Raw genomic sequence first — 72,089 nt, forward strand, 5'->3', positions numbered from 1 at the left:
ACTACATACCCAGATTTTAGGTCATATTTCAAGTGTCAGCTCACTGCTTGGTGTGGATTTATTATAATCAGGTTACCATTACTGAACTACACAAAACACATCGTATTGTTAAACAAATGCAGAATATTTGTCTCAACTTCAGGATATTGAGTTCACGTGCTGTGCCATCGAAATTAACTTTGAACATCTTTAATTGCTGTTATCTGTAGTCTGCAATATTTGGGAAAGAAATTCTACAGACACACTCTGCCCAATATAGGGTCGCAAATGGATATATATTACTGAACACCAGAGATGGAGAAATCGCATAATTTCTGGCCCCAAAACACGGATCATTATTACCCACATCTAACGTGTGACTGTCCTCTTCCTAAAACCATTAAATGATTACTGTCCAGCCTCTCCTCCCCACTGACTGTGTCTGAAATCTGTCTCTCCTCCGCCTAACCACACAAGGCAAACAATGCTCAGGGTCTTTGTGAAAATCAAGGCCGGAGTGTGCAGGCCTCCTGGAGAGGGGGAAGGAATTTTAATTTGAAGGGGAGAGTGGTGTAGTGGTAATAACACTCACTGGGCTGAGGAGTGACAGATGGAGTTTAGTTTGGATTAATGCGAGGTAATTAATTTGGTTAATCAAACAACAGCAGGACCAAAACAATTAAAAGTAGGGTCTTTGGCGGGGTTGCAGAACAGAGCACTAGGCCGTCAGGTATAAATCTTTAAAATTTGCAACACATATAGATCGTGTGGTTAAGAAGGTGTTTAGCACACTTTTCTTCATTGGTCAGACCTTTGAGTATCGGAATTGGGACGTCATGTTGAGGTTGTACAGGACATTGGTGAGACCCCTTCTGGAATACTGTATCCAGTCTGGTCATCCTGCCTGTTCCTTCCATAGGCACACCACCCTCTGGGTGAAAACGCTGCCACTTAGGTCACTTTTAAATTTTCCCCCTCTCACCCTAAAACTATTTCCAATAGTTTTGGGCTTCCCTACCCTTTGAAATACCTTGATATCAAATACTTTGATATTATTGACCTTGATATCATTAAGCTGGAGAGGATTGAGCAGACTGAGCAATGTACTGGGGTGGTGTACAGAGTCCTACATGCTGGGAGGGTAACTGCTCCAGGTTTGCAGATCAATGCACTGGGGTGGTGTACACAGTCCTACTCACTTAGAAGGTAACTGCTCCAGGTTTGCAAATTAATTCACGGGTGATCACTGCACAGATTGCTGTGCTGGTCAGTCATTCTGGTTGAGGTTTATAGATAGTGCACTGTTGTGGTCTGTGCAGCTCTCCATGCTGGATGGATATTTGTTTCAGGTTCACACATTAGTGCTCTGCTGTGGTCTGCACAGGTCCCCGTGCCGGACAGATAACTAATCCGGGGTTATAGATCAATGCCCTATTGCGGTCTGCACAGCTCCTGGTGCTGGACATATAGGTCTGGGTTTATAGATCAATGCACTGCTGTGGTCTGCGCAGTGTTCCACTCTGGACAGATTGCTGGATTGTATTGACCAGTGCAATTGATGAATCTGGACAGATTGCTAGGTTGTACTGAGCAGTACACTGGCCTGGTCTGCACAGTGTTCCACGGTGAACAGATATCTCCTCTGTGTTGATGGTTTCTAGGCTGGTTCTGTGAGGTGGATTGAGAATATGGTATATCTAACCATTTCAGCTGATCTGGCAATGCCTTTAGTTCCCATTCCTGTGATTGGACCCTCCGTCTCTCACCCCATTAATGTTACAGGGTGTCCAGGCACAGTACATCATGTTGGTGGGGTGGATAGGGGTGGGGGGGGGGGGGGGGGGGTGGGAAGGTGATGGACAGGTGAAGGAGATCCCCGGAACGTTCTGCCCTGACAATCTATAACTGACATTCCTCGGAATGTTCCATCCCCGGCATTCTATAACCGACATTCCCCGGAACATTCTATCCCCGACATTCTATAACTGACATTCCTAGGAACGTTCCGTCCCTGACATTGTTTGTGAACGGCCGGATGTCAGTGAATTGAACAAATGATAAGATCCCAAGGGAAGAGATCCCGTTCCAGGGAGAAGGAGACACTGTTCCGAAGGCCCCTCAGGCAGTTCAAGGGGTTAATACGTTTTCCCTGCGTTTACATTTCTTCCCGACACAGGATTGACCACAATTTAGATCAAAATACAGAAATTTCCAAAACCCCATTTGTCCTCAGGAAACTGGGAGAGAATCCTTCAGGATTCCACCCTCCGTTTTAGGAACTGGAAGGAGTGACCTGTGTCTGCTCTCGAGTGATCGAGTGTGTGGGAATGTTTTAGAAACCATCTGTCCTTATGGATGTGTCTCTGCGTGTTTGAGGACGGAGGGTTTCTTGTGGTTTCTGTCACATTTTTGTCAGTAATTCAGACCTTTCCATTTGTTATTCCAGCTCCAATTATTTTAATAAATCTCTGAATCCAGGGGCACATTTTAAAATCTCACTGGGTCCCCAATCAAACGGGTCCCTTTGCCTCCAGGCTGATGGATAATGGGTTTGTTTTCCTTCCTCACAGTTAACGTAGTGACCATCTACGTCCTGCTTTATAAAGATTGTGGATTGTCTCCATGTGTCAGACGTTACCTGGGGGCCATGGCAGTGGCGGATCTCCTGGTCATTATCCTCGACCTGATCCTGAGACACATTCCCATTATTTATAAGGAACAGTTTTATTTCCTGAAGGACTCCGTCCCCGTGTGTAATATCCACGCCGTCCTGCTTTATGCAGCCGCTGATTGTTCTGTCTGGTTCACCGTCACTTTCACCTTTGATCGGTTTGTGGCCATTTGTTGCCAGAAGCTGAAAAGTAAATATTGCAGTGAGAAAACGGCAGCTGTGGTTCTTGGAGCAGTAACTGTGTTGAGCTGTTTAAAGAACATTTTCTGGTATTTTATGCTTACGGCTCGGTATTGGCTGTGGAACACCCCCTGGTTTTGTGAAGTTACAGACGCTGTTTATTACTACAGTGCCTGGGTCTCACTCGAGACCCTCCACCACATTCTAACTCCGTGTGTCCCATTTCTCCTGATTCTGCTGCTCAATGTTCTCACCGTCAGACACATTTTAGTGACCAGCAGAGCCCGCAGGAGACTCCGCGCTCACACCAATGGGAACGCTCAGTCTGACACAGAAATGAGAAACCGAAAAAAATCCATCATTTTACTGTTTGTGATCTCGGCCAATTTCATCCTGTTATGGTCGACGTTAATGCTGTATTCTATATGGTACCGGATGTATTATTTCGTGGATACCCCTGTGTATCTCCATCGCTTTGTGCGGGAATTGGGCTTCATGCTGCAGCTCCTCAGTTGTTGCACAAACACCGCAATTTATGCTGTGACCCAGACTAAGTTCAGACATCAGCTGAAGAATGTGCTGAAATATCCCTTCACCCAAATCCATCCATCCATCAAATTCCCTCATTAATCAGTCCATCCGGGATTTTCTCATTTCAGTTCAGTGTTTCCGCGATGGAGCAGCTTGTCGCTGTGGTAACAGACTGAGGGTAGCGTTGGTTTATCCATCCTTGTCCCACAGGGGGGTTACAGGAAAACATTACAATGTTTCTCACAACTCAGGGGCCAGTGAGAAAAGGCACCATCCCACTGACTGTATCCATCACTTCCATTTGTAAAGAATAAAAGTGTTCATTAAAGCGTGCCGAGCAGCAGAGTGACCGATGTTTTTGTGTCTTTGTGTTGGAGAAGCTGAGCTGGAGAGATACAGACTCAGCCCCATGTCCTGTTCCTCAGGGACGGGGAGGGCACCTCGCCCTGAGCTCAGGAGCTGGGTTTAACTCCCTCTGTCCCACCACTCCAACCTGGCCTCCCCATTTCCTCTACCCTACTCTTTCTTAGCACTTCTCTATCTCTCTCTCTCTCTTTCTTCACACTCTGCCTTTCGCACCACCTCTGCCTTTCACTCTCCCTTGTCACCTCGCACACACCCCCAACTCCCGTTTCTCCACCTGCCTCCACTCTTTTCTCTCCCTCAACCTCCTGCCGTCTCTGTCTCCCTCCTGCAATTCCGTCTCTACCCCATTTTCACTTCCTCCCACATCTCCCTGTTCTCTCACCTCCACCCACGCCCACGCCACAGTCTCTGGGTCAGAGGGAATGGGAAGGACCAGGGAGACAGACTGTGTCTGAGAGAGAGGGAGGCAGGGACATGAGGCAGAGAGATTCAGTCAGAGAGAAATGGAGGGAGGTGGACAGAGAGAGACACCGAGGGAGGGGGATGAAGTGTGAGAGATGGTGCAGAGAGAGTGAAGAAGTAGGGAGAGAGAGAGGGGACAAGGGAGAGATAGGATGAGAGAGAGCAGAAGGAGCGAGAGATGGAGGGATTAAGAGAGCAAGAAAGAGAGATGGGCAAGAGAGATTTCGGGAGGACGAGAGGGAGAGCATGGGGGCAAAAGAGGAAGAGTGAACAAGACAGGCAGACGGAGCAAGAGAGAGAGAAACAGAGTTCGAGAGAGAGAGGAAGGCAAAAGAGAGATGGAGGGTGGCTATAGAGGGGGCGGGGTTGCGAGAGAGGGGGCGAGAGAGGGGGCGCGAGAAAGGGGGGCGAGAAAGGGAGGGCGAGAAAGGATGGGCGAGAGGGGGGCGAGAGAGTGGGGCGAGAGGGGTTGTGAGAGGGGGGTGGGGAGGGCGGGAGAGAGGGGGCGCGCGAGAGAGGGGAGTACGAGGGAAGGCATGGAGGGGTGAGAGGGAAGGCGAGAGGGAAGGCGAGGGGGGGCGAGAGAGGGCGAGAGAGGGGGGCGAAGAGGGGGCGAGGGGGGCAAGAGATGGGGGCGAGAGAGGGGGGCGAGGGGGGCGAGGGGGCCGCGAGAGGGGGCCCACAGATGGGGGACCGAGAGGGGGGCGAGAGAGCGGGTGAGGGGGGGCGGAGAGAGAGTGGGGCGAGAGAGTGTGCAAGAGAGGGGGCGAGAGAGGAGAGTGAGAGAGGGAAGGCAAGAGAGGGGGCCTTGAGGGGGGCGAGAGAGGTTGCAGACAGAGGGGGCGAGAGAGGGTGGGCGAGAGAGGGGGTAGAGGTGGGTGGAGAGACGGGGCGAGAGAGGGGGACGAGAGAGGAGGGTGAGAGAGGGGGGGCGAGAGAGGTTGGAATTGAGGGGGGGCGAGAGGGGGGAGAGAGGGGGGCGAGAAGGGGAGCGAGAGAACGGTGTCGAGAGAGACTTTGCGGGGGGGCGAGATCGGGTTGCAATAGGGGGCGCGAGAGAGGGGGTACGAGAAAGGGTGCGCGAGAGAGGGGGTGCGAGAGAGGGGAGTGCGAGGGAAGGCATGGGAGGGGCGAGGGGGGCTTGGGGGCGAGAGAGGGGGGCGCGAGAGGGGGACGAGAGAGGGGGACGAGAAAGGGGAGGGCGAGATGGTGGGCGAGAGAGGGGTGGGTTGCGAGAGAGGGGGCGAGAGAGGGGGCGCGAGAAAAGGGGGCGATAAGGGGAGGGCGAGAAAAGGGTGGGCGGGGGGTCGAGAGAGGGGGGCGAGCGGGGTTGCCAGAGGATGGTGTGGGGGGGCGGGAGAGAGGGGGCGCGCGAGAGAGGGGAGTCCGAGGGAAGGCATGGAGGGGCGAGAGGGAAGGCGAGAGGGAAGGCGAGGGGGGGCGAGAGAAGGGGCGAGAGTGGAGGGCGATAGAGGGGGGCGAGAGAGGGGGGGCGATAGAGGGGGGCGAGGGGGGGCCAGGGGGGCGAGGGGGCCGCGAGAGGGGACAACAGAGGGGGGGCGAGAGGGGGGGCGAGAGAGGGGGGCGGGGGGGCGGAGAGACTGGGGCGAGAGAGGGGTCGAGAGAGGGGGCGAGAGAGGAGAGTGAGAGAGGGAAGGCAAGAGAGGGGGACTTGAGGGGGGCGAGAGGGGGGAGTACGCGGGAAGGCATGGAGGGGTGAAAGGGAAGGCGAGAGGGAGGGCGAGGGGTTCGAGAGAGGGGTCGAGAGAGGGGGTCGAGAGAGGGGGGCGAGGGGGGCGAGGGGGCCGCGAGTGGGGGACCACAGATGGGGGACCGAGAGTGGGGGCGAGAGAGGGGGGCGAGGGGGGCGGAGAGACGGGGGCGAGAGAGGGTGCGAGAGAGGAGAGTGAGAGAGGGAAGGCAAGAGAGGGGGACTTGAGGGGGGCGAGAGGGGAGAGAGGGGGGCGAGAGAAGGGGCAGACAGAGGGGGCGAGAGAGGGTGGGCGAGAGAGGGGGTGAGAGAGGGGGGGCGAGAGAGGGTGGGCGAGAGGGGGGCGAGAGAGGGGGGCGAGAGGGGTTGTGAGAGGAGGGTGTGGGGGTGCGGGAGAGAGGAGGCGCGCGAGAGAGTGGAGTACGAGGGAAGCCATGGAGGGGTGAGATGGAAGGCGAGAGGGAAGGCGAGGGGGGGCGAGAGAGGGGGCGAGAGTGGAGGGCGAGAGGGGGGCAGAGGGGGGCGAGGGGAGCGAGGGGGCAGCGAGAGGGGGCCCACAGGGGGGGGAGAGGGGGGGCGAGAGAGGGAGCGAGGGGGCGGAGAAACGGGGGCGATAGAGGGAGCGAGAAAGGGGGTGAGAGAGGAGAGTGAGAGAGGGAAGGCAAGAGAGGGGGACTTGAGGGGAGCGAGAGCGGGAGAGGGGGGCAAGAGAGGGGGCAGACGGAGGGGGGCGAGGGAGGGTGGGCGAGAGAGGGGGTAGAGGTGGGTGGAGAGATGGGGCGAGAGAGAGGGACGAGACAGAGGGGTGAGAGTGGGGGGCGAGAGAGGGTGGGCTTGAGGGAGGGAGAGAGGGGGGAGAGAGGGTGGCGAGAAGGGGGGCGAGAGAGGGGTGTCGAGAGAGAGGTTGCTGGGGGGCGAGATGGGGTTGCAATAGGGGGCGTGAAAGAGGGTGTACGAGAAAGGCTGCGCGAGAGAACGGGGTGCGAGAGAGGGGAGTGCGAGGGAAGGCATGGGAGGGGCGAGGGGGGCGGGGGGGGCGAGAGAGGAGGGCGAGAGAAGGGGACGAGAGATGGGGGACTAGAGAAGGGAGGGGTGGCGAGAGCGGGGCGAGCGGGAGTGAGAGGGAGGGCGGGTAAGGGAGGGGAGGGAGAGAGGTGGCGAGATGGCGGAGAGAGGGAGGGCAAGGAGGAGCGCGAGGGGTAGTGGCGAGGGGGAGGGCGAGGGGGACGAGAGGGGTTCGATGGGGGGCCGAGAGGGAGGACAAGAGGGGGGACGAGATGGCAGCGGGTGGGCAAGAGGCGGTGCGAGAGGGAGGGCGTGAGGCGGGCGAGTGGGAGGGCGAGAGGGAGGGCGAGAGGGAGGGTGAGAGGGAGTCGAGGGCGGGGAGGGAGGGGAGGGGGGTAAGTGTCGAGGGAGGGGAGGGGAGCGAGTTGTCGCTAGAGGGGTGGCAAGAGGGCGGCGAGAGAGGTGGCGAGAGGGCGGCGAAAGGGGATGAGAGGGAGGGCGGGGGTGCGAGGGGGGCGAGGGAGGGGAGAGAGCAAGGGAGGGTGAGCGGGCGAGGGAGTGGAGGCGTGTGAGGGAGGTGAGGGGGGCGGGGGCTGGCGAGAGGTGTGGCGAGAGGGGTGGCGAGAGGGGGCGCGAGAGGGGGCCGAGTGGGCAAGAGGCGGGGGCGAGGGAGGCGAGGCGGGGGTGGGGGCTCGAGGGGGGCGAGGGGTGGAGGGCGGGGGTGGCGAGTGGGGGGCAACGGGGGTCCAGTGGGCTAGAGGCGGGGGCGAGAGGGGGTGCGAGATGGGGGCTGAGAGGGGGGCCGAGAGGTGGGCGAGAAGGGGGGCAAAAAGGGGGTGCGAGGATGGGCGAGGGAGGGGAGAGAGCAAGGGAGGGTGAGCGGGCGAGGGAGTGGAGGGGGTGAGGGAGGTGATGGGGGCGGGGGCTGGCGAGAGGAGTGGCGAGAGGGGTGGCGAGAGGGGGCCCGAGAGGGGGCCGAGTGGGCAAGAGGCGGGGGTGAGTGGGGCGAGGCGGGAGCGGGGGCTCGAGGGGGGCGAGGGGTGGAGGGCCAGGGGGGCGAGTGGGGGGCAAAGGGTGTCCGGTGGGCTAGAGGCGGGGGCGAGAGGGAGTGCGAGATGGGGACTGAGAGGGGGGCCGAGGGGGGGGGCGAGGGGGGGACAAAAAGGGGGTGCGAGGGTGGCCGAGAAGGTGGGGCGAGAGGGTAGGGCGGGTGGTCGAGATGGGGGTCATGAGGGGGGAGAGAGGGGGGTGCAAGATGTATATGTGAGAGTTGGGGCGAGAAAAGGGGGCACGAGATTGGGGCATGAGTGGGGGTCTGACAGATGGGTGCGCGAGGGGTTTGCGATAGAGGGGGCGTGAGAGTGGGGTGCAACGAGGGAGCTTGAGTGGGGGTCGCAAGAAGGGGGGCGCGAGAGCGAGTGGGGGATGAGAGAGGGGTGGCGAAGGGTGAGCGAGAGAAGGGGCCAGAGGGTGGTGCAAAAGAGGGGGGGGCGAGTTAGGTGGGCGAGTGAGGGGGCTAGAGACGGGTCGATAGGGGGAGCAAGAGGGTGAGCAAGACACAGGAGGCTAGAGAGGGGAGCTAGAGAGGGGGCTGGGTGCGGCTAGAGGGGGCCGCTATAGGAGGCGGCGAGTGAGGGGCAAGAGAGGTGAGGTTGAGGGGGGATTGAGAGAGGGGGGAGCAAGAGTGGGGCGAGAGACGGGGCGAGGGGGGCGTTAAGTGGGAGTCAAGAGACTGGAGGTTCAGGGGTTGCGAGAGAGGGGAGGGAGAGGGGGGCGAGGGGGGCGAGAGAGGGATGTGGATGGCAGTGAAGGTCAGGCTGGGGCTGGTGTCAGACGGCGAGTTGTGTCAGTATGGGGATTTTATGTGGATAGCCGTTGAGATCAGGCTTGAGCCGGATTTTGGATAGCAGTGAGAATCACCATGGGGGCAGTGTTGGACAGTGGTGAGGTTCTGGCTGGTGGCGGTGAGTGGGCCGTGGTGAGAGTCAGGCTGGGTGCGGCGTGTGTATGGCAGTGAGGGTTAAGCTAGGGGTGGTGTGTGGATGGCGATGAGGGACAGGCTGGATGCAGTGTGCGGACCACAGTGAGGGTCAGGCCGAGGGCATTGTTTGAGCCGGTGAAGATCAAGCTGGGGGCGGTGTGTGCATGGCAGTGAGGGTCAGGCTGGGGGCGGAGTGCGGATGGTGGCGAGGGTCAGGTTGGGGACGGTGTGAGGACGCCGGAGAGGGTCATGCTGTGGGCAGTGTGTGGATGTCGGTGAGGGTCAGGCTGGAGGCGTGTGTGGACGGCAGTGAGGGCCAGGCTTGGGGCGTTGTGTGGATGGTGGTGGGCGTCAGGCTGGTGGCGGTCTGTGGACAGCAGTGAGGCTCAGGCTGGGGCAGTTTGTGGATGGCGGTGAGGATCTGGCTTGGGGTGGTGTGTGGACGGCAGTGAGGGCCAGGCTTAGGTCAGTTTGTGGACGGCAGTAAGGGCCAGGCTGGGGGCGGTGTGTGTGCACGGCAGTAAGGGTCAGGTTGGCGGCGACGTTAGATGGTAGTGAGCGTCAAGCTGGGGGCGGTGTATGGTTGGCTGTGAGTGTCATGCTGGGACGTTGTGTGGATTGCGCTGAAGGTCTGGCTGGGGACAGTGTGTGGACGGTGCCACCATCCTGACCCTTGAAGCCGTCCAAACATCGTCCCCAGCCTAATCCTCACTACTGTTCACTCACTGCCCCCATCCTGACACTCACCGCCGTCTAACACCGCCCCCAGCCTGACCCTCATTGCCGTGCACACACCGCCCCCAGCCTGACCCTCGCCGCCGTCCAACACCGACCCCTGCCTGAACCTCACTGCCATCTACGCACCGCCCCCAGCCTGACCCTCACTGCTGTCAGCACAGTGCCCGCAGCCTGACCCTCACTGCTGTCAACACAGTGCCCGCAGCCTGACCCTCACTGCCGTCCACACAGTGCCCCCAGCCTGACCCACACTGCCGTCCCCACAGTGCCCTCAGCCTGACCCTCACTGCCGTCCACACACCGCCCCCAGACTGACCCTCACCGCCGCCCAACAACGACCCCTGCCTGAACCTCACTGCTGTGCGCACATCGCCCCTAGCCTCACCCTCACTGCCATGCACACACCGCCCCCAGCCTGACCCTCACTGCCGTCCACACACCGCCCCCAGACTGACCATCACTGCTGTCAACACAGTGCCCCCAGATTGACCCGCACTGCCGTCCACACACTGACCCCAGTCTGACCCTCATCGCCAACCCCACAAGGCCCCCAGCCTGACCCTCACCACTGTGCACATACCGCCCACATTGGTGGGGGTCAGACTGGGGATGGTGTGGGGCCGGCGCAAAGGGCCAGGCTGGAGGTAGTGTGTGGGTGGCAGTGAGGGTCAGACTGCAGGCGGTGTATGGACGGCGTGGAGGACCAGTCTGGGGGCGGTGTGTGGACAGCGGTGAGGATGAGGCTGGCAGCGGTGTGTGGAAGACAGTGAGGGTCAGGCTGGGGACGGCGTGTGGACAGCGGAGAGGGTCTGGCTGGGGACAGTGTGTGGACAGCAGTGAGCGCCAGGCTGGCAGAAGTTTGTCGACGGCGGTGAGGGTCAGGCAGGGTGCGGTGTGTGGATGGTGGTGAGGATCAGCCCGGGGTGGTGCATGGATGGCAGTGAGGGTCAGGCTGGAGGCAGTGTATGGACGGCACAGAAGTCCAGTCTGGGGGCGGTGTGTGGACAATGATGAGGATCAGGCTGGGGGCGGTATGTGAAAGGCAATGAGGGTCAGGTTGTAGGCGGTATGTGGACAGCGGTGAGGGCCAGCCTGGGAGCGGTGTGTGGACAACGGTGCAGATCAGTTTGGGGGCGGTATATTGAAGGCAGTGACGGTCAGGCTGGGGACAGTGTGTGGCCACCGATGAGTCACGTTGTGGGTGCTGTGTGGACGGCGCTGAGAGTCAGGCTGGGGATGGCGTGGATGGCAGAAAGGGTCAGCCTGGGGGCGGTGTATGGACGGGAGTGAGGGTCAGGCTGGAGGTGGTGTGTGGGCAGCGGTGAGGTTCAGGCTGGGAGAGGTGCATGGACGGTCGAGATGTTCAGGCTGGGGTGGTGTGTGGACGGCGGAGAGGGTGAGGCTGGATGCTGTGTTTAGACGGTGATGAGGGCGAGGCTGGGGGCAGTGTGTGGATGGCGGTGAGTGTGAGGCTGGGGGCGCTGTTGGACTGCTGTGAGGGTCAGGCTGGAAGTGTGTGTGGACAGCTTAAGGATCTGTTTGGGGGCAGTGTGTGGACGGCGGTGAGCGGCAGGTGCGGCGCTGTGTGTGGATGGCGTAGAGGTTCATGCTGGGGGCGGTGTGTGCACAGCAGTGAGGATCAGGCTGGTGCCGGTGTGTGCATGGTGGTGAGAGTAAGGCTGGGGTGGTGTGTGGACGGCGGTGAGGGTCAGGTTGGCGGCTGTATTGGGTGGTGATGAGAGTCAGGCTGGGGGTTGTGTGAGGATAGTGGTGAGGGACAGGCTAGGTGTGGTGTGAGGATGGTGATGAGGGACAGGCTTGGGGGGCGGTGTGTGGACTGCGGTGTGGGTCAGACTGATGGCGGTGTGTGGGCAGCAGTGAGGGTCATGCTGGGAGCGTTGTGTGGGCGGCGGGGAGCATCAGGCTGGGGGCAGTGTGTGGGCGGCGGTGAGGGTTAGGATGGGGGCGGTGTGTGGACGGCAGTGAGCGTCAAGCTGGGGTGGTGTGTAGACGGCGGTGAAGGTCAGGCTGGGGGCGTTACATGGATGGTGGAGAGAGTCAGGCTGGGGTCAGTTTATGGACAACGGTGAGGGTGAGGATGGGGGTGTAGCGTGGACGGTGTAGAGGGTCAGGTTGGCGGTGGTTTGTTCACGGCAGTGAGGGTCAGACTGGCAGCAGTGTGTGGATGGTGGTGAGGGTCAGGCTGCGGGCAGTGTTGGACAGCGGTGAGGGTCAGGCTGGAGCCAATGTATCCACGCTCTCTCTCCCTGCTCTCTCTCTCCCGCTCTCTGCCCCTTCCCCTCTCCCCCTCTCTCTCCCCCTCCTTTCTCCACCCTCTACCTTGACCCCTCTCCCTTGGCCCCCTCCCCTCTATCGCCCTCTCCCTCTCTGCCCTTCTCTTTCTTCCCCTCTCTCTCTTTCCTCCTCTCTCTCTTCCCCTCTCTCTTTTCCCCCACCTCTCTCACCCCCACCTCTCTCTCGCCTACAACTCTCTCTCCCCATCATTGTCTCTCCCCTGCTTCTCTCTCTCTCCCACCTCTCTCTCTCTTCGCTCTTGCCCCCGTCCCCCCTCTCTCCCCCCTCCCCTCTCACTCCCCCTCGCACTCCCCCTCGCACTCCCCCTCTCTCTCCCTTCTCTCTCTCCCCCTCTCTCGCCCCAACTCTCCCCCCCTCTCTCCCCCTCTCTCTCTACCCTTCTCTCTCTCCCCCCTCTCTCTACCCCTCTGTCTCTCACCCTCTCTCTCTCATCCCTCTCACCCCTCCCGCTCGCCTCTCTCGCCCCCTCTCGCGCCCCCACTCTCCCCTCTCTCTCTTCTCTCTCTCCCTCTCACTCTCACTCTCCCCATCTCTCTGCCATCTCTCTCCCTTCTCTCTTCCCGTGCTCTCTCCCCCTTTCTCACCCTATTTCTGTTCCCCTCTCTAACCACCTCCCTCTCTCTCCCCCGTCTCTCCCCCATCCTCGTCGCTCTCCACATCTCTCTCCCCACTCTCTCCCCATCTCTCTCCCCGCTCTCTCACCCCCCTCCCTCCCCTCTCTCTCCCGTCTCTCTCCCCCTCCTCTCTCCGCCCTCTCCCTTGACCCCTCTCCCTTATCCTTCTCCCCTCTTTCGCCCTCCCTCTCTCTGCCCTTCTCTCTCTTCCCCTCTCTCTCTTTCCTCCTCTCTCTTCCCCTCTCTCTTTCCCCATCTCTCTCTCCCCACCTCTCTCTCACTCACCTCTCTCTCCCCTCTCTCTCCCCCACCTCTCTCTCTCGCCTACATCTCTCTCTCCCCCACCATTGTCTCTCCCCCGCTTCTCTCTCCCATCTCTCTCTCCCCGCTCTCGCCCCCCTCCCTCGTCCCCTCTCTCTCCCCCTCTCTCTCCCCCCTCTCTCTCCCCCTCTCTCTCCCCCTCTCTCTCTCTCCACTCTCACCCCCCCTCTCTCTCCCCCTCTCTCTCCCCCTCTCTCCCCCTCTCCACACCCCCTCTCTCTTCCCCCTCTCACCCCCCTCTCTCTCCCACCTCTCTCTCCTCCTCTCTCCCCCTCTCTCTTCCCCTCTCTCTCCCTCCTCCTCTCTATCCCCCTCTCTCTCCCCCTCTGTCTCTCTCTCTCTCCACACTCACTCTCCCTTACTCGCTCTCCCCCACTCTCTCCGCACTGCCTCACTCCCCCTCCCTCTCTCCCCTTATCTCTCTCCCACTCCCTCTGTCACTTTCTCTCGCCCTCTATCTCGCCCCGTTCTCTCCCTCTCTCTTTTTATCCATTTGACTACTCCATTTCTCTACCACTGTCTCTCTACCCTTTCTATCTCGTCTCTCTCCCCTGTCCATCTTCTCTCCCCCCTCTCTCCGTCTCCCCTCTCAATCTCCCCCTCTCTCCCCATTCTCTCCCCGCTCTCTGACTTTCCCCTCTCTCACCCCTCTCTCGCCATCTTTTTCCCCTCTCTCGCCCTTGCCCTCTCTCTCCCACCCTCTCTCGCCCTCTCTCTCAGTCTCTCTCTCACCCTCTCTCACCCTCTCTCTCCCACTCTCTCTCCCCCACTCTCTCCCCACCACTCTCTCCCCACCCACTCTCTCCCCACCCCCTCTCTCTCCCCTCTCTCTCCCCTCTCTCTCTCCCCTCCCTCTCCCCATCTCTTTCCCCCTCTCTCGCCCCAATCTCTCCCCCCACTCTCTCCCCTCTCTCTCTTCGCCCTCTCTCTCCCCCTTTCTCTCCCCCTCTCTCTCCCCCTCTCTCCCCTCTGACTCCCGTCTCTCTCTCTCCCCCTCTCTCTCACTCCCTCTCCCTCTCCACTCCCTCTCTCTCCCTCTCTTTCTCCTCTCTCTCTCCCCCTCTCTCAGCCCAATCTCTCCACCTTCCTTTACTTCCCCTCGTTCTCTCCCCTCCCTTCTCTCCCCTCCCTCTTTCTCTATCTCACACCCCTCTCTCGACCCCCTCTCTCTGCCCTTCCCTCTCTCCCTCACTCTGTCACCTCACTCTCCCTCCCCCTCTCATTCCCTCTCACTCCCTCGCTCTCCCCGCGCTCTCACCCTCGCTCTCTCCCCCTTTCCCCTCTCTCCCCATCACACTCTCTTTCCCTCTCTCTCCCTCTATGTCTCCCCTCTCTCTCCCACTCACTCTCCGCTCTCTCTTCCCCTTTCTCTGTACAGTCTCTCTCTTTCTGCCTCCTCTCCCGCTCTCTCTCCTGCTCTCTCTCTCCCCTCTTTATCCCCCTCTCTCTCCCCTCTCTCTCCCTGCTCTCTGTACTCCCCCTCTCCCCCTCTCTCTCCCCCTCTCTCTACCCCTCTACCCCTCTCTCGCCCGCTTCTCACCCCCGTCTCGCCCCCCTCACTCGCCACCATCTCTCACCCCCACTCTCGCACCTTGTCTCTATCCCCCTCTCCCCCTCTCTCACCCTCTCTCACCACCCTCTCTCGCCCCCTCTCGCCCACCTCTCTCGCCTCCTCTCGCACCCCCTCTCTCTCCTCTCTCCCTCTCCCTCTCACTCTCCCCATCTCTCTCCCCATCTCTCTCCCCAGCTCTCTCTCCTCTCTATCCCCGCGATCTCTCCCCCTCTCTCAACCCCTTTCTGCCCACTCCCTAACCCGTTCCCTCTCTCCCTTCATCTCCCTCCCCCTCTCTCTCCCTCCGTCTCTCTCCCTCCCCGTCGCTCTCCCCCACTCTCTCCCCGTCTCCACCCACTCTCTCCCCCTTTCTCTCCCCCACTGTCTGTCCCTCACTCTCACCCCCCGCTCTCTCACCCCACTCTCACCCCCACTCTTTCACCCACCTCCCTCCCCTCTCTCTCCCGCTCTCTCTAACCCTGTCTTCTCCCGCCTAACTCTCCCGCTTTCTCTTCCCCTTTCTCTCCACACTCTCTCTCCCTCTCTACCCTCTCTCTCTCTCCCCCTCTCCCACTCTCTCGCGCCCTCTCTCTCCCCCGTCTCTCTCCTCCCTCTCTCTCTCCTCCCTCTCTCTCCCTCGATTCTCTGTCCCCCTCCCTCTGACCCCCTCCCTCTGGCCACCTCCCTCTGTCCCCCTCTCTCTCCTCTCACTCTCCCCCCGACTCTCCCCTCTCTGTCCCCCACTCTCCCCTCTCTCCTCTCCCCTTCTCTCCCACTCCCTCTCCTCTCTCTATCTACCCCACTCTCTCATCCCCTCTCTCTACCCCTATCTCTCTCTACCCCGCTCACCCTCGCTCTCTCCCCCCTCGCTCCTCACTAACTCTGTCGCCTGAATCTCTCCCCCTCTCTCTCTCCGTCTCTTACTCCCTACCTCTCTCACCCTCTCACTCTCCCCTCTCTCCCCTCGCTCTCCCCTCACTCCACCCTCTTTCTGTTCCCCTCTCTCCACCTTCCACGCCCCCTTCTTCTCCTTCCCACTCTCTCTCCCCGTCTCTCCCTCCTCTCCCCGTCGCTCTCCCCGTCTCTCTCCCTCTCCCACTCCCCCTCACTCTCCCCCCTCTCTCTCTCCCCCTCTCTCTCCCCCTCACTCCTTCCTCTCCCCGTCGCTCTCCCCGTCTCTCTCCCTCTCCCACTCCCCCTCACTCTCCCCTACTCTCTTTCCCCGCTCTCTTTCCCCGCTCTCTTTTCCCACTCTCTTTCTTCGCTGTCTTTCCCCGCTCTCTTTCCCCACTCTCTTCCCCCACTCTCACCCCCATCTCTCTCCCCTCTCTCTCCCTCCGTTCTCAACCCCTCTCTGTCGGCCACTCACCCCCTTCCTCGCACCTTCTTCTCCCTCCCCCTTCTCTCTCCCCATCTCTACCCCCTCTCTCCCCGTCACTCTCCCCGTCTCTCTCCTCCTCCCTCTCCCCCTTTCACTCTCCTCTCTTTCTCCCGCACTCTCTTACCCCACTCTCTCCCCCTCTCTCTCCCCTCTCTCCCTCCCCGCTCTCACCCCCTTTCTGCCCCCTCTCTCTCACCCTCCCTCGCATGTTCCTCTCCCTTCCCCTCTCTCTCTCCCCGTCTCTCTCCCTCTCTCCCTGTCGTTCCTCCCGTCTCTCTCCCCTCTCTCCCCCTCACTCTCCCCTCTCTCTCCCCCTCTGTCTCCCCCCACTCTCTTCCCCTCTCTCTCCCCTACTGTCTGCCCCCTCTCTCTCACCCCGGCTCTCCCTCTCCCTCTCTCTCCCTCTCACTCCCCCGCTCTCTCTCTCTTTTTCTCCCCACTCTCTCTCTCTCTGCCCCCTCTCTCTCCCCCTCTCTCAACCCCCACTCTCGCCCCCTCTCTCGCCCACACTCTCTCTACCCCCTCTCTCCCCCTGTCTCTCCCCCTTCTCCCCGTCGCTCCACCTATCTCTCTCCCCTCCCCCTCTCTTTCCTCCTTCTCTCTCCTTTTCTCTCGCCCCAATCTCTCCCCCACTCTCTGCCCCCTCTCTCTTACCACCGCTCTCTTACCACCGCTCTCGCACCCCCCTCTCTCACCACCCTATCTCCCCTCTCTCACCCTCTCTTTCTCTCTCTTGCCCTGTCTCTCTACCTCAATCGCTCCCCCCTCTCTCCCTCTCACTCTCCGGCTCTCTCTTCAGCCTTTCTCGACACACTCTCTCTTTCCGCCCCTATCACTCCCATCTCTCTCCCCTCTCTCTCCCTGCTCTCTACTCCCCCTCTCTCCCTCTCTCTCGCTCCTCTCTCTCCCCTCTCTCGCGACTCTCTCTCGCCACCCTCTCTCGCCACCCTCTCTCTCGCCCCCTCTCTCCCCCTCTCTCTCGCATCCTCTCACTCCCCCTCTATCTCCCCTTTCGTCCCCCCTCGCCCGTCTCTCTCGCCCCTCTCGTGCCCCCTCTCTCTCCTTTCTCTCCCTCTTAATCTCGCCATCTATTTCCCCATCACTCTCCCCATCTCTCTCCCCCTCTCTCTCCCCCTCTCTCCCCTCACTCTCTCCCCTCTCTCTCCCTCTCTCACCCCCTCACTGACCCCCACACTCTCCCCATCACTATTCCCCCACTTTCTCCCCCGCTCTCTGCCCCCTCTCTCCCGCCCTCTCTCCCCTCTCTCCACCTCTCCCTCCCCCTCACTCTCACCCCCACTCTCTCCCCGCACTGTCTCTCCCCTCCCTCTCTCCCCCTCTGTCTCTCTCGCCCTCTCTTTCCCTCCACTCTCTGTCCCCCTCCCTCTTCCCCCTCCCTCTGTCCGCCTCTCTCTCTTCTCTCTCCTCCTCCCTCTCCCCACTCTCTACCCCACTCTCTCACCTCCTCTCTCTATCCACGTCTCTCTCTATCCCGCTCACCCTCTCTCTCTACCCCTCAAACTCTCTGTCTGCCTCTCTCTCCTCACTGTCCTACACTCTCCCTCTCTCTCCGCCTCCCCTTCTCTCCCCCTCCCTCCCCTCTCTCTCTACCCCACTCTCTCACCACCTCTCTCTACCCTCTCTCTGTACCCTGCTCACCCGCTGTCTCGACCCCCAATCTCTGTCTCCCCTTCTCTATTCACTAACTCTCTCTCCCACTCTGTCGCCTAAATCTCTCCCTCTCACTCCCTCTCTCACTCCCTGCCTCTCTCATGCTCTCACTCTCTCCTCTCTCTCCCCCACTGTCTTTTCCCACTCTCTGCCCCACTCTCTTCACCCACTCTCACACCATCTCTCTCCCCTCTCACTCTCCCCCTCTCTCTCTCGTCCCACTCTCTCTTTCCCCTCTCTCTCCACCCACTCTCCCCCTCTCTCTTTTTCCCAATCTCTCTCCACTTTCTCCCCAATCTCAAGCCCCTCTTCCTCTTCCCCTTTCTCTGCCTCCTTCTCGCCGCACACCCCCTGTCTTTCCCCTTTTCTCAACCCCCACTCACCCCCTCTATCTCACACTCCTCTCCCCCACACCCTCTCACTCCCCCCTCTCTCCTCCTCTCTCTCACCCCACACACTAGCGCCCTCTCCCACATCATCTCTCTCAGACCCTCTTTCCCCCCTCCTTCCCGCCTCACGCAAACCTCTCTCTCCCGAAACTCTCTCCCCTTTCTCTCGCCGCACTCTCTCTCGCCTCCTGATTTTCAACCCCTCTCGCTTGCCCCCTCACTCTCACCCCCTCTCTCTCGCCCCCTCTCTCTTAGCCCCTCTCTCCACACATCTCTCACCACCCATCTCTCTTCACCCATCTCTCTCCCACTCTCTCACCCCTCTCTCTCCCCCTCACTCTCTCTCCCCTTCTCTCTCCCCCTCTCTCGCCTCACTCTCTCACACCTCTCTCTATCACCCTTTCTCTCTCCTCCGACTCGCTCCCCTATCTCTCCCCCTCTCTCTCCCCACCTCTCTTGCCCCTCACTCTCGCCTCTCTCTCTCACTCCGTCTCTCTCCTCCCACTCTCTCCCCCACTCTCTCCCCACTCTCTCTCCCCCACTCTCTCTCCCACTCTCTCTCTCTCCCCCTCTCTCCCCCTCCCTATTCTCTCTCCCACTCTTTCCCCAACTCTCTCTCTACCCCTCTCTACCCCCTCTCTCTCTCGCCCCCCGCACCCTGTCCCGCCCATCTCTTGCCCCCTGTCTCGCCCTCCTGTCTCGCCCCTCCTGTCTCGCACCTCCTGTCTCGCCCCCCCACTCTCGCCCGCACTCTCAGCCCGCACTGTTGCCCCCACTCTTACCCCCTCCCTCGCCTTCGCCCTCGCCCCCACTCTCGCCCCCCACTCGTCTCTACTCTCCCCCCTCACTCCCCCCTCACCCTCCCCTCTCTCAACTCCTCACTCACCCCCTCTTTCACCCCTCTCATCCCCTCTCTCACTCCCTCTCTCAACCCCTCTCTCACCCCCTCTTTCTCCCCCCTCTCAACCAATCTCTCCCCCTTCCCCCTCTCCAAACTCTCTCGCCCCCTCTCTCTCTTCCACTCTCTCTACTCTCCTCTCTCTCTCCCCTCTCTTCCCACCCCATCTCCCCCTCACTCCTTCTCCCCTCTCTCCTTCCCCTCTCTTTCTCCCTCCCCTCTCTCTCTCCCCTCTCTCTCTCCCCGCTCTCTTACCCTGCTCTATTACCACGCTCTCTTACCCCAGTCTCTCTGCCCTCTCTCCCAACGTACTCTCACCCCCACTCTCCCCACCCACTCTCCACCCCCACTCTACCCACCCACTCTCCCTCCCCCACTATTCCCCCCACTCTCTCCCCACCACTCTCTCCTCTCACTCTCCCTCCTCTCTCGCCTCTCTCTCCTCCTCTCTCTTCCCCATCTCTCTCCCTCTCCCACCCCTCTCTCCCCCTCACTCTCTCCCCTCTCTCCTCCTCTCTCTCCCCACTCTCTCTTCCCCTCTGTCTCCCCACTCTCTCCTCTACTCTCTCTCCTCACTCTCTTTCCCCCTCTAACCCCCCTCTCTCTCCCCTCCTCTCTCGCCTCTCTCTCTCGCCTCTCTCTCTCTCGCCTTTCTCTCTCACCCCCTCTCTTCCTCTCACTCTCTCCCCTCTCTCACCCTCTCTCTTCCCACGTCCCTTGCCCCTCTTTCTCATCTCTCTCTCTCTCCTCCCACTCTCTTTCCTCTCTCTCTCGCCACACTCTCCCCCACTCTCTCTCCCCCACTGTCTCCACTCTCTCTCTCGCCCTCTCTCTTCCCTCTCTCTCCCCCTCTTTTCCCAACACTCTCGCTATCCCTTCTCTCCTCCTCCCTCTCTCTCTCCCCTCCCTCCCCCTCTCTCTCGCCCCCATCTCGCACCCTCTCTCTCGCCCATCTCTAGCCCCCGTCTCGCTCCTCGTCTCTCGCCCCATCTTTCGCCCCCACCCTCGCCCCCTCTCTCGTCCCCCACTCTCGCCCCCTCGCTCGCCCCCACTCTCGCCCCCCATCGTCTCCAGTCTCGCCCCTCTCTCTCTCCTCCTCTCTCTCACCCCTCTCTATCCCCCTCTCTCCAGCCCTCTCTATCCCCTTCTCTCTCCCCTCTGTCTCTCCACCTCTCTCTCCACCCTCTCTCTACTCTCCTCTCTCTTCCCCCTCTCTTTACCTCCCTCTGTCTCTCTCCCCTCTCTCTCTACCCTCTCTTCCGATCCCTCTCCCCTCTCCAACTCCCCTCTCCATCTCCGCTCTCCCAATCTCCCCTCTCTTCCATTCTCCCCCTCCCCTGTGACCCCCTCTCTCTCCTACTTTCTCCCCCACTCTCTCTCTGCCCGTGCTCTCTCCCCTCTCTCTCACCCCTCTCTTCCCTCTCTCTCCCCTCCCCCTCCCTCTCTCGACCTCTCTCTCGCACCCCTCTCTCGCCTGCCTTCCTCGATCCCACCCTCTGCTCCCTCTCTCTGGTTCCCTGTCCCTGCCCCCTCTCCCTGCCGCTCTCTCTCTTCCCCCCTCTCTCCCCCTCACTCTGTCCAGCTCACACTCTCGCCCTCTCTCTCCTGCTCTCACCCCCTCTCCCCCTCTCTCTCCCTCTCTCCTCCTTCTCCCCCGCTCTCCCACTAGCTCTCTATCCCCCTCTCTTCTCATTCTCTCTCCGCCCTCTCTCTCCACGCCTGTCTCTCTATCCCATATCTCGTCCTCCCCCCCTTTCCCCCTCACTTGCTCTCTCTACTCCTCACTCTCTCTCCCCTAACTCTCTCTTCACTAACTCTCTCCCCAACTCTGTCACCGAACCCTCTGCCCTCTCTCTCTCTCCCTCTCTCACCCCTTCCCTCTCTCAATCCCTCCCTAACTCACTCTCTCACTCTCCCAATCTCTCCCTCCACCGTCTCTACATCTCCCCCGCTCTCTCTCCACTCTCTCCCCTCCTCTCTTTCGCCCCTCCTCTCTCTCCCTTTCTCCCCCTATCTCCCCCTATCTCCCCTTCTCTCTCTCCACTCCTCTCTCTACCCTCCTCTCTCTTCCCCCTCTGTCTCCCCCTCGCTCTCTCCCCTCTCTCTCCCCTCCTCGCTCTCCCCTCCCCCTCCCCCCTCTCTCCACTGTCTGTCTCCCCCTCTCTCCCACTCTCTCCCCGTCTCTCTCCATCCTCTCTTGCCCCCTTCTCTCTGTCCCCCTCTCCCTCTCTGTGCCCCACTCTCACTGTCCCCTAACTCTGTCCTCCTCGCACTGTCCCCGCTCTCTCTGTCCCTCCTGTCTCTCTGTCACACCTATTTCTGCCCCCACTCTCTTCCCCCTCTCTCTGCCCCCCTCTCTCCGTTCCCCTCTCTCTGTCTCCCTCTCTCTGTGCCCCCACTCTCTGTCGACCCTCTCTGTCCCTCCCTCTCTGTCCCCCCTCTCTCTGTTACCCCCGTCTCTCTGTCATCCCTCTTTCCGTTCCCCCCTCTCTGTTCCCCTCTGTCCCCCTCTCTCTGTCCCACCTCTCTCCATTCCCTTCTCTCTCTCCATTCCCCTCTCTCTGTCCCCCTCTCTCTGTCCCCCTCCTCTCTGCCCCCCTCCTCTCTGACTCCCTCTCTTTGAACCCTCCTCTCCCTCTGTCCCCATCTTCCTGTCCACCACTCTCTCTTTGTCCCCCTCTCTCTGCCCCTCTCTCTGCCTCTCTCTCTTTCCCCCCACTCACTGTCCCCCTCTCTGTCCACCCCCTCTCTCTTCCCCCTCTTTTTACTCCCCTCCCTCTCACCGTCTTTTCCCTCCCTCTCTACCCCCACTCTCTTGCACCCCCTCTCTGTCCCCTCTCTCTCTGACCGCCCCCCTCTCTATCACCCAATCTCTCTCTCCCCTCTCTCTGTCCCTCCATCTCTCTGTCCCCGTCCTCTCTGTCACCCTCTCGCTATCCTCCCTCTCTCGGTACCCCTCTCTCTATCTCCCCTCTCTCTCCGTTGCCCTCTTTTTGTCCCCCACCACTCTGTCCCCCTTCGCTGTCCCCTCCTCTCTCTCCCCCCCTCTCTGTCTCCCCCGCTCTGTCCCCCTCTCTGTCACCCCCTCTCTGTCCCTCTCTCTCTGTACCCCCTCTCTGCCCCCCTCCCTGTCTCACCCTCTCTGTCCCCCTCTCTCTGTCCCCCCCTCTCTGTCCCCCCCTCTCCGTTCCCGCTCTCAGTACCCCTCTCTCAGTCCCCCCTCTCGCTGTCCCCCCTCTCTCTCCATTCCCTCTCTCTGTCCCCCTCTCTCTGTCCCGCCTCCTCTCTATCCCCCCTCTCTCGATACCCCTCTCTCCGTCTCCCCTCTCTCTCCGTTGCCCTCTTTCTGTCCCCCACCTGTCTGTCCCCCCTCGCTGTCCCCTACTCTCTGTCCCCCCTCTCTCTGTCCACCCCTCCCTGTCCCCCCCTTCGTCAACCCCACTCTGTACCCCCCTCTCTGTCACCCCCTCTCTATCACCCCGTCTCTGTCCCCCTCTCTCCGTCCCCCTCTCTGTCCCCCCTCCCTTTCTCACCCTCTCTGTCCCCTTCTCTCTGGCCCCCCTCTCTCTGTCCCCCCTCTCTCTCCGTTCCCCGCTCTCTGTACCCCTCTCTCAGTCCCCCCTCTCGCTGTCCTCCCTCTCTCTCCATTCCCTCTCTCTGTCCCCCTCTCTCTGCCCCCTCCTCTCTGTCCCCACTCTCTCTGAACCCTCCTCTCCCTCTGTCCCCAACTCTCTGTCCACCCCTCTCTCTCTGTTTCTCTCTCTCTGCCCCCTCTCTCTGTCACTCCACTCACTGTCCGCCACTCTGTCCACCCTCTCTCTTCCCCCTCTTTTTACCCCACCCCCATCCCCATCTTTCCCCTCCATCTCTCCCCCCACTCCCTTGCCCCCTCTCTCTCTGACTCCCCTCTTTGTCCCCCTCTCTCTGTCCCCCTCCTCTCTGTTCCCTCCTCTCTGACCCCTCCTCTCTGTCCCCCTCCTCTCTGTCACACTCTCTCTGTCCCCCCTCTCTCTCCATTCCCCGCTCTCTGTCCCCTCTCTCTGTCCCCCTCTCTCTGTCCCCCTCTCTCTGTCCCCTCCTCTCTGTCCCCCTCTCTCTGACGCCCCTCTCTCCGTGCCCCCCTCTCTCTGTCCCCCTCTCTCTGTCCCCCCTCTCTCACCGTCCCCCTCTCACCGTCGCCATCCTCTGTCCCCCTCTCTCTCCGTTCCCCGCTCTCTGTACCCCCCTCTCAGTCCCCCCTCGCTGTCCCCCTCTCTCTCCATTCACTCTCTCTGTCCCTCCTCTCTCTGTCCCCCCTCCTCTCTGTCCCCCCTCTCTCTGTCCGCCCTCTCTCTGTCCTCCCTCTCTCTGCCCCCTCTCTCTCCGTGCCCCTCTCTCCGTTCCCATCTCTCTGTTCCCCGCTCTCAATTCCCCCTCTCTCTCCATTCACCTCTCTCTGTCCCCCCTCTCTCTGTCCCCCTCTCTCTCTGTCCCCACTTTCTCTGTACCCTCCTCTCCTTCTGTCCCCAACTCTCTGTCCACCCCTCTCTCTGTCCCCCTCTCTCTGCCCCCTCTCTCTGACCCTCAACTCACTGTCCGTCACTCTGTCCACGCTCTCTCTTCCGCCTAACCCTGACCCTACCCCCCTCCCTATCCCCATCACTCCCCTCCGTCTCTACCCCCACTCTCTTGCCCCCCTCTCTCTCTGACACCCCTCTCTCTGACCGCGCCTCTCTCTGTCAACCAATCTCTCTCTCCCTTTTCTCTATCCCTCTATCTCTCTGTCCCCCTCTCTCAATGCTCCCTCTATCTCCTTTGCCCTCTCTCTGCCCCCTCTCTCTGTGCCCCTCTTTCTGTCCCCCTCCTCTCTGTCCCCCTCCTCTCTGACCCCATCCTCTCTGTCCCCCTACTCTCTGTCACACTCTCTCTGTCCCCCTCTCTCTCCAATCCCCGCTCTCTGTCCCCCTCCTCTCTGTCCCCTATCTCTCTGCCCCCCTACTCTCTGTCACACTCTGTCTGTCCCGTCTCTCTCTGCCCCCCTCTCTCTGTCCCCCCTCTCTCTGTCCGCCCTCTCTCTGTCCTCCCTCTCTCTGCCCCCTCTCTCTCCGTGCCCCTCTCTCCGTTCCCATCTCTCTGTTCCCCGCTCTCAATTCCCCCTCTCTCTCCATTCACCTCTCTCTGTCCCCCCTCTCTCTGTCCCCCTCTCTCTCTGTCCCCACTCTAACTGTCCTCCCCTCTCTCTTTTCCCCCCTCTCTCTGTCCCCTCTCTCTCAATCACCCCTCTGCCCCCTCTCTCTGACCCCTTCTCTCTTTCTGTCCACCCTCTCTCTGTCCCCCTCTCCGTCCCTCTCCTCTCTCTGTCCCGCTCTCTGTCCCCCTCTCTCTGTCCCCCTCTCTCTGTCCCCCCTTCTCTGCCCCCCCTCTGTCCCCCTCTCTCTCCCCCCTTTCTGTTCCCCCTGTCCCCACTCTCTGTCCCCGCTCTAACTGTCCTCCCCTCTCTCTGTTCCCCCCTCTCTATGTCCCCTGTCTCTCAATCACCCCCTCTACTCTCTCTCTCTGACCCCCTCTCTCTTTCTTTTCACACTCTCTCTGTCCCCCTCCCCGTCCCTCTCCTCTCTCTGTCCCCCTCTCTCTGTCCCCCTCTCTCTGACCCCCACTCACTGTCCCCTCTCTCTGACACCCTCTCTCTTCCCCTATCTTTACCCCCCTCCATCCCCATCTCTGCCCTACCTCGCTCCCCCCACACTCTTGCACCCTGTCTGTCTCTGTCCCCTCCCTCTCTGTTTCGCCTCTCTCTGTCCCCCCTCTCTCTGTCCCACCCTCTTCCTGTCCCCACTCTCCCTGTCCGTCCCCTCTGTCCCCCTCTCTCTTTCCTCCTCTTTTTCCCCCGCGCTCTCTGTCCCCCTTTTCCTGCCTCTCCTCTCTCAATGTCCCCCCTCACTGTCCCCACTCTCTCTTTGTCCCTCCCTCTCTCTGTCCTCACTCTCTCCTTCCGCCCCCTCTGCCCCCTCTCTGTTTGCCCCTCTTTCTTTCCACCCTCTCTCTGTCCCCCTATTTCTGTCCCCCACACTCTCTGTCCGTCCCCGTCTCTCTCTTTCTCCACTCTCTCTGTCCCCCCTCTCTCTGTCCCCCCTCTCTCTCTGTCCTCCTCTCTCTCTGTCCTCCCTCTCTCTCTGTCACCTCTCTCTCTTCCCCCTCTTCCTCTGTTCCCTCCTCTCTCTGTCCCCTTTTCTCTGTCCCCCCTCTCTATAACCCCGCTCTGTCACCCTCCTCTCTGTCCCCACTCTCTCTGTCACCCTCTCACTCTGTCCCTCCATCTCCCTCTGTCCCCATCTCTGTCCACCCCTCTTCTCTGTCCACCTCTCTCTGTCCCCCTCTCTCTGTCCCCCCTCTCTCTCCTCCCACTCTCTGTCCCCCTGTCTCTCTCTTCCCCCTCTCTCTACTCATTCTCTCTCCCCTATCACAACATCCTCTCTCTCCCACCACGCTCCTGTCCCCCTCTCTCTGTGCCCCCGCTCTCTCTGTCCCCCTCTCTCTCTGACCCGCTCTCTGTCTCTGAGCGCCCCCTCTTTGACCCACTCTGTCGCGCTGACCACACCCTCTCTGACCCCCCTCTCTCTCTGACCGCCCCCCTCTGTCCCCTCTCTCTGTCTCCCTCTCTCTGTCCCCTTCTTTCTTTGTCCCTCCCTCGCTCTGTCCTCACTCTCAATGTCCGCCCCCTCTGTCCCCCTTTCTGTTTGCCCCTCTTTCTTTCCACCCTCTCTCTGTCCCCCTATTTCTGTCCCCCACACTCTCTGTCCGTCCCCGTCTCTCTCTTTCTACACTCTCTCTGTCCCCCCTCTCTCTCTGCCCCCCTCTCTCTCTGTCCCCCTCTCTCTCTGTCCTCCCTCTCTCTCTGTCACCCCTCTCTCTTCCCCCTCTCCATCTGTTCACTCCTCTCTCTGTCCCCTTTTCTCTGTCCCCCTTTCTCTGTCCCCCTTTCTCTGTCCTCCCGTCCCCCCTCTTTCCCCCCTCTGTCCTCCCCCTCAGTCCACCCCCTCTGTCCCCCCTCTGCCCCCCCCCCCCTGTCCCCCGCTCTCGGTCACCCGTCTCTCTGTCATCCCTCTGTCTGTCCCCCCTCTCTCTCTGTGCCCCCTCTCTCACTGTCCCCCCTCTGCCCCCCCCTCTCTGTCCCCCGCTCTCTGTCCCCCTCTCTCTGTGCACCTCTCTCTGCCCCCTCTGCCGCCCTCTCTCTGTGACCCCCACTCTCTCTGTGCCCCACCTCTCTCTGTCTCTCCCGCTCTCTGTCCCCCTCTCTCGGTCCCCTCTCTCTCTGCCCTTCCTTCTTTCTGTCCCCCCGTTCTCAGTCCGCCCCCTCTGACCCCTTCACTCTTTCCCCCTCCCTCTGTCCCATCTCTCTGTCACCCTGACCCCCTCTACTGCGCCCCCATCTCTCTGTCTCCCCTCTATCACTGTCCCCACTCTCTCTGCCCCTCTCTCTCTGTCCCCCCTTCTCCCTGTTCCCCCTCTCTGTTCCCCCTCTCTCTGTCCCCCTCTCTCTGTCCCCCTTCTTCCTCTGCCCCCCTCTCTGTCCTCTCTCTCTCTGTCGCCTCTCTCTCTGTCGCCCCTCTCTCTGCCCCTCTCTCTCTGTCTCCCTCTCTCGGTCCCCTGTCTCTCTGCCCCTCCTTCTCTCTGTCCCCCCGCTCTCAGTCCGCCCCCTCTGTTCCCTTCTCTCTTCCGCCCCTCTCTGCCCCCCCCTCTCCGTCCCGCTGTCCCCCTCTACTGCGCACCCGTCTCTCTGTCTCCCCTCTCTCACTGTCCTCATTCTCTCTGCCCCCTCTCTCCCTCCTTCTCCCTGTACCCCCCTCTGTTCCCCTCTCTCTGTTCCCCCTCTCTCTGTCCCCCCTCTCTCTGCTCCCCTCTCTCTGCCCCCCTCTCCCTCTGTCCCCCTCTCTCTCTGTCCCGCTCTCTCTGTCCCTCTCTCTCTCTGTAACCCTCTCTCTGTCCCCCCTCTCTGTCCTCCCTCTCTGTCCCCCCCTTCTCGGTCCCAGCCCTCTCTCTGTCCCTCCTGCTCTCTGCCCCCACTCTCTCTGTCCCCTCACTCTCTGTCCCCCAGTCTCTCTGTCCCCTTCTCTCTCTGTCCCCCTTCTCCCTGTCCCCATTCTCTCTGCCCCCCTCTCTCTGTCCCCACGCTTTCTCTGTTCCTCCTCTCTCTGTGTCCCCCCTCACTCACTCCTCTCTGTCACCTCCCTCTCTGTCCCCCGTCCCTCCCTCCATCCCCCACTGTCTCCATCCCCCACTCTCTCCATCCCCCACTCTCTGTCCCCCACTCTCTCTGTCCCCCTCTCTCTGTCCCCCACTCTCTCTGTTCCCCTCTCTCTGTCCCCCCACTCTCTGTCCCCCACTCTCTCTGTCCCTCTCTCTCTCTGTCCCACCACTCTCTGTCCCCCCACTCTCTGTGTCCCCCTCTCTCTGTTTCCGCTCTCTGTCCCCCTCTCTCTGTGTCCCCCACTCTCTGTTCCTCACTCTCTGTCTCCCTCTGTCTGTCCCCCCGCTCTCTTGTCCCCCTCTCTCTTTTTCCGCTCCCTGTTTCCCACTCTCTGTCTCCCTCTCTCTGTCTCCCCGCTCTCTGTTACCCTCTCTCTGTTTCCGCTCTCTGTCCCCCGTTCTCTGTCCCCCTCTCTCTGTCCCCCTCTCTCTGTCCCCCCTCTCTCTGTCCCCCTCTCTCTGTCCCCCCACTCTCTGTCACCCAACTCTCTGTGTCCCCCTCTCCCTGTTTCCCTCTCTCTGTCCCCGCGCTCTTTGTTCCCCTCTCTCTGTTTCCACTCTCTGTCCCCCGCTCTCTGTCCCCCTGCTCTCTGTCCCCCTTCTCTGTTGCCCTCTTTCTGTCCCCCTCTCTCTCCCGTTCTCTCTGTCCCCATCTCTCTGTCCCCCTCTCTCTGTCCCCCCTTTCTCTCTGTACCTCTCTCTATCCCTCTCTCTCTGTGTCCCTGTCTCTGTCCCCACGCTCTCTCTGTCCCCCTCTCTCTGTCCCCCACTCTCTGAACCCTCTCTCATTATGTACTCCCCTATTTCTCTCCCTCTCTCCCTCACCTTATTCTCTCCCTTGCCTCTCTCTCTCTCTCTCTCTCTCTCTCTCTCTCTCTCTCTCTCTCTCTCTCTCTCTCTCTCTCTCTCTCTCTCTCTCTCTCTCTCCCTGCTCCTTCACTCTCTCTCCACCTTCTCACTCTCGATCCACCTACCTCGGTCTCTCTTTCTCCCCACCTCCCCCTGTTTCTCTCTGACTAAATCTCTCTCCCTCCTGCCCCTCCCTCTTTCTCTCTGACACGATCTGTCTCCCTGACGCGTCCCTCCCCCTCAAATCCAGTGACTGGGGAGTGCGTTAGTGGTTGGTGCGTTAGTGGCTGCATGTGGTTGAAGGGGTGGTTGTGAGATGCTAGAGAAATGTGGGAGGTGGAATGAGGGGGGAAATGGGGTAGAGACGGAATTGCGGGAGGGAGACAGACGGCAGGAGAGAGAAAGTGTGTAGGGTAGGGCTGAGAGGAATGAGTGGAGGCAGGTGGAGAAACCAAGGTTGGGGTGTGTGTGAGAAAGAGAGGTGGACGAGGGAGAGTGAAAGGGAGAAGTGGTGTGAAAGAGAGAGTGTGCAGAGAAATGAGGAGAAATAGTGGGGGAGAGAAAATGGGAGGTCAGGTTGGAGTGGGGAGGGACAGAGGGAGTTAAACCCAGCTCCTGAGCACAGGCGCGGTGCCCTCCCCTTCCCTGAGGACCAGGACTTGGGGCTTAGTCTGTCTCTCTCCAGCTCAGCTTCACCAACACAAAGACACACAACAACATCGGTCACTCTGCTGCTCGCGTTGCTTCAATTAACATTTTTATTGTTCATAAATGGAAGTGATGGATACAGTCACTGGGATGATGCCTTTTCTCACTGGCCCCTGAGTTGTGAGAAACATTGAAATGTTTCCCTGTAACCCCCCTGTGGGATAAGGATGGATAAACCAGCGCTACGCTCAGTCTGTTACCATAGCGACAGGCTGCTCCATCGCTGAAACACTGAACTGAAATGAGAAAATCCCGGATGGATTGATTTATGAGGGAATTTGATGGATGGATGGATTTGGGTGAAGGGATATTTCAGCACATTCTTCAGCTGCTGCCTGAACTTAGTCTGCGTCACGGCATAAATCGCGGTGTTTGTGCAGCAACTGAGGAGCTGCAGCATGAAGCCCAATTCCCCCACAAAGTAATGGAGATACATAGACCGATAGCTCACATCCGTAACCATATAGAATACAGCATTAACGTTGACCATAACAGGATGAAATTGGTCGAGATCACAAACAGTAAAATGATGGATTTTTTCGGTTTCTCATTTCTGTGTCAGACTGAGCGCCCCCATTGGTGTGAGCGCGGAGTCTCCTGCGGGCTCTGCTGGTCACTAAAGTGTGTCTGACGGTGAGAACATTGAGCAGCAGAATCAGAAGAAATGGGACACACGGAGTTAGAATGTGGTGGAGGGACTCGATTGTCGTCCAGATACTGGAGAATTTAACAACGAATGTTACATAACAAAACCAGGGTTGTTCTCCAGCCAATACCGAGGTATGAGCATAAAATACCAGGAAATATTCTTTAAACAGCTCAGCACAGTCACTGCTCCCAGAACCACAGCCGCCGTTTTCTGACTGCAATATTTACTTTTCAGCTTCTGGCAACAAATGACCACAAACCGATCAAAGGTGAAAGTGACGGTGAACCAGACAGAGCAGTCAGCGGCTGCATAAAGCAGGACGGCGTGGATATTATACACGGGGACGGAGAACTTCAGGAAATAAAACTGTTCCCGATAAACAATGGGAATGTGTCTCAGGATCAGGTCGAGGATAATGACCAGGAGATCCGCCGCTGCCATGGCCCCCAGGTAACTTCTGATACATGGAGACAATCCACAATCTTTATAAAGCAGGACGTAGATGTTCACTACGTTAACTGTGAGGAAGGAAAACAAACCCATTATCCATCAGCCTGGAGGCAAAGGGACCCGTTTGATTGGGGACCCAGTGAGATTTTCAAATGTGTCCCTGTATTCATGGATTTATTAAAATAATTGGAGCTGGAATAACAAATGGGAAGTTTGGAATTACTGACAAAAATGTCTGTTTTGGAATGTTGGGGACAGAACGTTCCAGGATGTCCTTGACCTGTCCATCACCTTTACCCCCTACCCACCCCAACAATAGGAAGTACTGTGCACAGGTTATATCTGTCCAGCACTGGGAGCTATAGAGACCACACCAGGGCACTAATGTGTGAACCTGAAGCAAATATCCATCCAGCATAAGGGGCTACATAAACCACATCATTGTATTTTCTATGAACCTCAACCAGATAGTCTGACCAGCACAGCGACCCGTGAATTAATCTGTAACCCAGGAGCAGTTACCCTCCCAGCATGTAGGACTGTGTACACCATCCCAGTGCATTGATCTGTTAACCAGGAGCAGTTACCCTCCCAGCACGTAGGACTGTGTACACCACCCCAGTGCGTTGATCTGTAAACCAGGGGCAGTTACCATCCCAGCATGTAGGACTTTGTACACCAACCCAGTGCATTGATCTGTTAACCAGGAGCAGTTACCCTCCCAGCATGTAGGACTTTGTACACCAACCCAGTGCATTGATCTGTAAACCAGGAGCAGTTACCCTCCCAGCATGTAGGACTGTGTACATCACCCCAATGCATTGCTCAGTAACACTGTGTTAGATCCCTGCGCAGTATGGGGAAACTTGCAGCCCATGCTGGAAGTGTCTGGATGTACAGCTCCCACTCATTTACAGCTCCATATCTCCAATGGTCCATGATAAGGGCGTGCTGTGGTTGTAAACATCCATGCCAGGGAGAGATAGCGGGGAAATCAGTTTAAATATCACCACATGGTAGGGGTTTGGGAAATAGACAGAGAGGGGGGAGACTGAGAGACAGTATCATGGAAGGATGTGTTTCCAGGTTTCAGAATGCTGAAATGTAGACACTTCAATAGCATCCTGAATCATGAACCAGTCTTCCCAAGAAAGATGGAAGAAAGGGATAATAGTGTGAAGTCAGATGAGCATTTTTTCTGCGTTGGTTTCAACCGAATCTATGACTCATTGGGCAGATTCTAACCATAATCTATCTTTGTTTGATTTTCCTTGAGTGTGACAGAGGGATCGTCCGCACGAGGCTGAGACAGTTTTCTGGTGCTATCGTATCGGACTCACCTTATTAACTACCCAGCCCACCCCATGGTGTTTCTCTCATTCAATACCAGCCCGATTCTCCCACCGTCATGGCGGGTGGTACTCACCATCGCCCGGATGCCCCTGGATATTCTTTGATCCCTGGCACTGGTGCCACCTTTAAAAGGCCAATGGCCACACGGTTGAGCTTTCTCAGTTCGGAGCTGCCCTGCACAGTTTACCTCGAGCATGGCAGATCATGTGCAATTACACAGAGGATTGTCGACACGGGCACGAAGGTGCTGGTGAATGAGACCATTCTCTTTCCAGAGGAGGCCACACCACCAGACCCACCAAGCATGGTCTAAACTCACCACCTACCACAAGGCTCATGCTCCACCATTCTCACTGCTGCACGCAGCACCTTCGCCCCCCTTCCCTCCACTTTACCCCACTCCCCTACACTAATAATGCTGCATGCATACAACACTGTGTACTGACTCCCTCCGTACACCTCACCATGATGCCGTCCCCCACCTACACCAGCACTAAGAGCAAGGCCACCCACCCCCACGCTCACTCCAGCCCTCCCTTTCTCCCATTCCAGGAGAAACAGCCTGGAATAGGACAGAAAGGACCAAGCCGGGTGGTGGAGTGCCCGATATCCTTTCCCTAACCTCCCTCCCCCCGCCATGTGGGAGGACCCTGGTAGGAGTCGGAAAGGACCGGGACGCCTCGTGTGGAGATTCTGAAACATCCACGTCCCACCTACCGAGTAAGGAGCAATGTTCAGTGAAGGGCAATTCTCACTTTAAACCCACTGGCAGCTCCGTTTCCCCCCGGCACAACTTAGAAGCCGTGGTCCTGATTTTATCTCCCTGTCGACCTGGTACAAATCGAATCCCCACGGTCTCGGTGGACAGGAGGGTGGGCTCACAACACATCGTCACCACCGCCTCCCAGGAAGAGAGCACCGAGACTCCCTCCCTCACCTCCTCCTGTAAACAGCTCGGAAACTGAAACTAATCTGTGATAGTAACTGCCCACCCCACTTGTCCTGACATCTTCAACAATCTGTGCACATATACACCCAGGACTCTCTGCTCCTGCAGCCTCTATTTAACGGTACAGCCTGTTTTAAACTGTCTTTCATTGTCTTTCTTACCAAAGTGCATCACCTCACACAGCTCTGCATTGATCCCCAGCTGCCATACACCTGAACACTACACCAACGTGTGATTGTCCTGTTAGAGTTCCACACTGTCCTCCATAGACTTTACAATTCTTCCAGGTTTGGTGCCATCTACAAACATTGAGATTGTTATAGCGTCACAGTTCCCATGCAACAACTCAAATTTTGCGACACTCACTAGTGTGAGCAAGTGAAATACCGTTATATTCCCACGGACAGAGTCGAATAATGACATGCTGTCAATGGAGCAACAAAAATCCTGATACAAACCAGACGAAGTGAATGAAATATTGACAAACCATAGAGAAGAGAATTCCAGATTGGCTCCAAGTTTCTGTATTGACATCAGGGTATTAATGTCATGAAGTCGAAAGTGTGTATGTACCTTTAAGAGAGAGAGAATGCTGTTCTGAACTGAGAGCTTCAAGCACCTGATATGAGAGGATGGCAGACCCAGAGTGTGAAAGACAACTAAAATATGTCACATTTGGCTGTGAAATAGATCCCTAAGATGGTTGCTCCTTGGACAATAATTCGAATTTTACCAATCAGTTTAAATTATGCCACAGGATACTAAAACCAAATCAAGTTTGAATGTATTGGTTTTTGGAAGTTGAACCAATGAGATGATCCGACGTTGTGCATATTAAACATGCAGGCATTTAGAAAATTGCAGACAGAGTAAATGCCATCAACGCAGATCCAAGCGATTAGGAAACACTCTCTATCAAAGGTACCTTTTCATATGGAACATTTTTGCAGTAAAAACGCAGAAGATGACCCAGGGAGATCTATGGCCACAAGAAGACACACAAACAACAGCTACTGTGTGATTTTGAAATTAAATGAGTGCAATTTTAATAAGTGTCTTATTGAAACAGTATATCGCTATAGAGTTGGAGTGGGGTAATAAGCAGTTAAGAGAAAGGGGGTCTCAGAATTTAGAATACTTGATGTAAAATGTTCACTTTCAGAGTTAAAAAATAAATTGATGTTATTATGTAAACAGTGGAATTTGGGTGTTCTCTGTCCCTCATATTTTAACAGTTAACGAGGCAAATTGAACATTTCTTTATGTTTAGTTTAAGTTACCAGATGAGCTTCACGCGGCACCCTGACAATTCCCGTGTGTGTGTATCTGTGTGTCTCTGTGTGGGGCAGGTCTGACAGTCTCTGTGATGCTTAAAGTAATGCAATGCCACCCTCTGCTGGCCTCCCCACGCCACTGCACAGGCATTGGCAGAGGGTGAAAACCAACAGGGATTCATTCAGAGAGGGGGAGGGGGAGGGCAGCTGCTCACAGCACCATCCAAACTGATGTCTTATCGATGTACTGATCTAAACGTCCTTCAAACATTGTAACTGTCCCTGCTTTCACCACTTGCTCTGGGAGTTCATTCCACACATAAGCCAGATTCTGACTAAAATAGTAACCTCTCATGACTTCTGTAAATCTTTTTCCTCACACCTTAAAATATCCCTCAGTTTTGAATCCCCAACTGTAGGGAAAAGACATCAGCCCTTCGACTTACCTGTACCCCTCATTACTTTATAAACCTCTGTAAAGTTACCCCTTAATCTCATACTCTCCATTGAAAAGAGTCCCAGTCCATCCAGCCTCTCCTAATAGCTCACTCCCTCCATTCCCAACAACGTCCAGGTTAATGTATGCCCAATCCTCTCCAGCTTAATAATATCAATGTCAGTAATATCAAAGTGACTAATCAAGGTATTTTCTATGGGTGGGGAGACGAAAACTAAACGGTACAGGTTTAAGGTGAGAGGAGAACACTTAGAAGTGACCTAAGGGACAGCTTTTTCACCCAGAGGGTGGTGTGCCTATGGAATGAGTGGGCAGGATGACCAGACTGGACACAGTATTCCAGAAAAGGCCTCATCAATATCCTGTACAACCTCAACATAACGTCCCAATTCCAATACTCAATGGTCTGACCTATGAAGACAAGTGTGTTAAACACCCCCTTAACCATACTATCTACCTGAGATGCAAAATTTAACGAATTATACCTGACGGCCTAGGTCTCTGTTCTCCAACACTGCCAAAGGCCCTGCTTTTCATTGTATAGATCCTGCTCTTGTTTGATTTACCAAATCCAATACCTCGCATTAATCCAAACTAAACTCCATCTGCCAACCCTCAGCCCAGTGTGTGATATTACCACCTCCTCATTCTCCCCCTTTAAAAATCCTCCCCGTCTCCAGGAGACCTACACACTTGAGTTTCACAAAGACCCTGAGCTTGGGTTACCTTGTGTGGTTTGGAGAAGGAGGGACAGATTGCAGACACTGTCAATGGGGAGGAGAGGTTGGACAGTAATCAGCGGCCTGGTGTCATTTCATTGTTTTAGGAAGAGGGCAGTCACATGTTAGAGGTGGGTAATAGTGATCGATGTTTTGGGACCAGAAATTATGCTTTTTCGTTGTCGGTGGTGTTCCGTGAAAAAATCTATTCGAGACCCTTCATTGGGCAGACAGTGACTGCAGGATTTCTTTTCTTAATATTGTAGATTACAGATAATAGCGATTGAAGACGTTCATAGTTAATTTCGATAGCACAGCACGTGTACTCAATATCCTACAGTTGAGACAAATATCTTACGTTTGTTTAACAATACAAGTGTTTGTGTAGTTCAGTAATGGTAACCTGATTATAATAAATCCACACTGAGCTGAAAGCTGGCACTTAAAATATGACCCAAGTCTGGGTATATTAGTGTAGTGGGTAGTGTCCCTGGCTCTGAACCAGAACTCTGGATTTGATTTTAATTCCTGAACTTGTGTGGTACTATTCCTAGCTCTGGACTAGTAGGACTGGATTCACGTTCTGCCTGTTGCAGAGGTATGTCACAGCATGTCAGAACAGGCTGATGAGCAAACACACAGGAGAATAATGTTACAGCTTTATGGGTATTGCCGAGTGGTGCTAGTGTCCCTACCTCCGGGCACTAAGATCTCGGTGTAAATCCCACAGAAGTGTCTCATGATACATCTGAAAAAACTGATTAAACTGGTTGTAGAATTGTGACCTGATGGAGAAAGAAGTGTCAGAATTGAATTTCAGAATTTAGGCCCGGAATGACAGAAAGCACAACTATTCGTGTTGATTGGAGTCACATCTTGCAGCATTAGAGGATTATAAAATCAGAATGATCATGGATAGGGTGAGTAGTTCGGGTTTTCCCCCAGGTTAGGGGCGTCCAAAACTAGAGGGCATTGGATGAAAGTGAGAGGGGAAAGGTTTTGAAGAGGCCTAAGAGGAACCTTTTCACGCAGAGGGTGGTGCGCGTACGGAATGAGCTGCCAGAGGAAGTGGTGGAGGCTGGTACAACTGCAGCATGTAAAAGGCATCTGGGTACGGAAAGACCTGCCGAGCTTTTCCAGCAATTTCTGTATTTCTTTTAAAAATGCTTTGATTTTAACACAGGTATTCTAAATACATTAAATATTTTATTTTTTAATGACGCAGGGACATTTAAACACATTTTCAAATTGAGCAATACCATTTTCTGCTAAGGGTATGGCTCGGTGCAAGATGGCTACAATGATGCATCGACATGGAACAGGGAATGTGTTGGAGACATAGTTTGGACATTATACAAGGAGACCTCACATGATCCAGTTTGGGAGAGGATGACATTATTGTGTGATTCAACTCAGAGAGTGAGACAATGTAATCTTCCTGAGAAGGAATGGCCTATTACACTCTCTCCCTCATTATTCCTCATCACATCAATGTGTGTGAGCTAAAAAAAAACACCTATCCGGTCATCATTACCATCTTCATTTTTAAAGAATTCATGCAGTGTGGGAACAGGCCCTTCGGCCCAACAAGTCCACACCAAACTTCCAAACAGTAACCTTGCCAGGCCCGTTCCCTGAGATTTACTTCTGACTAATGTACATAACCTAGAAATCCCTGAATACGACAGACAACTTAGCATGACCAATCCACCTAATGTACACAGTTTGAGCTGTGGGAGGGAAATGGAGCACCTATTAGGAGCTCGCGCAGTCAAAGGGAGAATGTACAAACCCCACACAGATAGTCGCCCGAGGCTGGAATAGAACCCCTGTTCCTAGTGCTGTGAGGTAGCAGTGCTAACCACTCAGCCACTGTGCTACCCTTTGGGTGATTACTGGCCAAAATTCATTGGAATCTTCTCACTGCCTAATGCAAAGGGAATTCAGCCAAATCCAACTGTCCCAGGATGAAATCCCATTGCTAGCAGCTTGTGTGAGTAGAATATCTTCAGAAGCCGAATCACATTTTGGACAATCTCTCAATTTTTCCTTTTATCATAAGTTACACTAATATTTGGACAAATTTCTTTCAAGTTCAAATTGCAGAGATTGTGTGTGTGTGTCTCAGCATTTTAAACAGGGAAATATTGATTATATATTTGCAATACCCAAACAGTTTGCCATTCATCTTTCCATCATAGTTTGAGTAACATTGCTCTGGATCATAAACGTGCTATTTGAGCAGATTAAAGAAACTAGCCTGACTTGTTCCTAAAACTGACCCTGCCCCAGTCTAAGACCTTTCTTATCGGCCATATCACCAACCTGGTCACATTTAACTTTTGTTGTGAGCAGTGGAGGAGTGGGACGAGAAAAGGAAACAGTGACCCAAAAAATCAGGGAACTATAGACCGGTGAGCCTGATGTCAGTGGTGGGTAAGTTGTTGGAGGGGATTCTGAGGGATAACAATTACATACATTTGGGAAGGCAAGGGCTGATCGGGGTAGACAACGTGTCTTTCTGCATGGGAAATCATGGCTCATTAATTTGGTTGAGTTTTATGAAGAGGTAAAAAAGAAGATTAATGAAGGCAATTTGGTAGATATTGTCTATATGGACTTCAGCAAGGTGTTCATAACATTCCAATTGGTAGACAGATTACAGATTCGGTCACATGGGACACAGAAGAAGCTCGTCATAATTGGCTTGAAGGAAGAGGGATATTTTTCAGACTGGAGGCTTGTGACCAGCAGTGTGCTGCAAGGATCAGTGCTCAGTTCACTGCATTTCATCATTCATGTAAAGAACATATATGTGGATATCGGGGCCATAGTTAGTAAGTTTACAGATGACATCAGAAATGTGGTGTAGTAGATTATCTAAGAGTACAACTAGACCACAATTAGATGGGACAAAGGGGAAAGGAGTGACAGATGAAGTTTAGTAAGATAAATATAAAGTTTGGCATTTTAGGAAGGAATTATACACTTAATGGCAAATTCCTGGGGAGTGTTATGGAACAAAGAGACCGAGTGCTGCAGGTACATTGTTCCTTGAAAGTGGAGTTGCAGGTAGACAGAGTGGTGCTGAACATATTTGGCACATTTGCCTTAATCAGTCAGAGCATTGAGTATAGGGTGTGTGGTGGCATGTTGCATCCGGCCATTTTAAGAAAACTGCATTCAATGCGGTTGTCTGCAGAAAAGATTTACACAGATATCCCAGGGAGAGTTTGATTAGGTTGAGGTTTTTTCTCCCTGGAGTGTCAGAGGCTGAAGGGTGACATTATAGATGTTTATAAAATCATCAGGGGAATGGATATTCTGAACAGCCACGTTCTGCTCTTCAGGGTAGGGGAGACCAGGTTCAGAGGCATAGGTTGAAGGGGAGAGGGCGAATGATTTAGAAGGGACCTGAAGATAAATGTTTCACACAGAGAGTGGTGTGTGTACAGAAAGTGCTGTCAGAGGAAGTGATGAAGGTGGTTACAATTGCACATTTAAAAAGTATCTGAAAGAGGAGGGATATTGGCCAAATGCTGGCAAATGGGACGAGATCAGATTTGATATCTGATCGGAGTGAACAGATTGGACTAACGGGTCTGTTTCTGTTCTGCATAACTCTCTGATTCTACAAGAAGGATGACGAAAAATTCTAAAATGACATTTCAAGTGGGAATTCTCTTCACTGGAAGATAATCATGCCTCTATGTTCACATTGATTGAAAGCTGCATTACTAAATATTTGACAGGGAAGTAAGTCACGGATATTGGGGTACAGACAAAAAGTGGGGCTGAGACCACAATCTTATCAGCCACAATCTTAGTTCCTGGTGGAGAAGGGTCAAAATATCTAATGACCCACTCCTGCCCCTCAGTCCCATGTTTCTGTGTTCCATTCAGCCCCTCATACCTGCTAGACAGGGACAGTTGGAGGCCACTTACTCTTATAATCTGGTGCACAGAAACAGAGGAGACCATTCAGACTCTCAAGACTGTCACACATGCTTTGAAGTGACTTGGGAAATGTAATTGGAAAATCCAGGCACAGTTATGAAAGAGGCCCCTCATCTCTCTTCACAGAGCTTCCCCTCTCTGCAACTTGTGCTTCATTTGTTGGTCATGCTGTAGATGCAGATTGACTCTGAATATAACCCATATACTCACCAGAGGTGGCTCACAAAATCATCTGGTCTCCCTGACTGCAATATTCAGTAATTGCACATTTATGACAATAACACCCACTAAATTTCCAATAAGCAGAATGGGAGAACATCAGAAACAGGGACAGGTAGTTCACTCCCCAGGCCTGCCTTGCCCTTCACTAAGATCATGACTGATCTTCTCTTGGTCTCAAATCCTCTTTCACACCCAATTCTTCATCGCCCTCAACTCTCTGTCAGGTCAATATACATCTACCTCTTCTTCAAATACTTTCAGTCATCTTGCTCCCTAACATTCTTGAGAAGAGAAACCCTGATATTCAATACCATTTGTTTGAAGAAAACACGTGTTGTTCCTATACCATGGCCTATTGATATGGAAAAAAGAGGTTGGCTCAAGGCTTCAGGTAAAAATGACTGGCCCTGATATCAAGGCAGTGGTTGGCTTTTGTTGACATCAAGGAGCTTAACAAAACTGGACTTAATGGGAATCAGACTAAACTGTCTAGTGTTTGGAGTCAAACATGGCACAAAGGAAGATGTTCATCATCTCAATCCTGGGTCAGAATTGTGGGAGATCCTCAGGGTAGCTTTCTCTTCACAAACATATTCAGCTGCTTCATCAATGTCTCCCTGCCCCCACTCGCCGCAACATAAGATCAGAAGTGGGGATGGTCACTGAAGATTCCAAAATGTTTAGAAGTTTTGTCGCCCATCAGCTCCTGAACCGGTCTGTGTCCATGTGCAGTAAGACCCAGATACCAGTCAGGTTTGTGCTGTTAAATGGTCTGTAACATTCATGTAGCAGCACTGCCTGGCACTGCACATTGCCACAATGAAATATAGTTCATTCCGCAGCTCACGCTGGTTTCACAGGAATATGAGGAAGCCATTCAGCCCATTGACACTATTGGAGAAGAATAGGGACAGCCCATTCAGTGCCTCAAGCCTATTACTCAGGAAGGGAAGGAGTCTAGTGTGATGGACCACACCAGAGCCCCGCGAAAATATTTGAAGGCGGTAGCCTTGACTCTAATGTTTTCGTATTTAAAAGGAAATGTAAACTGTCTGTTCCAGATGCAATGTGACTGGTCATACTACCCTGTGTGAAGCAAAACGCCATTTATTTAAACACGGAAGATAAAATGAATCCAAAGAAAGAGGAATTTAGAATAATGTAATTCTATTGGTCAAGTTAACAGAATAATAGATCGTGGAGCGATTACTAATGAACTGTTCCAATATAGGAAAATCGCGTAAACACAGCCCTTGGCAAAAAGGAATATTCAGACACAGAATGTCACAAACATTTCTCCAATCCAGGAATTAAAAACAGCAGCAAGAGAAAATTCAGACAGAGTAGCAGCCAGGAGACATTCCCTGAAGCTGCCAACTCTATGTAGACCCCAATATTTTCTGATGTTGCTGAGAAACCAAAACCCAGAGATCCGAAGCTGTGAGAGCTGGCCACACCCATTCAGGCTGCATTAAAATAAACCCAAGGTCTCCCTCGCTGTTTACCTGTTCTTAACTAGCCAGCTGGTTCAATCTCTCTCTTAAAAGAAACCAGGACAAAATAAACTCTTAAAGCTGCAGCATCATCACATTTGTCAGCACATCGAGCTGTCCAACAGGAACCAGAGGTAACCCAATCCGGCCCTTTGCCATGTCCAACCGGACAAGGAAGAAGTAATTCAGTCCTTTGAGTCACTTACACAGAAACAGAATGAGGCCATTCAGCCTTTTGAGCCACTTATACAGGAACAGTAGGAGGCTATTTAGTCAGTTGAGCCACTTATATAGGAACAGTAGGAGGCCATTCCTACCTCAATGCACTTACACAGGGGCAGAATAGGATAATTGGTGCTGATCCTGATGAATGGCTTATGCCCAAAATGTTGACTCTCCTGCTGTGCTTTTCCAGCAAACCACTGTCTACTCTGATCTCCAGCATGGGCAGTCCTCACTGTCTCCTAATTGATGCTCTAACATGATGAACAACTGGAGCAGAGGCTGCACAGACAGATTGCTCCACGTTGTACCTCGTGGCGCCATCGCTCATGATACACGCGTGGGACTTTAATGTGGTTTACTCGCGGTGAGGGGGGAAGTCATATGTCTTGTGTGAAGTCTCAAGAAGGCATGTTCCATCTCCGAGGTGACAGCCTGGTGTTCTCTATGTTGGGCGAAATCTGGCGGGAACGGTTAGCTGTTTCAGATGGAAGGTATTGTGGCTGCTGTTGGAGATTGTGAACAACATAACGTTCTGTACGGGTTCACATGCCAATTAGATTAGATTACTTACAGTGTGGAAACAGGCCCTTCGGCGCAACAAGTCCACACCGACCCACCAAAGCGCAACCCACACAGACCCATCCCCCTACATTTACACCTTCACCTACCACTACGGGCAATTTAACTTGGCCAGTTCAGCTAACCTGCACATTTTTGGACTGTGGGAGGAAAATGAAGGAAACTCACACAGACACGGGGCGAATATGCCAACTTCACACAGAGAGTCACCTGTGGCAGGAATTGAACCCGGGTTTCTGGCGCTGTGAGGCAGCAGTGCTAACCACTGTGCCGCCGTGCCGACTTCTCATCCATGTGGGAGAGTTAATTAAGACATATAAACTATTAGGAAAGTCACGTTAGACTGATGAATGGACTCTCTAAGTTCAAATAATGCTGATCTTATTCATGTTGATCTTGTCTAGTGCTTGTCCTATTCATGATTCGGAGATGCCAGTGTTGGACTGGGGTGTACAAAGTTAAAAATCACACAACACCAGGTTACAGTCCAACCGGTTTAATTGGAAGCGCACTAGCTTTCGGAGCGACGCTCCTTCATCAGGTGATTGTGGAGGGCTCAATCGTAACACAGAATTTACAGCAAAAACTTGCAGTGTGATGTAACTGAAATTATACATTGAAGAATTGATTGTCTATTAAGCCTTTCATCTGTTAGAATACAGTGATAGTTTCACTTCTTTCATGTGTAAATCACAAAACACTTTTTTTGAAAGTTGCATTCTCGGGGGAACACTTCAGTGGTCCAGAACACTCAGCCTCGGACTTTCGGGTGACCATCCTCCAAGGCTGACTTCGGGAGAGGCAGCAGAGGAAAGTGGCCGAACAGAGGCTGATAGCGAAGTTCTGTACCCATAGGGAGGGTCTCAACCGGGACCTTGGGTTCATGTCACATTACAGGTGATCACCATTGCACTACACGCACACATAGAGAGATATTCCTACACACACACACACTCACATACACACGGACACAGGTACACACAGACGCGCACACAGACACCCACGCACACCCTTATAGACACATACACTCCCATACATGCACCCCCTCACAGACTTAAGACACTCTGCACTCACTACACACACACACTTCCTCACACTCACAACCCCTACCTCAGACAGACACACACAGACAAAGACCCACATGCACACATATATTTTGTGGCGTGAAGTTTTTTTGTACTTGCAGAGTTACATTGCACTTTACTCAAAAACTGCTTACATTCATAGAAAACTCTGAGCTCAAAAACTGCATGAAGTTATGTAAAATTCTGTCATCGCACTTTTTAGATTAGAATCAATCTAAACATCAGGGCAAAGACAGAGAACACAGGGGGCTAACACCTTCAACTTATTGTCTATCTATCACCATTGTTAACAGCTAACCCGCGAATGCAATTTATAAAAAAAGGGTTTTGTGATTTACACATGAAAGAAGTGAAACTATCACTGTATTCTAACAGATGAAAGGCTTTACAGACAATCAATTCTTCAATGTATAATTTCAGTTACATCACACTGCAAGTTTTTGCTATAAATTCTGTGTTACGATTGAGCCCTCCACAATCACCTGATGAAGGAGCGTCGCTCCGAAAGCTACTGTGCTTCCAATTAAACCTGTTGGACTATAACCTGGTGTTATGTGATTTTTAATTTTGTCCTTTTCAGTGTATCCTCTATGCCTTACTCTGTCGAAGTCTACTTCCAACCTACGATCTGCCTGGCCATGCTTAATATGATCTGCCTCCACTGCTCATAAATAAAGTGTTTCCCTGTACTGAGTTACATGTGGCAATAAATCAAACCAATCAATCCTGAGTGACGTATGGAATTTCTCACCCTATCAATGTCTTGTTTGGAAATAAGTGATTGCTGCCAGTCCTTGTGTTTCAGCATCGCCATTTCTTCGTCTCTCACAGCTCTACTGATTAAGCACTCTGCCAATGTGCCAAAAGCCTTGTCTACCCGTGACTCCAATCTTAGAGAACCATCCACTGAACCCCAAGGTCTCTCTGCCCACTCCACCCCTTAAGACCCTCCCATTCACCATGAAACTCCGACCTTGAGTTGAGTTTCCAAAATGCAAGACCTCACACGTCTATATTAAACTCCATTTGCCATTTCTCAACCTACATCCCCACCTGATAAAGGTCAAGCGGCAATTTCTGATAAACGACCTTCAGCTGGCATCTGTGGCTGTACTGTCGATTCAACAAAACCCGCTCTGTCTTAAAGTGACCGGACATGATTTCGGCTTCATAACACCTCCCCACTTCAGGAAAAAAAAAAACATGAAACAGCAGGATGAAAAGATGGCTTCATTTATTTTCCTCTAATTCTTAATCCCATTATTATGAATTACAAAAGTATTAATCTCATCTATACAAAATATATTAATTTTGCACACATAACTAACATTGCAATGAGTCAAATCTTATCTAAACTTTTTCCTTTAAATCTGCGATAACACATCTGCTATCACATTGTAGGACCCACAGTATATACATTTTGTAAGTTTAAAGTCGGTAAAATAAGACTGCAATGAAATCCTCTTATATTCTGTTCTTTAAATATTCAAAAAAATGCGAGAGATTTGTCATTGTCCACGATCATCTCTGACAATTTGTTTATCATATAAACATTAAAATTTTGTTAGTCCAGTGCGAAACTTAATCATTCCTTTTCAATAATGGAGATGTTGCATTTTTTTTTCTGGCGGATATTGAGTTTTTTCGGCAAGTAGCTAATTGGCCATTCCATTCCATCATCATTTTACTGTATCAATACATCTCCGAGCCCTATATCCCGAGCATCAAATGTAATTTTCAAAGGTTTTCAAAATATTTGGTTCAGCTAAAACTGGTGCGGTGATTAATCCTGCTTTAAAATTCTCAAATGTCTCCTGGCATTGTTCTGTCCACCACAATTCTGTGTTCTTCTTTAATAAACCCATCAGAGATGCCAATACGCTGCTGAAGTTTGGAACAAACTTCCGATAGATTCCACTCAGTTCCAAAAACCGAAGCACCTCTTTCTTCGAGGATGGTCGTGGAAATTCCTCAAAGCCCTTCGTCTTTGTGTTCCATGGGGCCAACCTCATATGGCCAATGTAATGTCCTGACAACGTCACCTCTGCCTCCGTGAATTCTGTTTTCTTTAAGTTTATTACCAAGTTTGCTTCTTGTAATCGTTCAACATGCTCTGCCAACTGTAACATGTGAGCTTTCAATCACTTGCTAAAGAACACTACATCATACAGATAAACTACACAATTTGTACATCTGGCCACAGCTCTGTTCCTGAGTCTTAAATGTGTCTGGAGCATTATTCATTCACATGACGTACTGTAACTTTTTTTTGTCATCTCCGGTATCTTTAAAAGGTAGTTGAAATGACTCAACATTTTTTTAGTTTGAATGGGTCCACTAAACCTGGCTTTGAAGGGATTTCCTACCACTGGTGGCAATACTAACACGTCATCCCCACGGGAAATCGTCAAAGTTTCAGAGTTTTTATCTGCCACCTGCTTCATTCCATGCTGTGTCCTCTTCAGGTGCTGTTTAGCTAACTCACCTACGCCATCTAATTTCTCCCTCACCTCAGATACATAATCGAAGTGTAAGATCTCCGATTTCGGTCCTGTCAGTTTATAGTTAATTAATTTCAAAGGACCTCTCACTTCATATACGAATATTAACTCAAAGGAAGTAAAGTGAGTAGATTTATGTGGGGCATCTCTAATGGCAAACAATATAATGAGACACCTTTATTCCAATCATTCAGGAATTCTGACAGTACGCCCTTAATATCATCTTCAGCATCTGATGCCAACTTTCCAAAACTCCCTGGGATTCGGGATGCGATGCAATTGATTTAAACTGAGTGTGCCGAAGCTATCCAAGATGTCCTTAAATAGCTGGTAAAATGAGACCCTTGGTCTGACTGAATCACGCTGCGTAGCCCATAGCGAGTAAAGAAAGCTACCAACTCCTCCACCTCCCCTTTTGTCTTAACACTCCGTAATGGAATTGCCTCTGGAAATTTGGTGGACACATCCATTATGATCAGCAGATATTGGTTTCCACTTTAATTTGGAAAGGGGAGCGACACAACTAATTATAACCCGCGTGAAAGGTTCTTCGAATACAGGAATTGGCAACTAAGGTGCTGGTTTTAATATTGACTGTGACTTACCTACCATTTGGAATGTATGACATGTACAACAAAAATTAACCACGTCCTTGTGCATTCCGGCCACTAAGAATGCTTTAGCCTGAGTCTTCCGTGCATCAACTCCTTTAGCTTTTTCTTTCGGTTTTCCTTCCTGTTGTAACTTATGACAGTGGGATCTTGTTATACACAGTCTGGAAAAATCCCTGGGTATTTTTCTTTTAATTGCCCAGTTCCCTGGTCTTACTTTAGCTTCACCACCACAAGGGGTGCCTCTCCTACCTTGGATCCTGCTAAATCATTCCCAAGAATAAACTGCATTCCTGGAACTGACACCCTGTCACTCAATCTCACTGTTACTTCCCCAAACTTGATTTGGCACTCCAACCTAATGTAAAACAGGGAATGCTTAATTTCTGTCCCCATTCCACAAATTATCACGCTGTTGAGTAACATGTCAGAAAGAGTAAAAATACTTCCATCTCTTGCAATTGGAGGCCGAGAGAAAGTGAGGACTGAAGGTGCTGTAGATCAGAGTTGAAAAGTGTAGGGCTGGAAAAGCATAGCAGGTCGGCAGCATCCGAGGGGCCGGAGAGTTGACGTTTCAGGCATAAGTCCTTCATCAGAAAAGTGCGGGGTAAGGGAGGGGGAAAGGGGTTGTGAAATAAATAGGAGGGTGGGGATGGAGCTGGGTGGGAGGTAGCTTGGAAGGCAATAGGTAGATGCAGGTGGGGGTGATGGTGACAGGTCAGAGACGAGGGTGCAGTGGATAGGTGGTAGGACATTTGGACCTCTCAAACTATACAGCATCAACGTTGACTTCATCAATTTCAAAATCTGCGCTCCCCAACCTCATCCCAGATCCAACCGTTCAACTTACCACTGCCCTTTTGAACTGTTCTAACTGACCATTTTCCTTCCTATCTTTCCACTCCACCTTCCCCTCCGACATATCACTGTCACTCCCACCTGCATTTTCGTATCTCCCTCCCAGTGACCCTCCAGCCAGCCCAGCTCCTACCCTCGTATTTATCTTTCAGCCCCATTGTCCCCCCCGCCACATTTCTGACGATAGGTTTATGCCTGATATGTCGATTGTCCTGCTCTTCGGATGCTGCCTGATCTGTTGTGGCTTTCCGGTTCCTTGCTTCTCAACTATTAGCTACTGAACAGATCCCGTATCTTGCAAAATTATAACTTATTGTCCTCCCCCCACACCCCATTTTTTCTTAGTAAGGTTTATCTACGGAGGCAAATTCTTTATAGATATCAGGCACTGACTCCATACATCACCCCTGCCTCGGGTGTGCACTCTCTTGCAGCTCCTCGGCTCTACTTGGGGTCTCCTTTACCAGGTTCACTCATCCCACTGGCTTAAACTTTTTTGCCACATCTTTTCCCAAAGTTTCTTCCTTCAACCCCCAGCACTGTGTGTCCCAGCTTACTGCAGTGAAAACAACTTTTCCTAGTGCCCTTCTTAAATCATCGCTACTGTAATTTTATGTGTTCTGCTCCGTTATAGTGAGAACGCCTGAGGCCGTTCACCAGCTTTCAACCCCCTTGGGCTTCTTTTTCACCGGTGGTAAACTATTGCCAGTGTGCTTTTCTCTATGTTTTGTAGCGTAGGATCTGCCCTTCTCCCAATTTCTATCCCTCAACAGGATGAAAATCCTCCCAGAAACTAAATTTCATCTCATGCACCAATGCATACTTAACTGCCATTTCTGCTGCGCTTCTCACTTCTTGAACTTCCTGTTCATTCACATGAATTTTTACCGTCTCTGGAAGTGAGTCTTGAAACTCGTCCAGCAGAATAATCTCCCATCGGGCCTCACAGGTCTTATCCATTTTTATGGGCTGCACACATTTATCAAAATGACTGTGGTTATTTCTTTCAAACTCAATATAAGTCTGACCTGGTTCCGTCTCTATATTTCTGAACCTCTGTCTATATTCTTCTCGTACCAATTCATAAGCACGCAAAATAGCCTGTTTGACATCTGCATAATCTCTTGCTCCCTCATGTGACAGCACTGCACAGACCTCTCAAGCTGTGCCAACCATCTTAGTCTGAACGAGCATTACCCACGTGTTCACCGGGCACGCCATCTGCCGAGCCAATTTTGCAAATGAAATAAAAAAGGTTTTGGCATTTCTCACACCGAAATATTGCAATGTATTAAGACAGTTGTATACATCCCTAAGTTCTCCCTTCATTTTCATTCTTCTAATTTAACTTTCTTATCTCTAGGAATTCCCTGGCTGTTCTATGTCTGGCTTGCCGTATGATAGTAGTGTTGTCCCAGTCGAATTCATGTTGCTTGTTGTCTGCGTGTGTGGCTACTAAGGATAGCTGGTCGTGTCGTTTCGTGGCTAGTTGATGTTCATGTATGCGGATTGTTAGCTGTTTTCCTGTTTGTCCTATATAGTGTTTTGTACACTACATTAGTTTTGCTCATGTTGGGTATCGGGTCCTTCGTTCTGGTGAGTTGTTGTCTGAGCGTGGCTGTTGGTTTGTGTGCCGTTATGAGTCCTAGGGGTCGCAGTAGTCTGGCTGTCAGTTCTGAGATGCTCCTGATGTATGGTAGTGTGTCCGTTTTTGGCGAATACCTTGTATAGGTGTTCCTCTTCTTCTTTTTGCAGTTCTGGTGTACTGCAGTGTGTTGTGGCCCTTTTGAATAGTGTCCTGATGCAGCTTTGTTTGTGTGTGTTGGGATGGTTACTTTCATAGTTTAGGACTTGGTCTGTGTGTGTGTAGCTTTCCAGTATACCCTTGTAGTGAATTCTCTGTTCGGTGTTCTCTGTACCATCACCTCTAAGAATGGGAGTTGGCTATCCACGAAACGACACGACCAGCTATCCTTAGTAGCCACACACGCAGACAACAAGCAACATGAATTCGACTGGGACAACACTACTATTGTAGGGCAAGCCAGACAGAGAACAGCCAGGGAATTCCTAGAGGCATGGCATTCATCCACAAACTCCATCAACAAACACATCGACAGACCACTATAAACACCGGAGGAACATCAAAGAAGCGCTTCGCAGGAGGCTCCCAAGCACTGATGATGTCGCCTAGCCAGGGGACGAAACGTTTGCAACAAAAACTTCCAGCTCGGCGAATAGAACCACAACAACGAGCACCCGAGCTACAAATCTTCGCACAAACTTTGAATCTACATGTTAATTCTAAAAGTATGCCCTACCTTTGTCTTTCTAAACTTGTTAGCAAATTTGTGAATCAGCTTCAAACCTCAAAACCTCTTTAGTAATGTTTAAAGCCATTTCTTTTAATTTAACCAACCACAAGGAAACAAAATTAAATGAATTTTGTGACCTGTTTTATTTGAAGATCTAGGTCACTAACTGCCAAGTGATGGAATCTGTTGGGACATTTTGCACCCCAAATCTGTTCAAATCTGTCCAAATCCTGTACGGCACGCCCTCAAACCGTTCTGATGGCGATATCATGTCTTTTGGTGGCTAGTTGGTGTTCGTGTCGCCTGGCAGCACAACAACAAAACAGTTCAGCAGGATGTGAGTATGAAAATTGAAGTATTCCCACATAGAAACCAGGTTAGGTCACTGAGTGCAGGCCTGATGAGTGAATGGGTCTCACTGAGAATTGGGGAACAGACAGCATAATTACATTGCAGATATTGCAGCTCGAAACTGCGTATTCATGTAGTGCTGTAGACCACAGCATCAGGAGAGGCAGACATGCATTAAACCACAACCTGTAACTTTTTGACAGGATAATACCTCAGTCAGCCATTACCATCAACACCCTCTATGGCTCAGTGACGATTGTGGGTGAACATGTCAGAGTCAGAATCACATGAACCTTAACCTGATGCTAACTCATTAAAGCTACCGGACTTGACCAACAGATCTCATCGAAGCCCTCCAGTTCTGCCGCATTCAGTCATAAATGATGATGGACGATTAAACAAATATAACAAAGTATAACATAAAGAAGATAAGTGGGAAAACTGAGGACTGGGAAGCTTTTAAAGAGCAAGAGAGGATTATTAAGAAGGAAATACGCAAAGAAAAAATGAGGTACGAAGGTAAACTGGCCAAGAATATTAAGGAGGATAGTAAAAGCTTTTTTAGGTATGTCCACGGCAAAAAATTGGTTAGGACAAAAATTGGGCCCTTAAAGACAGAAACAGGGGAATATATTACTAGGAACAAAGAAATGGCAGAGGAATTAATTGGGTACTTCAGATCTGTGTTCACTTGGGAAGACACAAGCAATCTCCCTGAGGTAAAAGTGGTTGAAGGACCTGAACTGAAGGGAATTTATATTTGGAGGATTTGGTGTTGGAGAGACTGTTAGGTCTGAAGGTTGATAAGTCTCAGGGGCCTGATGGTCTGCATCCCAGGGTACTGAAGGAGGTGGCTCGGGAAATCGTGGATGCGTTGGTGAGTATTTTCCAGAGTTCAATAGATTCGGGGTCGGTTCCTGAGGATTGGAGGGTGGCTAATGTTATACCACTTTTTAAGAAAGGTGGGAGAGAGAAAGCAGGTAATTATAGACCAGTTAGTCTGACCTCAGTGGTGGGAAAGATGCTGGAGTCTATTATAAAGGATGAAATTCCGGCACATCTGGATAGTAGTAACAGGATAGGACAGAGTCAGCATGGATTTATGAAGGGGAAATCATGCTTGACTAATCTTCTTCAATTTCTTGAGGATGTAACTATGAAGTTGGACGAGGGAAATCCAATAGATGTAGTGTACCTGGACTTTCAGAAAGCTTTTGATAACGTCCCACACAGGAGGTTAGTGAGTAAAATTAGGGTGCATGGTATTGGGGGCAAAGTACTAGATTGGATTGAAAATTGGTTGGCTAATAGGAAACAAAGGGTAGTGATAAACGGCTCCATTTCGGAATGGCAGGCAGTGACCAGTGGGGTACCGCAGGGATCCGTGCTGGGACCACAGCTTTTTACAATATATGTTAATGATATAGAAGATGGTATCAGCAATAACATTAGCAGATTTGCTGATGATATAAAGCTGGGTGGCAGGGTGAAAAGTGCTGAGGATGTTCGGAGATTACAGGGTGACCTGGACAAGTTAGTTGAGTGGGCAGATGCATGGCAGATGCAGTTTAATGTGGATAAATGTATGTTTATCCACTTTGGTAGCAAGAACAGGGAGGCAGACTTTAACCTCAATGGAATCAATTTATGTAAAGGGGCAGTACAGAGAGATTTGGGTGTTCTTGTACACCAGTCAATGAAGGCAAGCATGCAGGTACAGCAGGTAGTGAAGAAGGCTAATAACAAGAGGAATTGAGTATAGAAGCAAAGAGGTGCTTCTGCAGCTGTACAGGGCCCTGGTGAGACCACACCTGGAGTACTCTGTGCAGTTCTGGTCTCCAAATTTGAGAAAAGACATTCTGGCTATTGAGGGAGGGCAGCGTAGGTTCACGAGGTCAATTCCTGGAATGGCAGGATTACCTTACACTGAAAGACTGAAGCGACTGGGCTTGTATACCCTTGAGTTTCGAAGATTGAGAGGGGATCTGATTGCGTCGTATAAGATTATGAAAGGATTGGACACTCTGGCAGGAGGAAAGATATTCCCACTGATGGGTGAGTGCCGGACCAGAGGACACAGCTTAAAAATACGGGGTAGACCATTTAGGACAGTGTTCAGGAGAAACATATTCACCCAGAGAGTGGTGGCTGTGTGGAATGCTCTACCCCAGAGGGCAGTAGAGGCCCACTCTCTGGATTCACTTAAGAAGGAGTTGGACAGAGCTCTCAAAGATAGTGGAATCAAGGGTTATGGCGATAAGGCAGGAACAGGATACTGATTAGGAATGATCAGCCATGATTATATTGAATGGCGGTGCAGGCTCGAAGGGCTGAATGGCCTACTCCTGCACCTACTGTCTATTGTCTATTGTCTATTGTCTAAATGACGGAGGAAAGGGCTCCACAAAAATCCCCATCTTAAATAATGGAACGGACCTGCACGTCAGCGTAAAAGAGAAGGATGTTTTATCTGCACGATCCTCAGTCAGAAGTGTTGAGTCGATGATACACCTCACCCTCATCATAATGCCCACAAAATCCCAGATGCCAATCTTCAACCAATTCGATTTGCTGCATGTGAGAGGAAGAAACAGCTGAACACAATAGATACGACAAAGGCAATGGGACCTGACCCCATTCCTGCAATAAGACTGAAGACTTGTGCTGCACAACAAGCCATGTCCCTGGGGAAGCTGCTTCATTCCAGATACAACTCTAACATGTCCCTGGCAATGTGGAAAATTACTCAGCTATGTCCCATTCCCTAAGAGTGGATTAATTACAATCTGACCAATTACTACTCCCTCAGTCCCATCACGACAGTAAAGTTGGTGGGAGTTCTTTTTGACAGAGTCGTCAAGCTGCACAGAAATAACCTGCTCAGTGTGGTTTCCGACAGGACCCCATGTGGAGATAGTGCTGTGGAAATGTCACTGGAATACTAATCCAGACCAGGCTAATGCTCTGGCAGATGGTGGAAGTTAAAAACAATTAATAAAATATCGAGATCTAAAATCTGGAGTCAGTAATAATGACCTTGAAGCCAATGTCGATTGTAAACAGAATTTCCTTCTCCAATATACTTTTATGGAGTGAATCTCCCGTGATTTCCTGAGCTGGCGTAAAACTGACTCCAAAGACCCTGACATGTGATAAACATTTCAATGGTCTCTGAAACGGCCAAGCAAGGGCACTCATTTGTATCAAACTACTCCGAGGTCTGAAAGGATGAAATCGGACAGAACATTCAGCCTCAGCATCAGTGTCGGAAAAGGGAATGGGAGCACAGTCCTGTCGCTCCTGCAGAGACCCCTAATAACATCTGAGAGCTTGTGACAAAATTTGCAGAGCTTTCCCCACAGACTGTACAGAAACAGCGGGAAAGGAATAGGTCATACATCACTTTGAGCCTTCCCATTCCAGTTCATGGACAAAATCTCCTCAATGCACTTACCCCACACGATATACATATCCGTTAATGTGAGTAGCCTTGGGAAGCTATAAAATAGCAAGTGCAGTAATACGTTTGGTCCATCTGGTTTGCTAACCAATTCAATGTAATGATGATTGGCCCTTCATTTCCACACCGTACTCCTGCTCTCCAACCATCCCTTCACTGTCTCTAAATCCTTATTTATATTCAGTGTCTTGGTTTCCAGGTGCGATAATATTCCCCATATTCACCAGTCAGTGAGTACAGGCATTTATTCTCATCTCAATGAAGAATGGCCTGCCTGTACCGAATACTGTGGCTCCTTGTTTTAGACGTCCCAGCCAGGGGAATTATCATTCCTGCTTTCAATCTGTCTCACCCTGTCAGAGTTTTGTATATTTCACTGAGATCTCCACTCATTTTCCTAAACCCAATGGAATACTGGCCCAGTCTCCCAAACTCTGCTCCCAAAACAAGCCTGTCATACTAGAGACCAGTCTGGTCATCCTTCACTGCTCTCTCTCAATGTCAGGTTTGTCCTTTATTAAGTAAGGAGATCAAAACTGCCCACATTACTGCACAATGTTTGAAATGATGTCTCACCAAGTCCCTGTACAGCTACAGTAAGACACCCTTTCTCCTGGACTCAAATCCACCTGAAATGAAGGTCAGCACACCATTTATCTTCTTAACTGTTTTCTTTCCTGCAATATTACTTTCAGTGACTGGTGTACAAGGAGATCCAGATCCTTTTCAGTGTTATAGCTCCCCACTTGCTGGTTCTATGTACACTGGTCAGCGTGGCAATGTCATTCCTAGTATTGACTTCTGGTTACAGAACTCACTGCGCTGCAGGGGCCTCAGAGGTTTATGCAGAAGGAAACAACAAAAAGGAACATACGTCCCTTTGTAAATCAACATGTTTCAACCAATCCCTTTCAAATGATCGGCTGCTAATTTATCGTTTCCATCAAAGGGCACACCGTCACCTCTATCCACATTGTTCTCCATCTGCCACGTATTTACCCATTCACTCCACTTGTCTGAGTCTTCTCAGTGCTTTTTTACATCCTCCTCACCCACTCACAATCCCACATCCGTTAGTGCTGTCAGCAGGCTGGGATATATTGTATCTGATTCCAGCAACCAAACGTTTAAAGGACATTCTGGACAACTGGGCCCCAAGCACCGATCCCTGTGACACCTCAGCAACCATCCTCTGTTAATTTCTATTTATTTATTTCGTGAATCTGGGTGTCACTGGCTGGGCCAGCATTTATTGCCTGTCCCTAGTTGCCCTTGAGAAGGTGGTGGCCAGCTGCCTTGTTGAACGCTGCAGTCCACCTGCTGCTGTTGACCTCCAATGCCATTAGGGAGGGAATTCCAGGATTCTGACCTAGTGACTGTGAAGGAGCGGTGATATATTTCCAAGTCAGGATGGTGACTGGCTTGGAGGGGAACCTGAAGATGATGGTATTTCCATACATCTGCAGCCCTTGTCCTTCTAGATAGACGTGGTCGTGAGTTGGGAAGGTGGTCTCTGAGGATCTTTGATGAATCATTTCATTGCAGCCTGTAGATAGTAAAACACTGCTGCTGCTGAGCGTTGATGGTGGAGCATTGTGGATGAAGGAACAGTCAGACTGGTTGCTTTGTTCTGGATGGTCTAAAGCTTCTTGAGTGTTGTTGGAACTGCACTCATCCAGGCAAATTAGGAGTCTTCGATTACACTTCTGACTTATGCATTGTAGATGATGGACAGACGTTTGGAAGTCAGGATGTGAGTTACTCGCCGCAGTATTCCTAGCTTTGGACCTATTCTTATAGTTACTGTGTTTATGTGGCGAGACCAATGAGTGTCTGAGCAATGATTACCCATCAGGAATTTGATACTGGGGGATTCACTGATAGTAACACCATTGATTGCCAAGGGGCAGGTTAGTTTATTGGTGATTGTCATGGTCTGACATTTGTGTGGTTTGAATATTACTTGCCACTTGCCAGCCTGGATACTGTCCAGATCTTGTCGCATTTGAACATGGACTGCTTCAGTATCTGAGGAGGCACAAATGTTGCAGAACATTATACAATCATTGGCGAACATCCCCACTTCTGACCTTAAAAATGGAGGGAAGGTCATTGATGAAGCAGCCCTGAAGAAGTTTTCGGCCACTGCTCGAGGGACTCCTACAGACTTGGAGCTGAGTTGACTGACCTTCATCAACCATGACCGTCTTCCTACGTGTCAGGTATGAATCTAACCAGCAGAGAGTTTGCCCCTGATACCCATTGATTCCAGTGTTGCAAAAGCCCCTAATACCACACTTGGTCGAAGGCAGCCTTGATTTAAAGGGCTATCGCTCTCACCCCACCTCTGGAATTCAGCTCTTTTGTCCATGTTTGAACCACAGTAATGAGGTCATTAGCTGAGTGGCCCTGGTGGAGCCCAAACTGGGCGTAATTGACCAGGGTATTGCTCAGCAAGTGCCGCTTAAAAGCACTGAGATCTTCCACCACTTTACTGATGATCGAGAGCAACGTTTCTAGACTAGGTGTGGAAGGACTGCAGAGCTTAGATCTGATCCTTTGCTTGTGGGATCACTTAGTTCTGTCTATCACTTATTGCTTATGCTGTTTGGCGCACAAGTTGTCCTGTTTGGTGGCTTCACCAGGCTGAAACCTCATTGTCAGGTATGCCTGGTGCTGCTCCTGCCCTCCTGCACACTCCACTGAACCAATGATGATCCTCTGGATTGATGGTAATTGTTGTGAGGGGGATATACCAGGCCATGAGGTTGTGTGGCTGTACAATTCTGCTCCTACAGATGAACCACAGCACCTTATGGACACCCAGACTTGAGCTGCTAGATCTGTTCGAAGTCTGTCCTATTAAGCACCGTGATAGTACCACCCACAATGGTGGAGGATATTCTCAATGTGAAGGCGTGACTTTGTCTCCACAATGACTATGCGGTGGCCACTCTACCGATACTGTCATGGACAGCTACTTCTGCAACTGGCTGATTAGTAAGTCTGTGGTCAGTATGTATTTTCCTCTTGTTGGTTCCTTCACCACTTGCCAGTCTAGCAGTTATATCCTTTAGCACCCGGCCAGCTCGATCAGTAATGCTGTAGCTGAGATACTCTTGGAGGTGGACAATGAATTCCCCCCGCCAGAGTACATCTTGCGTCCGTGCTACCCTCAGTGCTTCCCCAAGTGTTGGTCAGCATGGAGGAGTACTGATTCATCAGTTGAAAGAGGCTGGTACATGGTAATCAGCAGGACGTTTCCTTTCCCATGTGTAAACTAATGCCATTAGACTTCATGGGATACGGAGTCACTGTTGAAGATTCCAAGAGCAATTCCCTTCCAACTGTATCCCAATGTGCCTCCACTTCTGCTGTATCCGTCCTGCTGATGAGACAGGAGATATCCGGGGAAGGTGATGGGGATTCTGGGACATAGTCTGAAATAGATCATTCACTCAGTACTTCTGACTGAAAATTGTTGCGAATGAATCAGCTTATCTTATACACTAAAGTGCTGGGCTCTCCCATCATGGAGGAAGGGATTATTTGTGGAATCTCTTCCTCCAGTGAATTGTTTAATTGTCCCCAACGATTCTCGACTAGATGTGGAAGGACTTATACCTTACAGAATCATACCTTACAGACAATGTCAGGCTGTTGCTTGATGAGTCTGTTTATTTCTATTCACTGTTTCCTGCCAGCTGTCCCATTCTAGAAACATGCCCATAAATTTGCCCCAGTCCACTAAGACTTGATTTTGCAAACTGGGCTTGGAGCTTTACCAAAATATTTCTAAAAATCAAACCGTGGCACAGTAGTTAGCACTGCTGCCTCACAGCGCCAGAGACCCGGGTTCAATTCCTGCCTCAGGCGACTGACTGTGTGGAGTTTGCACGTTCTCCCCGTGTCTGCGTGGGTTTCCACCGGGTGCTCCGGTTTCCTCCCACAGTCCAAAGATGTGCAGGTCAGGTGAATTGGCCATGCTAAATTGCCCTTGGAGTTAGGTAAGGGGTATGGGTGGGTTGTGCTTCGGCGGGTCGGTGTGGTCTTGGTGGGCCGAAGGGTCTGTTTCCACACTGTAATGTAATCTAAAATCTAATTAAAATGTTTAGCATCCATTGCTTCTCTTTCATTTGTCTCCCAGTCTGCTTCTCAAACATAATTCCCATTTCATAAATCTATGTTAGTGTTGTCTATGACCATTACTTTCAGCGCCAATAATTTCTCCTAAACCATTTACTTACTATGTTCTATGTTGCACGTACTCTACCATTTTCCCACACCAGACTTGGTTTTCCTTGTATTGTTTGAGATTTCTGTGAAGACAGAATGGAAGTAGTGGCTTCATAGTTCTGCCATTTCCCTGTTCCCCATTCTCCATTCTCTGGTTTAAAACTGTAAGGAAACTGCACTTGTTTTCTCATATTTCTCGCATTGACATAATTTAACAAGCTATTATAGTTCACTCTTATAACCCTTATGAACATAACTCTTCCGAAACACATCAATTACAGCCTTAAACTGCTCAATAATTAACCTTCCACACCATACACTCACAGGAGCATAGACTCTGTGCCAACAAAAATACAGCACGATCTATACTAGTCCCACATTCCCACACCAAGCCCATAGCCTGGAATTTTATGCCACTTCCAAGTGCTCGTCCAAGTACTTTTTAACGATTGTGAGGTTACCCGTGATCATTCCCTTCTCAGGAAGTAATCCCAGGACCCCACATCGTCGAGGTGAAAAAATGTTTAAATCCTCTCTGAACCTCAAAACCTTCACTTTAAAAGTGTGCTCCTTTGTTCTTGACCCTCTTACTGAAAGGGACAGCTGCTGCCTATCCACGCTGTCCGTGTCGCTTATAATCTTATCCTTCTGAATCACTGACTCCTCAGCTTTCTCTGCTCCAAAGTAAACAACCCGAGCTTATTCATCCTCTCTCCATAGCTGATATGCTCCATCCCAGGGAACATCCTGGTGAATCACCTCTGCACCCCCTCCAATGCAATCACATACTTCTTGGAATGTGGCTCCCGGAGCTACATACAGTACTCTATCTTGGCCGTACCAAAGCTCTGTATTTTTCTTATAATCTACAACCTGATTCGGAAACGCTACACCCAAGGTCCAATTCTTAACTAGTCCATTAACCTATCCAGTCACATTCAGGGAGGTTTGGAGAAGCACAATCTGAGCTTCCCAGTGTGTTGCCATTCATTGAGTCCTCCTCTGCCTGTTTTCTTCTCCCAAAGTGCATCACCTCATATTTATCAGGGTTACATTCCATCTGCCATTGATTTGCCCATCTGACCATTCCATCTGCATCTTCCTGTAACTTAAGGCCTTCCCCTCACTGCTAACCACCCAGCCAATCTTTATGTCAAACATACACTTACTTATCACACCTCCCCCACTCTCCACCGAACCCCCTCCACATTCACATCGTTTTTTTATGAATAACACAAGCAATAAGGGACACAGAACTGATCCCTGTGGTACACCTGTGGACACCGGTCTCCAGTCACTCAAACTGCCTTGTCCCACCACACTCTGCCTCCTGCCACTAAGACAATTTTCCTTGTAACTTGTCAAGTTATCCTTCATATTGTGAGATTTTACATTATATCTCAGTTTCCCAGCTGGAAATTTGTCAAATGCCTTCCCACAAAACTAAACAATCGACCTCCTCAAACTAATTCAATCAAATCCATTGGATGTGACTTCCTTCTGATAAAGTCATGATAATTATCCCTGAACAAACCTTGCGACTCTGATTGGAGTTCGATTTTCTCTTTCCATATTTTCTCCAGTAGTTTCCTTAACAGGGATCTAATACTCGTTCGCCTATAGTCACCTGTTCTATCTCTCCCACCCTTACTGTGAAGTGGAATCGTATCAGCAGTTCTCCAGTTCTCTGGCACCTCCCCTATGGTCAGATTCTAATTAAAATATTCAGTCAGAGTCTTTCCTCACTTGACCCCAACAGCCACCTGTGATTCAACTCATTCAGACATGGAGATTGGTCCAACTTTATACAGAACAAAGCCTCAAATCCCTGCTCGTATTTTAATTCAAACTGTTCAAGAGCTTCCCAGTCCATCTTCTTGAATTTTGTACCTGCATCCTCCTTCTCCCAAGTAAAATAGATGTGAAGGTCTCATGTTACAATCCATTAACGTTCTCCAGCTTGACACACAGATTTCCCCTTTGGTTTCTAACAGCCACTGTTTGCTGATTATTCTCTTCGACTTATCCGTGTAGAATATCATGGGATTCTCCCTTATCTCGCCTACTGGTACTTCTTCATATCCCTCTGTTCTTTCGTCCTTTCGATGTTTCTAAGATTCACGACAATCACCTATCATGTGATCATCCTTTGCTGGGTCCTTCATTTCTCTGAATCCACTGGCTTACTGCAACACTTGGCATTTTTCTAAGCCGCCTCATTTCATCTAATAGGCAAAAAAAAGGTGGGGTTGAAAGTGATAGTCGGAGAGGAGGGTGGACCAGATTGATAGGAAGGTGAACATTCAAAAGGGCGGTGCTGACTTGGAAGTTTGGTGTAGGATAATGTGGGATTAGGGGAAATGGGGAAATGGGGAAATCCAGTATGATCCCCTGTGGTTGGAGGGTCCCAAGGCAGAAGAGGAGGCTTTCTTCCTCCAGGCTTCTGGTGGCTCGGGTTTGGCAATGGAGCAGGTCCAGGACCCTTATGTCCTTGCTAGAGTGGGAAGGGGAGTTAAAGTGCTCAGCCGCAAGGCAATGGAGTTGTTCAATGTGGCTGTCCAGATATGTTCTCTGAAATGATCCACAAGTTGACCTCCTGCGTCGCCAATGTAGAGAAGACCACATCGGGTTTAATGGATGTAGTAGATTGGCCGTTCTGTCTCCTTTCATCACCTATCATCTTCATCTACCTATCGCAATCCCAGCTAGCTCCCCCCTGCCGCACCCCCTTCTCATTTATCTCTCAGCTCCCTTGGCCCATAAGCTTAATTCTTGATGAACGGCTTATGCTCAAAACATCGATTTATCTGCTCTTAGTATGCTGTCTGACTGTGCTTTTCCAGCACCACACTCTTAGACACTGATCTCTAGCATCTGTAGTCCCCACTTTCTCCTCACACCTTCAGGCTTGCATGATTCCGATTTATAACGATTACTTCAAATAAAACAATAATTGTCGTGTACTCAAACAGCATAAAAGAAAACCAATACATTGTGGTCACTGGACCCAAAAGGTCCTTTCCAGCAAAAAATTCAATTAGCTCTTCTGATCATTCAACACGAATTCCTAAATAACCTGATCTCGAGCTCAGTGCTCAACATAATGTTAATGTAAACCATCTCACACGTGGTCACGAAATCCATTTTTCCCAGTATTAGCATTCAATTGGGTTAACACAGTTTAGATATAATTTAAACAGTACATTAATACTGCAGTACCCACAACTGTGTATATCTCATTTCCTGTTTTATAACATGCCCAGCATTTGTATTGCAGCTTTCACTTTGATATATAACTCCCATCAACGTTTGCTCCTCCTTGCTGTTTTTGCGCTCCACCTTAATAGATTCTGTGGAATCTGAGCGATATGGGCTCTGGGGAGATGAATAGCAGAGATCATCTCGCCACATCATTGATGATCTTCTCAAACTTTAATTTTTCCAGATCTCCCGTGATGCTGCGGAATGGAGAAGGACAATGATCTTCCAACAATGCTCTGTATTCCCCCAGAGAGCTGAGACTGCTCTAACCTAGGTGGGAACCTTACAGCAGGCTGGTAAAGTGTTGCTGCTGCTGTACAGGGTTTTAGAGAGATCACATCTGGAATAGTGTGAACTGATTTAGTCTCTTCAATGAAGAAAGGATGTTGTAATATTGGAAGCAGCTCAGAGATGATTCCTGCAATGAAGTGCTAGCTTATAACGAAAGGATGGTCAGGTTGACCCAGTAGCCATTGGAGTTTACAAAAATTAAAGATTGTCCTATTTCAACATAGATGACAGAAGGAGTCAACAAGTGAAGTGAATTACGCAGATAGTGGAGGAACCATTCCGTTCTCCAGCCTGTTACACAGGAACGACAGGAGGATATTCAGGCCTTCGAACCTGTTACACCAAAACATGACGAGGCTATTCAGCCTCTGGAGCCTGATATACATTTACAGAAGGAGGCCAATCAGCCCCTCGAGCCTATAACATTGGATCCAGAGTAGGCCATGCTCCACCAGTATCCTGTTACACAGCAACAGAATCAGTCCATTTAGCCTCCTCAAGTCTATAACATAGGAACTGGAGGATGTCACACAGTGATTGGAGCTTGTTAAACTGGGATAATAGGAGACCATTCAGACCCACCGAGCCGATTTCAAGGGAATTGGTTAAGGATAAAAACTATCTGACACTTCTTTCATGAGAAAGGAAGAGGTAATTCAGACACGTCTGTAGTTTGGGAACAAGACCAAATACTCCATCGGTCCCACTCCAGGATACATGCGGAGACCACCTGTTATGGAGAAGTATGAGAAGACCCATCAGCCTCTCAAAATGTTACACAGCAACAGAAGGATTGCATAATCCCCCAACCCCCTAAATCACCATTGATAGAAGGTCATTCTGGCCTTGGAGACGACAACATGGGAACACCAGAAAGACGTCACCCCATCGATTTTGTACACCAGCCGAATGATGAGTCCAGTCAGCCACACATGCCTCAAACAGCAATTGGAACAGATCTCTTAAAACCTTTTGCCGATTAAACAGGATTCAAAGAAAACGTAAACATTTTTGAAAGGGAAGAAATTATAATAACTGTATACATTTGGGAGGAAAACGTAATGATAAACTATTGTAATTTAAGACAATTAATAGAATCCATTGTTGAGGACATTTGCAAAGTTAAACCATAATCCATCGGAGTCAACATGGTTTTACAAAGGACAAATCAAGTTTGAAGTGTTCGCTTGAGTTACTTAAAGATGTGACAAGCAAGGTGGATAGTAGGATTCCTGGAGATGGAATGTATCTGGTCTTCCTGAACGCGTTGGATATGTCGCTTCTCCAAAGAGTAAGTAGTAAGATCAGACAACATGGGTTTGGGAGTAATTTATTGGCTTGTATTGAGGATTGGTTAACCAACAAAATGGAGTCAGCTGGAATAAATATGTCATTTTCTTTTGGCAAATGCAATTTGTGGGGTGCCATTGATTTCAGTACTTATTTACGATCGATAGTATTACTGTACTCAGTTGACGGGATAGAAAATACGACACCACATTTTCAGATGACACTAACATCGGTGGGAAATTACATCGGAGTGATAATGCAAGAGATTTTAAAACAATATGGATAGGTTGAGTGAATGGGCCAACATTTGGCAAAGAAAGTTAAATTGAATAAATATGTGGCTATTCAAGTTGACCAGTATAATAGAAAGACAAATTATTATCTCAATGGAGAGAAAGTTCAAAGTGCTTAGGTGCAGGGGGATCTGGGCGTCTGCTTGCATATCACAGAAAACCTGCTTGCGGGTATTACAAGTAATGAGAAATGCAAGCATAATTTCAGTGTTTATTTGTAAAAGGATAGAGTAGAAAGGTAGGGAATGTTGGTGTAACTACGCAAGGCATTAATGAGGCTGCAACTGGAGTACAGTTTGGGTGTCCTGCAGAATGAGGTATTTGCATTGGAGGCAATTCAGAAGAGCTTCATTAGATTTATTCCATATTTGATATGTTTGTCTTATGAAGAGAAAATGAGCAGTTCAGGCCTATACTCTCGAGTTGATAAGAATAAAAGGAGATCTCATTGAGGGCTGTAAAATGCTAAAAGTAATTGAAAGTGTAGATATGGAGTTGATTTTCTTCCCTGTGGCGCAATCTACAACAACAGACAAGAGTTTTAGGATGGAGAGATGGCAGGAAAGTGGAACAGAGGCCGCGATGACATCAGCCATGATTGTATTCAATGGCGGAGCAGGTTCGAGGGATTGGATTCCTCACAGATGCTCCTTTTTCTTATTGAACCCTTCGACTGTGTTGCACAGGAATGGGGGAGGCCTGGGTATCATACCGGAAGCAGGCACTCAGGATAAATCAGTCTCAATCAGTTAGAGAGAACGTAACCAGTAGGGTCACACAGTGACCAGCGCTGGGTTCTCAACTATTTGCAATCTATACGAATGATCAGGAGGATGGAACAGATATACAGATGCTGAGTTGGGTGATGTCGCTGTGGTAAGCAAGAGATTAAATTATCAAGAGAGGGTGGAGGGTCTACAGATAGATTCAGAGAGGTAAAGGCAATAGATAATAGTTTGGCAGGTGGAATTTAACAAGATATAACCTGCCATTTCATTTAAAATAATAATGGAAGGCAGTATGTGACTGAAATGGAGAGGGATTACAGGACTTAATGACACTGTGTACTGGGGGGTTCATTCAGACCCGTTCAGACATGGGATGTTTTGCTTCATCCCTGATCGTCTGCTCCCAGACACTACAAGTGACCCCATTGCTCTCCGTACACATGGAATATGTTGATGTGGTTGATTGGTGGTGGGCCTGACGTTTTGAAACGTGCATCAAGGGGACGGCCTTTATCCAAAATATATTCATTTCTTTCCACGTGGAGACCCGATGACGATGGGAATGGCTGACTGCTTCTGAATGAAGAGGCCGTGACTGCTGCCAGGACAGTGGATATCCACCAACATGATGTAGTGTGCATGGCACGCTGCAACATTAATAGAGAGAGAGAGCTCCTTCAATTCTTCTACCTCTCCCCATTGACATGGGTACTCCGCAGATGCCATGCATACCATCGGGAATCCCACTATACTGAATACACCCGGCAACTCCCTGCTGTGGGAGAAACAATGTATTTTCCTCATCCACCATATACATCCTCCATCACCGTATGGTGACACTGCTGTGGAGATACTGGGAAATGATGGATATGTCACCCAGTCCTCCCTGGAAAGTTCTGGATCATAGAAGCTGAATGAAACTGTGACCACAACGGCCACTGGCAGCACCATCCTCCCCCTGGTATGAAGCTGCAGGTCGTGTTGAAGGAGGTGACACCGCTCTATGACCAGTTCCTTGTTCAGTCAGGGCCCCTCACACTCTGCTCCTGGGTTAAATGGAGCTTGGGAAGCTGTTCCTGGAAAACCCGGGGTGGGTCCAGCAGATCCCTTTCCCACACAGGCTCACTCCGTAGTTTCAGAGCTTCCCCTCTGTGCAGCCTCTGCTCCATTTGGAGTTCATGTTACAGACCCAGATGCTGTAACTACAGTCCCCATGCTCCATCCAGAGTTAGGTCACCAAATCCTCAGGTCTCCCTGAATGTCTGAGGCAACTTACAGCACAACCTCCAGCAAACCATCCCCAGCGCCTCCACTAACCTTTCAATAATAGGAGTCAGTCAGAAACCCCTCAGCTACAAGTGTTGTAGACAAGACCAGATCCCCGCAAAATATTTTAACAAAGCCGCTTAGACCCAAACCTATTCTTATTTTAAACATAGATGTGAAGTGTGCGTTCCAGATATGTTGTGACTGGTCAAACCTCTCAACATTAAGCAAAGTATAATATATTCAAAAGTTTTATTTAAAATCCAGTCGAAGAAAAGAATATTTTGGGATAGCTTGTATGTTGGACACTTACACAAGCAATAGATACCGTACCTTCTTGGTATACACTGCTTTGCACAATGATATATTCAAATATAGATTCTTACATGCAATTTTCTGATCCAGGAGAAATCAACATCAACAGAGATCTCAGAGAGAAAAGCAGCTGGGGATCACGTATTGATACTTCCAACCCCTCGAGGATCTCCAGCAGTTTCTGAATGCTGCAGCTAAAAACAAAACGAGAAAACCTGGTCTGGGAGAGCTGGCCACTGCCCTTCGATTGTTATCACCGTTTAATGAAACCTAAAGGCATCCTCAGTTCTTTACTTAAACTGTGTTCAGACTGCAGTTCTGCACCTCTGCCTTTAGAACCTCTCTTCAAAAACAACCTAAGGGAACATAACCTCTTTACAGTGATAGTAAACTCACAACTCACCTTTAATAAAATGATCCATCAATATACAAATATGGATTCATTTTAAACCTCCTAACCTTCCTCTAATAGCAGACTGAAATGTATATATATTACATTGACTCTGAGCATACAAATATTCATAACTAGATTCGATTTCAGTCATTTCACTCCTGCCACAGAATGTCTTTGCCTTTCTTCATCCAAGTCTCCACAACGTGTCAAACCTTAGGTTTCTCGCCCTATCAACAGTATAATTTCAAATTGAATGGCAGCAATAATATGTTCAATCGAAACAGACTGGTATTTTTCTCCCTAAACTTCTTCAAAAACTTTAAGGGGTCACGATCAGTGATAAAGATTTGTCTCAGGTATGTTATTCACAATTTAAATGCTGAAATGTTGTAACGCCAACACCAAGCTCAAGGCCTCCGTCCCCATTGTGGAATAAATCTATTGATGTTTCCACTGGACACTCTGACTGCACGTTACATAATGGAGCACTTATCACCTCTCCAATACTCCCTCTGAATGACATACCTCCTCATGTCTCAGCATAAAAGAATTACATGCTTCTGTGCCTCTTCATGCTCTAACCTCTTTACCTGCTACTCTTGGCCTATGTCAGTAAACCTTACTCTCACAGGGATATGTTTTAAGAAGATCTCGCACATTCTTCTCAATCCCTCACAGAAACCAGACTTTGATTTCTGAAGCAAATCATTATCATCAGCCATTTCAGCTTCTAATCTTGCCGTTTCAACTCTCTGCTCTTCCACACGAGTTCTCACGACTGCAGGAAGTGAATTGTTGTACTTCTCCAAAATAAAAATCTCTCTAAGAGTGCCATTGGTTTGCTCTGTTTTTAATGCCCTTCCCACTTTTCAAAATTACTTTGTTCGATTCTTTCAAACTCAATGTGCGTTGAAACAGGGACACTATTTTAGATTCCTGAAACAATGTCTGTCGGCTTCTGGCAGAAGCTCATATGCACTTCAGATGGATTCCTTCACCTCCTCCTACTCCGGAGACACCGCCTCCGATAGGGATGCAAATACCTATCAGCTTTGTTTGAATCAACTAAATCCACATGGTCACTGGGCACTGCATTTGTGAAGCCACTTTCTCAAATGGAATTAAAAACGCTCCCCCATTCTTCTCATCAAATTTAGATAATGCCTGGGTTTATTTAAACAGATCTCCATCAGGCCTTTGGCTACTATGGGGTTGCTCATCCTCACTATCCTCCTTATCCAGCCTACCGTCTACTTTCATCTCGACCCTATATGTCAACTTTCCTCGCTAATTACTAACCTTTGAAGTTGAAACTCTGTGCTTTTCTTCTCTCTTTTTCTTTCTTTCTTCTTCATTTCCTTTTCTTTCATTTCTACTTTTCATCATAATTCAAACAGTTTCAATTCCTTCTCATGTTCAAGGCGCCTCATTTGAAATTGAATTCTAGCCATTTCCAAATACTCTGATGGCGGTTCCACCAAATGTAATTGCCAAGCTCTAGCTGTAATTATCTCTCATTTTCTCACGGACAAACACAACCCCAACTCCCGCTTGTCTGCCAATTCCTACAGCTTTGCCTTCATTACCTTTTGTAAAACCCCCAACTTCACTTCTTCCACACCCAGAAAACTCTTAATGACTGAAATAATCTTTATACACAAAACACTGTTTAAACCATCCGAATTCAACAAACGGAACCAAAGACACAAACAACTACCATACGCGACCTTTGATCCCAATACTCTCTCGGTGCATACTCTCCAGTGTATGCATAAGCTTATTCTGGATGCTCTGGTTTCCTTCCACAACCCAAAGATGTGCATGTCAGGTGAATTGGTCATGGTTAGTTGTGTATAGTTTTCAGGGATGTGTGGGTTAGGTGCCTTAGTCGGGGTAAATGTGTAATAATAGAGGAGCGGAATGGGTCTGGGTAGGTTACTTCTCGGAGGGTCGGTGTGGACTTGTTGGGTCGCATGGCTTGTTTGCACACTGTAGGGATTGTAATTCTAAACCAGTTTGGTATTATCAATTTAGAACCAGACAGGAGACCCCAGTTTGCAATAGACCAACCAGACTGGCTCAAACTATTTTAGGAAGGTAGCTTGGTTGCCAACCTTTCCTTATTTTAAAGGTAGATGTGAAGTGGGGGTTCCAGATGTGATGCAAATAGTCAGACCACTCACCATTAAACAAAACACAACATACTTAAAGACTCTAATGAAAATCCATACAAAATGAAGAGGAACTTAGAATAATTTAACGATTGGAAACCATAACCGAATAATGGATACCGTACCTTCTACAAATGAACTCTTCCAATATACCAACATCCCATAAACACATCCTTTGGAAAAATGGAACATTCAGACATACATTCTTGCATACAGTTCTCCAATTCAGGAGGAAACAGCTTCAAGTCAGGTTTCAGAGAGAGTAGCAGCTGGGGATAAGTTACTAGGCCGTTGTTACTGCTATTTATTATAAACCTTAAAAGTGTCGTAAGTCATTTACTTGAGCCGTTTTAGTCGGCAGTTTGGCCTTTAAGATCTCTTATTTAAAGAAAGGAGAAAATAATTTTTTTTTTTAAAGTGACAGCATTGTCACACACTTTAGATCCCTGGCCCTTTACTTGAGGGGCTTCCTCGCTCGGAAGATCACCTGAGAGGGACAAATACAGGTACAGACTAAGTTACAAGGATGTGTCTCATAACTTCTGAAACACCCTTGTCCATGGACCATCACATGGGACATACCAGGAAGTGAAACACAGCCTGACACACACCATTTCACTGTTTATTAGCTTCACAATGCCAGCACTCGATACACTAGGGAGGCATAAACAAAGGCCAGGAAAAGGAACAGAGGGACAGAGATTCACATTAAAGACAGAAAGAGACAGTTAATTAACTGAAAAGATGTTGTGGAAATATGGGGAAAACGACAGGGCAGTGGGACTAACTGGAGAAGTGAGAATCTTCGAGAGTAAACTTAAAAGAATGAGAACATTGAATACAGGCATTGTCAGATCAGCTGGAATGGTTTGTTACATCAAATTCTGAATCTGCTTGACAGAACACCACAAACAACATAAACTGGGACAAGATGACAGCCCAGCATGGAGAGCTGTGTTGACCATGCTAGTGTGTTGCTCAGTTAATTGCACTATCTGACGAGCATAGAGAGTATTGCAAACTTTACTATCAAATGCTAACTATACTCGCATCAAATTACTACAATGTCGTCAATGAGAAGATTTGCTGTGTGTGTGTGTGTGTGTTCATCAGAGACTGAGAGAGAGTGTGTGTGTGTGGGATTGGCGTGGTTGAATGCGAAACTCATTGTTTGAGAAGGAATGCACATGCAGGAAACTATTTTAAATAAGAACAACTGGCAGGCTTTTTGTTAATCGACAGAGAGAGAACGAGAGAATTTTCATGGACAGATATGGCAAAGTGTTTGAGAATGTCAAAATAAAGCTATTGCCAGAAAAAACAGCAATATACATCGGCGTGCACATGAGTGACAGATGGATGGGAGTTTGGTGTGATGTTGAATCAGATTTGCTTCGGCAGGTTTGAAGCCGGGAGTGTCAGCAGTAGGCTATTGGCTTCTTTAAGACTGTATTTCATAGATCAGCAGCTGGACTAAACCAGTGAGATATATTCTGGAGTGGTGAGTATTTCAAGTTAGAAATGGTCAGGGCATGGTGTCAGAAATAAGCTCATGGTCAAAAGGATCCCCCATAGTTGTGACTTGTCTGCTTCAGCCGCAGATATTGGCCAGGGATGAGATGGAAACAGTGGAAGGAAGTGGAGTTTGTAACCAGAACAGTAGAGAGTGACCTCCATGCTGCTAATATTTAAATAACAAAGGCAATGATACAATAAAGTGTAGTTCTCCGCTGAAACATAGAGACCCATGAGTAACACTGCCAGAGCAGAGAGTGAGACAGTAATTGAACACATTCCTTGATATAGTTAGTAGTGGTCTGCAGAGTGAATATATGGATCGAGAGTTTCAACAGGAAAATAATAGTGACAAGAAGTGTAGACTATATGAAAGAACAGTAATACAGTTATAACTGGTTTATAGAAAAAAAATCTGGACAGCGACACTTACCAGGAACACCAACGATAGCCAGGAAAGGATAATAAAAATATTGAATAATGAGAAGAGAGTAATCGATCCGCAATGATAATGACCACCAATAAAATGCAGAAAGATACCAAACATAATTGGATATACTCCTGTTTATTGTTGGAACATGCCAGTCTAATGTTCCCAGATTCGGATGCATTTTTGGAACATTCCAGTCTAATATTCTCAGATTCGGATATATTTTTGGAACATTCCAGTCTAATATTCCCAGATTCTGATCCATTGTTGGAACATTCCAGTCTAATATTCACAGATTCTAATCTCGCCGCTCCCTCTCTAAATCTGCTGATCCCTGTCAGTGCTGTCTGTGATGGTCCGGCTCACACTTTGGGATAACACATTGAATGGCGCCTATTTATCATTTAAAGATGGAAACCCTCATCTGGGATAATTAGAATCCATGGAGATTGGCATTCATCACAGTTACTGAACAAACACTGGGAAACTGAGCAATGGCTACGACAACGGATGAATGGGCTCCGCACAACAATCAACAGACAGGAGGTTTCCCTCCCAGTTGGGGAACACTTCAGTGGTCCCGGTCATTCAACCTCGGACCTTCGGGTGACCATCCTTCAAGATGGACTTCGGGACAGGCAGCAGCGAAAAGTGGCCGAGCAGAGGCTGATAACTAATTTCGGGACCCATAGGGAGGGTCTCAACCGGGGCCTTGGGTTCATGTCACATTACAGGTGACCACCATTGCACTGTATACACACACACACACACAGTACTCCTATACACGCACATGCATACGGACACACGTACACTGACACGCACACAGACACGCACACAGACACTCACACACACACTTACAGACACCCACACTCTCACAGTCATCCGATCAGAGACCTAGACCACTCTACACTCATGCACACACATATACACTCTCTCTCACTGACACTTAACTCCCCCCACCCCAGTCACGAACACACTCCCACACTCACACATGCACCCCCTCACAGACTTAAGACACTGCATCACTATACACACAAATACACTCCCTCTTACACTCACAACCTCCAACCAAGACAAACCCACACACAAACAGACAAAGACACACATGCACACATATATTTTGTGAGGTGAATTTGTACTTGCAGAGTTACATTGTACTTTGCTCAAAAACTGCATGAATTCATGTAAAACTCTGTTATCTCACGTTTCAGATTAGAATCAATCTAAACATCATGGTATAGACAGAGAGCACGGGGGCGAACACCTTCAACATATTGTCTAGCTAACACTCATTGTTACAGCTAACCTGAGAATGCAACTTTAAAAGAAAAAGGTTTTGTGATTTACACATGAAAGAAATGAAACTATCATGGTATTCAATGAGATGAAAGACTCTCAAATCAAGGTATTTTTCAATGTCTCATTTCCGTTACATCGCACTGTAAATTTTTGCTATGTATTCTGTGCCTTAGAAGTGAGTCTTCCACTATCACCTGATGAAGGAGCGGCGCTCTGAAAGCTAATGTGCTTCCAATTAAAACTTTATGGACTATAACCTGGTGTTGTGTGATTTTTAACTTTGTACACCCCAGTCCAACACCGGCATCTTCAAATCATGACGAAACAAACATGCTCAGTTAACCAGTTCCACACATCACTTTTCAAATCACGATAAAAGGGAACATTTACTGGGTTTGGATGGAATGGATGAGGGTTGCTGAGGGATGGACGATAAATCTTTAAATCTTCTAAATCTTGTTTTTTTATCTTGTACATGAGAGCATTAACAGGACACTGCATGGGTCTATATATGTTCCGCTCTGTTTATGAAAGGAGGCAATTATAAAATATCAGATCAGTACCATAAAAACAGTCAGGTGGGCAAGTTTCTAGATACCTTAACCCAAGTTATAATATCTGTTGACCAGTGTGAGGCTACTCCTGGTTTTAAGTGACCTGTTATCAAATCCTTTCATAACCTTGCGAAAGAGCATTGAGACTGCTGCTCAGCAACTGGCCGAAACAATTCTGTCCCTATGGGCCTCTTACAGAGGGATAAGAGAATGCCATTCAGCCCATATTAGCCTGTTGCTACTTGAAAAGGTGGAAATCTAGAATATTGGCACATTTTGCCAACAGAATCATTCAAAACGAAGAGATCCATAGCAGCAGCTGTATGAGGTGTTAATGAGAGGGCACCTGGAGTACATTGTGTTGTTTGTGTTTCAGTAACTGAGAAGGGATGGACCTCCATCAGATGCAGCTTAACGGCTGCTCGTAATCCATGGCTTGCTGTCTCATTAAATGTCTCGGGTCTGTTACACAAGGATAGGAGGAGGCCATTCAGCCTTTCCAGTCTATTACAGAGGGCCACGAGGAGCCCATTCAGCCTCTCGAGCCTGTTACGGAGGGGCAGGAAGTGTTTATCTAACTTTCAAGTCTGTTACGCATAAATATTAGTTTTAAATTAGTTTTGGAATAGGAAAGACCTGATGTAAACATTGAACAAAGCTAATTTTGAAAGTGTTAGGCGACCCCTGTGAAAGGCTGATTTAAATACCCTATTGACAGGTAAAGGGATGTCTGGAAAATTCAAGGCCATCAAAACTTGGTTTCAGAGAGTCCAGAGCCAACGTGTTCCCATTAGTGATAGGGGAAAGGCTGGTATATGCAGGGAGTGCTGGATGGCTAGATATATTGATGCTCTGATCAAGGTAAGGAAGGAGGCATATGTCAGGTAAACAGAGCTCAGATCAAGTGAATCCCGAGAGGTGTATAAGGACAACAAGTATCTCGTCAACGGGGAAATTGGCCAGAAAAATGTGGACAAGAGATGGTTTTAGAAATAGGCTTAACGAGGCATTGAAGACATTCTACAAATCCTTTAATGCAAAAGATTAACTAGGTAGAGAATAGGGCCCCTTAAATATCAGTAAGGCTACCTCTGTGTGGAACCACAGTAGATTGGAGGGATACTAAACAAGTATTTCTCCTCAGTATTTAATGTGGAGGAGGTTACCAGAGAGAATGAAGAAAAATATAGTGATACCTTGAAAGTGTCTGTATTACAAGGAGGCGTTGGACATTTTAAAACACATAAAGGTGAACAAATGCCTGGGACTGAGCAGTTGTATCCCAGACGTTTGTGGGAAGCTAGGAAAAAGATTGCTCAGCATTTTGCTGACAAATTAGTCACATTGATTTCCATAGGTGAGGTGTCAAAAGACTGGAGGGCTGATAACATAGTGTCATTATTTAAGAAAACATGGTAGACCGGTTAGCAATGTTAGACTGCCTGGAATCCAGGGAGAGCTTGCCATGTAGATCCAAAATTTTCTTGAATATTGGAGACAGGGTGTGACAGTGACATTTGTTCATTGAACTTGGAGACCTGTAACTAGCGACGTGCTGCAAAGATCAATAGTGGGTCCACTGCCTTTTGTCACTTCTCCAAATCATTTGCATTTGAGTATATGAAGTTGGTCAGTACTTTTGTAGATAATACCAAATTGGTAGGTGTAGTCGACAGTGAAGCATGATCTCTCAGACTATAATGGGACTTTGCTTAGGTGAGCTGAGGAGTGGCAGATGGAGTTAATTTTAGTTAAATGTGAGGTGTTGAAATTTGGCAGACAAATCAAGGCAAGACATGTAGGTAGGGTTTGTCGAAAGCTGCCAATCAAGGAGAACTCCTTAGAAATTTTAGAATCCATACAGTGAGGAAACAGGCTATTCGGCCCATCGAGGCCACACCGAACCTCTAAACAGTATCCCACTTGACAAACCCCTATCCTATCCCTCTGAGCCTGCATTTCCCATGGCTAATCCACCTCACCTACACA

The sequence above is a fragment of the Chiloscyllium plagiosum genome, unplaced genomic scaffold (assembly GCF_037043375.1).
Source record: "Chiloscyllium plagiosum isolate Xiang-an unplaced genomic scaffold, Cpla_swu_hap1 HiC_scaffold_44, whole genome shotgun sequence".
Lineage (NCBI taxonomy): Eukaryota > Metazoa > Chordata > Chondrichthyes > Orectolobiformes > Hemiscylliidae > Chiloscyllium > Chiloscyllium plagiosum.